This window comes from Echiichthys vipera (assembly GCF_963691815.1).
Source record: "Echiichthys vipera genome assembly, chromosome: 3".
Lineage (NCBI taxonomy): Eukaryota > Metazoa > Chordata > Actinopteri > Perciformes > Trachinidae > Echiichthys > Echiichthys vipera.
The window spans coordinates 31,882,369-31,953,455 of record NC_139828.1 but is presented as its reverse complement, the minus strand read 5'-3'; the positions used below and the strand labels follow the sequence as shown (position 1 = coordinate 31,953,455).

The window sequence follows — 71,087 nt, the reverse complement described above, 5'->3', positions numbered from 1 at the left end:
TTAAAATAGTTAGCTATAAGTACTGGTTAAATGGTTAAAATTATTTAGCTATAAGTACTGGATAAATGGTTAAAATAGTTAGCTATAAGTACTGAATAAATGGTTAAAATAGTTAGCTATAAGTACTGAATAAATGGTTAAAATAGTTAGCTATAAGTGCTGGATAAATGGTTAAAATAGTTAGCTATAAGTACTGAATAAATGGTTAAAATAGTTAGCTTTAAATACTGGATAAATGGTTAAAATAGTTAGCTATAAGTACTGGATAAATGGTTAAAATAGTTAGCTTTAAATACTGGATAAATGGTTGAAATAGTAAGCTATAAGTACTGGATAAATGGTTAAAATAGTTAGCTTTAAATACTGGATAAATGGTTGAAATAGTAAGCTATAAGTACTGGATAAATGGTTAAAATAGTTAGCTTTAAATACTGGATAAATGGTTAAGATAGTAAGCTATAAGTACTGGATAAATGGTTAAAATAGTTAGCTATAAGTACTGAATAAATGGTTAAAATAGTTAGCTATAAGTACTGGATGAATGGTTAAAATAGGCAGCTATAAGTACTGAATAAATGGTTAAAATAGTTAGCTATAAGTACTGAATAAATGGTTAAAATAGTTAGCTATAAGTACTGAATAAATGGTTAAAATAGTTAGCTATAAGTACTGGATAAATGGTTAAAATAGTTAGCTATAAGGACTGAATAAATGGTTAAAATAGTTAGCTATAAGTACTGGATAAATGGTTAAAATAGTTAGCTATAAGTGCTGAATAAATGGTTAAAATAGTTAGCTATAAGTACTGGATAAATGGTTAAAATAGTTAGCTATAAGTACTGGATGAATGGTTAAAATAGGCAGCTATAAGTACTGAATAAATGGTTAAAATAGTTAGCTATAAGTACTGAATAAATGGTTAAAATAGTTAGCTATAAGTACTGAATAAATGGTTAAAATAGTTAGCTATAAGTACTGAATAAATGGTTAAAATAGTTAGCTATAAGTACTGGATGAATGGTTAATACCGTTAGCTATAAGTACTGAATAAATGGTTAAAATAGTTAGCTATAAGTACTGGATGAATGGTTAAAATAGCCAGCTATAAGTACTGAATAAATGGTTAAAATAGTTAGCTATAAGTACTGAATAAATGGTTAAAATAGTTAGCTATAAGTACTGAATAAATGGTTAAAATAGTTAGCTATAAGTACTGGATGAATGGTTAATACCGTTAGCTATAGGTACTAGATATGAAAGTGTGTGTGATTTACACACGTACATTTGCTGATGGTATGTTGGTAGGATGTTCGTAATGTCCGGACATAGAGTTACAGCGTGTTTTGATATAAATTCATGAATAATATATTTTACAGTGTGTGAATTGCTAACGTGTGTTCCAAGATGGTGTATAAAATCTGAAGTTATTCATGTATAATCGGACTCATTTCAAAGTGAATGTTCACTGTGTCTTTGTATGTGTTGCAGTCTTGGTATCTGGGCAACTGAGTGAACTCTGGAGGAAAGCTGATTGTCACGGCAGTACTGTCCTGGACGAAAGGAAACAATGTTGCCAAGACATTTCCAGAGGAAAAGTATATTCATCTTTATAGAAGCAGAACATGTGGTCATACATATATATAAATATACAGTGTAATATATTTCTATATGTGTATGTACCCTGGAGATACCGCCTTGATGGAAGAAGGAAGCTGCTCTTCCGCAGCAACAGAGATCTATGCTATGTGACGCTAAATGCTTCTCACCAATGTCGGCCGACATGAGTTGTGATTTTCAAGTGAAAGCGGTGGAGTCAAGCAGATGTCTGGTTGGTCCAGATGAACTGCAGACCAGAACCGGGCCTCAACCCACCACATCCAGAAGCCTGTAACCTAACTGTGTTCCCAGGATGAGGCCTGATTCCCTGGAATGGATGTCAGCCTTCAGCCCTGTACCCTGGGTCTCTACACTAAATCCAGTATAAGGCCTCCTCCCTGGGACAGACGTAGACCTCATCTCCCCTCGACACCCAGAATGCCCCTTTTCCGCTGCAGGTGCTGCTTATAATATATGCAAATAAGCCTCCCTTTTTCTGAACCAGATAGAAAGAGAGATCCTGTTAATTTGTAATGTTTCTTTGCACTTTTAAATGTGTTATTGATACGTCTAGAGAAAATTTAGAGTTGAAACAGAGCATTTTTTTCTCTCTTCCCACCGAAAGACAGAGGCTTTGTCTTTTTTATTGACAATCATCAGCCTGAAACCATTAAGTTGCTTTGCTAAGCTCATGTTTTTAAGACTGTTTGATTGTGCTTTTTTATCAGAAAACAATGAGTAATAGTGGAATATAAGAGCTATATTCATGCCTCCTCCAACACAACACACAATGCTACAGTTGGACAGAGGCTCAGTGGTACTGCATCTTTTTACATAAATATCCTGCTGCTGCTGCTGCTGCTGCTGCTGCTGAGGCGTCCTTCCCTTCAAATGCTGATCAGTTTGTCATGACAGTACTTATCCAAACAGCCAAAGGCACAGTGTTCAGAGGAGACGTGCACTCAAACCAGGATCACGTGGCAGCACAGCCAGCAGTAAACTGTAGCATGGTGTGGGGTGGTGCATGTGTGTGTGTGTGTGTGTGTGTGTGTGTGTGTGTGTGTGCGCGTGTGTGCGTGTGTGCGTGTGTGTCATGTTGGGAATATGGTTCCTTCATTTCCACGTGTATCCCTGCTCTGTTTTAAAGGAGATTCTGTTGATCTCAGAACTCAGTGATGGGTTTGTATGTGTTCGTTGGGTAGATTAGAAAGAGAGATAGCAGGCGTTGCACTAGCATTAAGTTAATGATGTGGCATGTGACCAAGCTGGCTGGCTGTAGTGTGTTTTTCTTGAAGTCGTCGATGGCTATGGCAGCGGGTCATGTGCATGCTGACTTGAACTGAGCACAAAATCCAGGTGTCTTGTCCCGCTCTGAAAGAGTGGTGGTGAAGGCGTCCCTGACAGGTTGCAACTACAGCTGTCACGATTATCCATGTTTAAGGTCACAATTGAATTAGATTTTTGATTTTTCTTTTCAGAACTGACTGCTATGCTATGGTTAGACTATGGAGTATTGACTCATTATGTACTGCTTTTGATTTTGATGATTGAAACTTAAAGCTCATTTCAATCGATTTTCGATTAACAATTAAAATCGTGACCCCCATCGTTCCAACCCAACCTGACCGGTCTGTGGAGTATTGTTTGGGTTGTGTTTCAGAGGAACAGGTTAGGCACAGTGACAGTGCAAATGTGACGGTTTACCACTAGCAACAAACAACAGATGAAGCATTTGAAACCAGTTTGCTTGCTTTTCTGTGTCCAACCTTGGCACAATATTTGCATTATGGCAGTGCTTTAGTGAGGCAAAGCTATATTCTGGCTTTCCACAGCTTAATTAAGTCGATAGCCTTTTGAAAGATATTTAATAGCTTCAAATCTTAAATGCTGCGTTTGAAAAGGATAGCATTTAACAGAATCCAAACATGAATTCTATCCGCGGTAATGGCGACATCTTCAAACCACATGTTCATAGAAGGAACAATTCATGGGATGGCAACAACTCAGTCTGTGTGTAGCTGTCAAAGATCTGGATGCAGAAGCAGAAGCAAATTACAAAACATGTCATTATTGATATTTGTCTGCACAATGCATACTTCAAATGCATGTGCACCTGGCCTTTTGCTATTTCGTACACCATCTCTTTGGAGATGAAAACACTGAATCTAAATTAGATTTTTAGGGACTAATATTTTATAATCTGTGCCATATTTTAATCTCCAAGGCTTTGAAACTATAAAGCAGTCTAGTGAAATGTGTTGCCTGAGATGTGGATTAGTGTTTCTGTGTTGAGGTGCGATCAGATTGATTTTGGCCTCACGTTAGTCGTATGAATTTGTACGCTGGGGTGTTTCTGCAGTCTGAAGATGTCACTCCATTAACAGTAGGGGAAAAGTCAACACATTGCTATGTGACTTGTTTTACAGCAGTGTGTCTTCCATCTGTCTGGAAGGATCAAATGTTAAAAGGGTGAAACCAGTATTTCCAACAGCGGACCTTATGTACATCATCATACACAAGAAGAGCAGAGCCGCGTTGTTAAGTCGCTTCGATTCATACATTGGTTTCACTACAGGAAAATATTCGATCATTTCAGGCAGAAAGCAGGCATCTGTGGGGAGGGAAGAGTAATATTCAGAGTGCGTGCTGAGGTCACAAATGGGGCTACCTTAGCAGCCAGTGAAGCGACTGCGTGTGGAGAGTGAATGTGTGTTTGACACTTTTCCTCCAGGTTATCTCCTTTTGTCTCTCTTTTTAAAACGTTAGTATCAAGCTGTGTTGGAATTAGTGTGATTGTTTTTTGGCTGAAGGTGAAATATTTTCCTAAGGGATGCACCGATGTAAAATTGAGGGCCGATACCGATGTTTAAAATAACTATTTGGCCGATAGCCGACACCGGTAACAATGTATTTTTGTTGTGTATTTTGTTTTTGTTGTTATTTATTCCCCCTTTTATAACCTATATATATATATATATATATATATATATATATATAAAACCTTCTTTCACGTGAAACTGCTTCAAAAGCATTCAAACTCAACACTTTTAAAAAAAATTGATGGAACCCAGCAGATTAACATCAGCCACTGCAGTCGGTGAATATCATCTTATGAACTGATAGGACTATAGCAGCCAACCCGTTGAATATCTGATGATACTGATGTTCAGCCGCTAAATCGGTGCATCCCTAATTTCACACTCACACAGAAGCATCCCCACAGGATTTTACGCAGTCTAGGATTTGCCTTTTCTTTCTCTCGACTCTGCATGCAGTCAGGCCTCGTCTAAAACTCGCTTTGTGTTCATTCTGATCACAGGTGTCTTTTCCTTTCCCATGGTTTGGGGTTAGTGTCAGTGTCTACTAGGCTTCAAATTTTATACTGAAGGTGCTGATATGAGCTGGGCTTTAGTAGGTTTGGTTCAAGTTGGCTTAAAGCTGATGTATACTGCATGGTGCTGCCCTGGTTGCTGTGTTGACCTAATGAATGCATGGCTCAAACTGATGATACCTCTCCCTCTCCTGCTCTTTCTCCTTCTCCCTCTGTACTCTGTACTACGTCAGACAGCAGTGGATTGAAGGGCTGTCTATTTCTTTAGATTTTAATAATAGCCCTGATATTAAACTTCTATTTTGCACGATATTTCATGAAACACATTATGTGCCTTGCCTTTAGTTAAAGAACAATAATACATTATGGAAAAGTGATCGTACTTTTCACGGTACAGCTGGTAACACTTCAAAAAAAAGTTGCATGGGTGATTGCCTGACATTAAGCGGTGTAGCAGGTACACAGTTTTAGGTTCAACAGTGGCAGTGTATAAAACAGCAAGCTCCGAGAAAGCTTTCATTAGCATCAGCAGAGGTTGGGAAAGTGCTTATCCTCTGCTGCCATCCAACTAAAGACAGCACATTTTCACAGTGGAAGGGAAAGTCTGACATTTTGGGAATTACACTTGTTTATTAAGATTCTAAGAGACACATGAGAAGGACCCCACCGTCCAGTTAGAAGGTTGGTTATAGTAATCTGATGCATAATGCCTACACACAGTATAGACAACATATCCCAACCCTTAACCTTCTTTCGGCTCTGGTGTCATCCCGTCACCCATATATAGATCCTCTCTCCTGGCTCAAGGATGGATGGTCATTGGTGATGAGGTGCCCTCCAGATACTCTGTCATCCCTGTGACATGACGTGGCAAAGAAAGTGAGTAAGTGGATCAGGGCTCCACAGTAACATGTGCAAGGTTGCCATGGAAACCATTTTGAGAAATTGGCAACCAATTCTTGCCCTTTGGTTACCATCGGTTGCAATCACTTTAACATTTAAAATAGGGACAAGAGCAAAACGTGTACCCCAAAATGACATTTTTTAAAACATTTGTTGCCTTGTTGATATGCAAGGCATGCAAGAAGGCATCTGTCCTCGAGACAGTGATGAATCAAAGGATGTAGTTTGACTGTGGTGAAAAGTTTGACTAACCCGTCAACATCACAGACGAATGTGCAAATTGATTCAACTGACAAAGAACCAGAAAAACCAGAAGCAAAAAGGATATTTAAAAGTTAATGTTGAGCCCTGAAGTTGACATGGAGTTAAAATGATTCAGTCAAACAGCGGTTTCTGAGGTCAAGACTGAGCTGGGCGCATAGATATGTTGTCTTATTATTCTGGCTAAAACTACAAATGAATTGTAGCACCCAAAATCTTGGACTGTTCCTTAAAGTGTAGATTTTTCGATGACACCACCCCACCGTAACTGGCTGTTGATTACACTCAGAGCTGATCCGGTTCAGTGGCTCTGAAATGTAGGCTGATAGATGTGTGCGTCTGTGTGTGAGGACATCGACAGTGTTGAAAATGAACTAGATGCGTGTTGTCCCAAAATGTGGACACCAGTGCGTTGTGAATGAAGGTTACAGTATGGCTACGTTGGATCTGAAAATGGCACTTTGCAAAAGCTTTGGTTGTGAAAGTGAAGTCTCGGGTAAGTCCTGCTTAAATGTTCACAATACAAACAAAAGCCTTGTGCAGCTCTGTCTACTGTATATCCAGTTTGAATATAAAGTATTAAATACGTGCAAACACAGTGATAGTATTTATTGCAGGGAAAAGTCTTATTGTGAATATTTTGTCAGGTATTTAGCCGATGTGGCCAAGCCACTCAATCCCATCTAATGGAAACATGTTTGAGGCTCCGCAGCTCTGTAATTGGCCACGAGAACACATCCATTGGCCAGGATAATGACTTTGACCGTGTGACCAATCATGTGACATTATACTACAAAAGGGCCATAGATGAGTTGAGTTTTATATGAATGCATGCACTTAACACTATTCTTGCTCAACTTGGCTTTTTTTTTTAGTTATTTCTTGAGTTGTTATTATTATGTTGCTTGTAGCACTATAGTTTTAAACACAACCGTGTGTAAAAAATATGTAACATGGACTTATCAGTCATAAAAAGGATGTATAGAATCTTCAAGTCTTGTCTTTTTTGTGCGTATTATTTTGTCTCTCTTAAGATGGTGGCCAAGCCGCAGAGTGAGAGACCCATGAAATGGGACAAATTGTAAGTGAGCCATGTGAGGGATGATGAATGATGAAAGGTGAAAATTATAGTGTGGGAGAGACAATCTTGGAAGTCAAATTAAAGTGAGATAGAATGCATAGGTAAGGCAGCACAATCCTCTAAATGAGTTATTTTAAATAAAAATCTGACTCTGGATCAGATTTGCATACACAGTGATAGACCAGCCCGTTCTCATTCCCTTGGCGTCAGATACCACCGTCTTGTCATGGCCCTCTGGGCTTTCAACTGTTCACAGTGATATTAGATGCTTAGATGGATGCTCCAGGATTAAGAACGCCAAACTCCATGTAAGGAGTTAGGTTGGGCTTTGGTGGTGTGCTGTTCCTATCACTCCAATCACAAACTTTGCCACTTAAAAGGTTTAATTACCCACTATTTTCTCTCATATCTTTGCGCATCATGGATCGTAGAAAGATATGTATTGCTGGCAATTAGCTAGTTGTCATTGCTACAATGCTACTACTAAATCAAATATATATACAGTAAAAACTCACCAGGAATACCAACATCCTGGGCAACCCTCTGCCATAAAGTATTAGTACATTTTCCTGCATTTTTCGGCAGAATTTTAAATATAACATAGCATGTGTATACACAGGAGAATATATTGGAGGCACATTCATGAGTCTGCCCTCTCATGGCTACCGTTCTCCAAACGTTGAGTCAACTTTCAGAGAGCAGGCAGAGAAGTGACCATCTGGGCACTACGCTGTCTGTACTCAAGGAATGAATTCAACGGCTCCCCTTGGTCCTTATCAAAGCTGCCTTTTAAAACTAGCTTAAGGCTGATCAAGATTACTGAGCGCACTGTGCTTTAAGAATTGTATTAGTGCTTCATGTCTACCAGAAGTTCTACCTGTAGCCAAGATAAAAGTGATCTAGCTTGTAGAGATGGTGTTTGCACTCTTTAGAGACAGATGGCCTAAGCGATTGTGTGTTTTCTGGCTGTCAGGAGAGGTTTGGTTGTGTTAAAGCAGGTTATGACGTGTGAATCATTTCTTCATTTCTATTGTTCTCGACTTTTAAACTAATCTGACAACAGATGAACAAAGACAGACAAATCCATGTAGCTTCCCTACATGACGACAGCCACCAGTGTGTTCTGAAGGTGTCAGCTGAGACATTTGATCATTATAAATACAGTATGCCCAGGTCTCTATATCAAACCCATTTAAACAAGGTCAAATGCTGTGCAGCTCTCGGTAACTTCATTGGTAAAACTGTTGCCAATCAAAGTGGAGATTTCATCCAACTCTTGAGGGGACATTTCCAATCGAGGAATTAACTATAATGTACTTCAGTGTGTTCAGGACACCTCCAGTCAAAAGTGGGGTGAGATGAGAATAATGTGATCATCAGAAAAATTGAACTGGGAGAGAAAATAGTACCCATCAGTTCAGCCTCTCATGCAAACATTGTGCTCTCCTTCTGTCAAGAAACTTATCCTTGTCTCTGCCCTATTCAAATATACCAGCAGGTAAACAGCATGAAACTGAAAAACGACCAAAAATGACTTCAACAAGCAGTGCCTATCATTTTACTGCTAGTTCTGTGTTGTTTTGTATGCTGTGCTTTGCAGTACATGTTGTGTTCCAAGACTACACTTAAGCCCAGGGGTTGGTGCAGCATTTAGAACATCACCAGCCCTGGCCAGTGGAGATGGGCTATGAAGGTCCTGTGGTAACAAGCCATAAAACAACCCAAAGAGTTGAAGGAAATCTAGAGGAAACACTTGCAGACTATAACTTGTTCAGTGGAGTCACGGTTAATGGTCCTTGACTTCAGGTTATGTTCAGGGGCTAAAGCTGTGTCCTATTTTCAAATGCACCAAAGACTTGAAGGGAACCAATCAGCAACTCAAGGCTAATACATGAGTAGTTCACAAGTATTTTCTGAATAGTGTTGAATCATTAGCGGTAGTGATCCAGTGATTTGTTCCTTTATCAGCTTTATCTTTTACCCAGCATACTGACTTCACAGGCCCTTCACACAGAAGACATTTTGACATGTCAGATTTGGAAATGTATTAGGTATAGCCATTGAGTATACAAGAGATGGACTTGGCTTCACGGTCTGAATAGTGAAGCCAATGCAGACACTGCATTCTATCTAATGTCCAGCAGGGGGCTGGAAGAAGACTGATTGTATAGAAGTAATTTAGAAATTGGGTCTACTTGTCACTTGATTGATCACCTCTATAATAATTTTGCTAATGCGTTTATGGTCTCAACCTCTAGTTTCAAGTTTTCCTTAACACAGTGCAATGTTTATTTTGTAAATTACGGTCCTGTTTAGAGTAAAATGGACAAAGCAGGGTGTGCTTTGGGGCGTGGGGCGTCACAAAGATAATTGTAACAGCTTGGTCATCTACAAATCAGCATTTGGTTGTACCTTGCTAACAACACTAACGTTAGGTAGCTAATACCTGTAATCGTCTGCCGAATGACTAGCGTCAGCAGTTTTCACTCTTTGCTGTTTAAAAGGCATTGGCTTTGTGCGTTTTAAAAAAAACAAGATGACATGGTCAAAATGCCAAACTCAAGGCTTTAAAACATCCACAAACGTCCATCTCTTATATCCAGTCTAATGGTGTAATTTATAAAATAAATGACTCCATTTAGCTGCCTTGGATTCAGGGTGCTTGTATTGTTGCTCCCTGTCCTGACGTCCTTGAAGAACAGAGCCATCGATGATGCTATTAGTGAGATATTATCCAAATATCTATTGTGAAAAAGGCCCGATATTACATCATTATTGCACACATTAGTCATTGTATAAAACATTGTTGCATCATACTGAGTTGTTACTTGGAATGCATAATTACATAATTTCACCATTAATGAGACGTCCTGATGTTTTTTTTTACAGAGAAGGCACCATTAGATCAACAGATGGGTCTCTCCCTCAGCTATTGTTGCTATGTTGAACAGCTTTCAGTCAACTATTTGCTACATCTTCTCCACCATCTGATAGTTATAGGTTTTTTAGAGGGGATGAAAACAATACAGTCCCCACGGTCAGGATTCTACTGTAATTATATTCCCCAGGCACATCCTTGGACCATCTACATAGTGTCTTTATACAGTAGTATGTAGCATAAACTAATATATTGTTGGGAGTAGGCAGTCAAAGCAATTGTTTTTAGACACAGTCCTCTTTTAATTTGACTTACATGTCATTTTGTAATTTTCACTGTGATATATTTGGAAGAAGTTCATCAGTAAAGCGATGATCTATCTAGAATAAATCACATTGTCAAACATTTCATGAAAAGAGGTAAAAAAGAAAAAAGATCTATTCCAACTTTATTATTTATATTTAATTGTTACTATCACACCTTTATGTTGCCTACATTTGGAGCCAGTATGTCCCGTGCTGTTGTCAGTATCCTCGGTGTTAATAAGCAGCCCAGTTGCCAGACTTTTTTCCATGGCATTGTACATTTCTGCAAATCACAGAAACTTTAATATGAAACGGCAAACTCTAGTGTCTTATTGCCTTACCCTAACTCTCTTTTCCAAAACCTAACCATGTAGTTTAGTTGTCTAAACCTAACCATGTAGTTTTGTTGTCGTCTAAACCTAACCATGTAGTTTTGTTGTTGTCTAAACCTAACCATGTAGTTTTGTTGTTGTCTAAACCTAACCATGTAGTTTAGTTGTTTCTAAACCTAACCATGTAGTTATGTTGTCTAAACCTAACCATGTAGTTTTGTTGTCTAAACCTAACCATGTAGTTTTGTTGTTGTCTAAACCTAACCATGTAGTTTTGTTGTTGTCTAAACCTAACCATGTAGTTTAGTTGTTTCTAAACCTAACCATGTAGTTATGTTGTCTAAACCTAACCATGTAGTTTTGTTGTCTAAACCTAACCATGTAGTTTTGTTGTCTAAACCTAACCATGTAGTTTTGTTGTCTAAACCTAACCATGTAGTTTAGTTGTCTAAACCTAACCATGTAGTTTTGTTGTCTAAACCTAACCTTGTAGTTTAGTTGTCTAAACCTAACCATGTAGTTTTGTTGTCTAAACCTAACCATGTAGTTTTCTTGTCTAAACCTAACCATGTAGTTTTGTTTTGGTTGAAGTCACGTTAACCACATCTCTCAAAAAGTGAACGAGTAGGGAATGTGAACGGGTTGCAGCAGATCAGAAACATTTTGTTCTGGCGTCTGGGTTGTAATACGGTAATCACTGGATCCACTTGATGGTGTGTTAGCGTAGTTGGTTGAAGCTTCTAAGCTGACAAGATTATAGTTTTGCTCTGATGGCAGGTTGAAAAATCAGAAATCCTGCTTACTTTATGGAAATATGCACTAGAGGAATGGTCAGTTTCTATTAAAGTATGTTGTTGTTATGTTCCCTCTAGATTTTCCTTTACTCTATGGTACAAACCTTACCACTGTTAGCACTGTTAGCAGATAATAACCAAACAATGTGTATGCACGACCTCTGTTAAGACGCATCATATAAAATCATAACTGTTTTAAGATTGTGATGGGCGGTTAGTGTTATTAGCTGTTCTAACTCTAAGGGAGCAGTAGTTCTGCTGGAGGTGATCCCTATTTGTAAGCGAAGCGGCGGCAGTTGCTCAGAGCTGCAACAGAATGTTGTGTGAGGAAGAAAGGATATCGAAACAATTTAGTATGGGGGATGTTTTCACGGAGGGCTCTTTTCTATAAACGTCTAATGTTATTTAACTGCTGCGGTTGCTGGAAAATCTTATAACCCAAATAGATTTCTTTCTGCTGTTTCTTACTTGAATTGTATTTGATAAAGGCCCTTCAAACCCATTCTGTAATTCAGACACAGCAGAACAGCTCTCATCAGATTCCGCTGGGCTCCAAGGTTTTCTGTGACAGTGTTGCCATATTGATTCCTTTCTGTATCTGTGAGTACATTGCTTCTGTGCACTGTCTACTCCATGTGCTGAAGACAGTTTGTAATGAACGAAAGAGTTGTTTCTCAGAGAACATTTTAATGCAGTCTCATATTTTAAGGGTTTTCTTTTTGTCGCATAACCTTTCAGATATTATAGTAAAGGACTGCTTTGCTTGCTTCCAGATATATATCCCTTACATCAGAGAGAGCATAGGCATGAACAGCTTTCATCAATTATTGCATGACTACAGTCCACACAGACCACAGTCCTTTTCACAAAAAACACATCAGGACATTCTATAGTTCTTTTTTGTCAGTGATATATGATGACTGCCCATAGTACCTCAAAACAATAGACAAAGTTGAGCTTAAGCCTGTCCTAAGTCTATTATTTTCTATACTGGAACACCTCAGAGTGCATTATTATTCCATGGTCACTACTGAAAGAACACGTTATGGAAAGGTACCAGAACTTTCTAGTTGAACTTGACTAATTCACTTTATGTACAATTTTAATTGACACACAAATCGGACACAAGCAATAATGCATTGATATTCCAAAATAGGTGAGGTAGAGGCCAGTTGTGTTTCTTATGTTCCACATTGGGAGAGCTGGAGCACTGATGTTAACCCATGGCCTGACATGTTCACTGTGGAAAAGGGCTGCTGCTCTGGGCTGGATGTAGCGTATAGCAGCTTTAACAAGAGCTTTAAGTACTTTTTCCTTTGGATGTTTTTCAGCTGAAGCTAATGTCAATAAACAACCTTTATTCGCATGTTGTAAACTGTTCCTATAAGACTTCATTCAGACAGGGACAGGACACTTTGGCATAGTTATGTCTTCACACGGCCATCCAAACTGAAGTCATGGACTGATAACTGCCACTTCAATGTTGGAAGTTTCTGTTCCGGTTTGAGTGTCTCATAATTTGAGTGACAGCTGTCTGAACCAGTGTTTCTGACCTAATGTTATTCTGCTGTGGGGGATATTAACATCTTTGATAATATGTCATTATAACCATATTTAGTCATTGCTATCATCAAATGCTGATGAATTCATTACTGGAAATGAGTATGTTTCCCTATGCAAAAATATACCATTAATAAACAAGCTATACCACAACTCAGCCAACAGACCTCCTGTTTTTTCATTTGATTCATATCTGCTCATGTAATGACTCTGGAGAATTGGACACTTGACAACAGCCCTGCATTTAAAGTGAAAATCCGGCGTAAAATCATCCAATGGTCTTTCTTGACACTGGCACACATCTAATTAGCCATCAAGACAGTTGTTTTTCGTTTATGAACTATTAACGGAGAGAGTTGCTAACAGCCGGCTGCTGAAAATAACAGCAAACCTCTGCAGCAGCATGAGAAGATTCCCTACACAGAAAACAAAGCACCAACAACGTAGTTGGTGAACCCAGAGTTTATTAAGAGTGTTTTAAAGACTTACCTACTGGCCCCTGTACCAGCTCCTCTCATAGTAAAGTCCATTTAAGTGGATTACCAAAGTCAATCCCAAAGGAAGGAGCCCATTGGTGCTTTGTTTTCTGTGTAGGGACTCTTCTCATGCTACTGCAGAGGTTTGCTGTTATTTTCAGCAGTTTTAGTGGTTAAAAAAGACGTTTGAATGCCTTCACTATGCTGCCTCGAGCTAATCAGTGTTAGCCACGTCCGGCTGTTAGTGACTCTACCGGATATCTCTGTTAGTTCATACACGGAAAAAACTGTCTCCATGGCTTATTTGATGTATTTATGTGTCGAAAAAGACCATGGGATGATTTTACGCCGGAATTTCACTTTAAACAACAAGAGGGCTGCATCGGAGCACATGTGCTGTTCCAGGTTCGGGTGAGACATGCAGAACGATCCAGCAAGGCTGGTCTGAGTGGTAGCTCAGTTGGTAGAGCGTGCACCTCATACCAAAGGTGGAGTCCTTGCTGCAGAGATCCAGGTTTGACTCCGGCCCGCAGGCCTTTGCTGCATGTTCTGCCCGACCTCTCACCCCCATCCATCCTTTCCTGTTCCTGTCGATTGTTCTATGCTGGACAAAAAATATCGTAATGAAAAAAGGCTGGTTTGAGTAACAGATTCATGAGTTTGGAGGTTTATGCACAGCGGTTTATAATTCTCACGTGTACTGTATGACAACCTGCCCCCCTCAAAACGAGATTGATAAGTAGGAGTCTTTCCAAAATTAAAAAAAATGGCCTTCCTATATCTGTCAAACTTCACAGTCAGTGTGTACTCATCTCTTTTCACCTTAGTAAGCTCTTTCACAGGTACTTAAGGTTGAATGTGGAGAATGAGCAGAACTCCACCTTCTAGTCTCTTAAGATCGTAGTCACAACAACAAAAAATAATTCCAGCAGTCGGGTTGCCAGGTTTGTTGCAGAGTGTGTCAGTGATCAGCCTGCTCCATGTCAGTGATGAATCAAACAGGGGAACCACTCATGTGGACTAATCAATGAATTTACAACAGTATTTAACGTTAGCCAGTCTTCAGCTGAAGTCTTTCTTTGAGTGCTGTGGAATCCATTAGCTAGCGCTCAACTCAACATGATTCTTGTTTCGCTGGCCTAACAACCAGGGCTTGACACTAACTTTTTTGCTCACCAGCCACTGTGGCTAGTGGTTTTCAAAAGTTACTAGCCACTCAGCATTCTCACTAGCCACAAATTTGTATATATAGTATATTAACAATAAAAATACCCGATATAAAGGGCAGCTTCTTATTCATAAAATAAAAAATGTTGCTGGGATGTAGAAGATTAATTAGAGAGATAACTCTTTAACAACAATATACACTGAAGTCTAATGCAATTCAAATACATACAATTCATAAAACAGAACATTTAAATATTTTTAATTGAAAGCCTTAGTAATGACTCTCATCTCATCTCATCTTCAACCACTTATCCGGGATCGGGTCGCGGGGGCAACAGCTTTAGCAGGGTACCCCCAACTTCCCTTTCCCGGTCTACATTAACCAGCTCTAACTGGGGGATCCCAAGGCGTTCCCAGGCCAGTGTGGAGATCTAATCTCTCCACCTAGTCCTGGGTCTTCCCCGAGGCCTCCTCCCAGCTGGACGTGCCTGGAACACCTTCCTAGGGAGGCGCCCAGGGGGCATCCTTACTGGATGCCCGAACCACCTCAACTGGCTCCTTTCAACACAAAGAGTTCCTCACGGATGCTGAACTTCTCACCCTATCTCTAAGGGAGACTCCAGCCACCCTCGTGAGAAAACCCATTTCGTCCGCTTGTATCCGTGACCTCGTTCTTTCGGTCATGACCCAGCTTTCATGACCATAGGTGAGGGTAGGAACGAAGATTGACCGGTAGATCAAGAGCTTTGCCTTCCGGCTCAGCTCTCTTTTCGTCACAACGGTGCGGTAGAGCGACTGCAACACCGACCCTGGAGTAGACTTTACCAGGGAGGCTGAGTAGTGTGATACCCCTGTAATTGGCACACACCCTCTGGTCCCCCCTTTTAAACAGAGGAACCACCACCCCAGTCTTCCCCTCCCTTGGCACTGTCCCAGACTTCCACGCAATGTTGAAGAGACGTGTCAACCAAGACAGCCCCACCAACCCCAAAGCTTTCAGCATTTCTGGATGAATCTCATCAATCCCTGGGGCTTTGCCACTGTGGAGTTGTTTGACTACCTCAGGGACTTCCGCCAGAGATATTAACAATGATTCCCCATCAGCCTCCAGCTCTGTCTCTACAAAAGAGGGCGTGTCAGTCGGATTAAAGAGTTCCTCAAAGTGCTCCTTCCATCACCCGATTACCTCATTGGCTGAGGTCACCAGCGTCCCGTCTTTACTGTAAACAGCTTGGACGGTTCCCCGTTTCCCCCTCCTGAGATGTCGAATGTTTTTCCAGAAGCACCTTGGTGCCGCCCGAAGGTCCTTCTCCATGACTTCTCCAAACTCCTCCCACACCCGCTGCTTTGCCTCTGACACAGCAGAGGCTGCAGCCCTTCTGGCCTGTCGGTACCTTGCAACTACCTCCAAAGTCTTCTGGGATAACATATCCCGGTAGGCCTCCTCCTCAGCTTCCCTGACCACCGGTGTCCACCACGGTGTTCGAGGGTTACCGCCCCTTGAGGCATCTAAGACCTTGAGTCCACAGCTCACCGCTGCAGTTTCAGCAATGGAAGCTTTGAGCATTGCCCACTCCGGTTCAATGCCCCCAACCTCAACAGGGATGCCAAAAAAGCTCCGCCGGAGGTGTGAGTTGAAGATCTCTCGGACAGGGGCCTGGTGACGTTCCCAGTTTACCGGCACTACTCGCTTGGGCTTACCTGGTCTGTCCAGAATCTCCCCCCATCCTCTGACCCAACTCATCACCAGATGGTGATCAGTTGACAGCTCTGCCCCTTTCTTCACTCGAGTGTCCAAAACATACAGCCTCAGATCAGATGATACGATCACAAAATCGATCATCGACCTTTGGCCTAGGGTGCTCTGGTACCACGTACACTTATGAGCATCCTTATGTTCGAACATGGTGTTAGTTATAGACAATCCGTGACTAGCACAGAAGTCTAATAACTGATGACCACTCGGATTTAGATCAGGGAGGCCGTTCCTCCCAATCACGCCCCTCAAGGGGTCTGCATCATTGCCCACATGGGCGTTGAAGTCTCCCCGCAGAACTATGGAGTCCCCTACTGGAGCCCCATGCAGGACTCCATTCAAGGTCTCCAAGAAGGCCGAATACTCTGAACTGCTGTTCGGTGCATATGCACAAACAACAGTCAGGGTTTTCCCCCCTACCACCTGCAGGCGTAAGGAGGCGACCCTCATCGTCCATCGGGGTGAACTCCAACACCGTGTCGTTTAGCCGGGGGTTTGTGAGTATCCCCACACCTGCCCCGCGGCTCACACCCTGGGCAACTCCAGAGAAGAATAGGGTCCAACCCCTATCCAGGAGTACGGTTCCAGAACGGAGACTGTGTGTGGAGGTAAGCCTCACTAGATCTAACTGGTAGCGCTCCACCTCCCGCACAAGCTCCGGCTCCTTCCCCGACAGGGAGGTGACATTCCACGTCGCCAGAGCCAGCTTCTGCTGCCCGTGTCTGGTCTTTCGAGGCCCCTCATCTTCACTGCCACCCGTGCAGCAGCGCACCTGACCCAAGTGGTTCCTCCTGCGGGTGGTGGGCCCACAGGTTGGAGAGGAGGGAGGTGCCATGTCACTTTTTCGGGCTGTGCCCGGCCAGGCTCCGTATCAAACCCGGCAACCAGGCGCTCGCCGGTGAGTCCTCCGTCTGGGTCTGGCTCCAGACGGGGGCCCTGGGATTCCTCCGGGCAGGGTCTCTCTTCCTCTTCCTCATTTGTCCATTGAGTCTTTGTGAACCATTCTTAGTCTGGCCCCTCGCCTGAGACCACTCTGCCATGGGAGACCCTACCAACAGCACTAGGCTCCAGACAACACAGCCCTCAGGTGCACAGGGACAGAAAAACCTCTCCACCAAGATAAGGTGATGGTTCCTGGAGAGGTAATGACTCTATATAAAGGATATCTAAGCAGCAATCACGTACAGGTGAATCTAAAACATTAGACCAACACGGTCATCCGTCACAAGTTGTTGTTGTAGTGTCTTTGTATCACTTTGCCAACATTTTATTAATTCAGATGACCTTTGAGAAGACTAGAATTAAAGTCAACCAGCTAAAGTGGTTAGTAGGAGCAACTGTGTTACCCATCACACCTGAAATTCACCTGAAGTTAATGTCAAGCCCTGCTAACAACAGACAACCCTGGCAACCAGCAACGCGCAACGCTATTGGCTGCTACAATAGAAACAGAAAAGGACAGGACATCATTGTTAAACCTGTCAAAAAATGTTTAAAAAATTAATTCAGACTAAATATATTTTTTCATGGTAAACCAAAACTTTCATTCTGTACTCCTCAAACACCCTGGGGTGTATTATTAATATTATTATTATTTAAATATAGCTTTTAATAAAGTTTCTCATTTCAACCTGTAGGGTCAGGGTTCAAGATAAGTCACCTGTCAAAGGGCTAAGCACATACCAACCGTGGGGCCTAATGGTAGGTCAGGCTAACATATACAACACAAGGCTTCCTTAAAGGTGCTCAGTCAACTGTTGGCCCAGGTCACCAGCTGGACTGATTACTCTAATGGGCACATTCTGTAATAAAAACAACATATGCGGCTGTGTGTCTTTTAGCCTGGTGACTGTCTGTGTGCAAATTAAGAAAATAATATTTATTATTTCAAATATTTCAATTTATTAAATTGTTAATACATTAAAGTGTAATTAAAAACAGAAATGTTACTCACATAAAGTAGTGATTAGGGGGGGGTGACGCGGGTGTGGGTTCCACCCCCAGTCAGCAGGTGGCGCTAAAGTGGACCGCCCGTCGGTACACGTCAGGAAGAAGACGCTGATTCATGTTCCGTTTCCAGGGTGATACAGTTGGCGGCTAAAAAGCGCCAAATCAAAAGCACCGAAGGAATAACAACCCAACCGAAGTGTGAAGGGTCCGTGCGATGGACGCGCTTCTCTCACGTTAACCGGTCAACTTAGGTGTCAGTTCACTCCGTTACCCCTGCTCAAGGCTCGTTTGGTTTCAAAAACATGGAGGAACTCTTCAGCAAAGTGTTACAAATGAACGTGAGGTGCCGGGACTGTGAGGAGAGGTGAGCCTGCTGACACGGGCGGGACAGGACCCTCTGTACCGTAACATGGCTAACGTTACACGGATCAACTGCAGAGCGCCACGGAACCTCTGTGTGCATGCTAGAGACCAGTGGCTGTGTCAGCTATAACGTTAATGCGACTTCAACGTTACGGAATAGCGCTAACGCTAGCACATTACACCTTACATTCATTTAATCAGCTAACGGCTAACGACTTCTCACATGACTCGGGAATAATGAATTTGATGTTTTTTTCTTATTTAATTATTTGTACTATTAAATACACTCATTCTAAGATTATTACGTTACAGAACATTGGCCACAGGTACTGGAGAAATACACTAGAAAGTAAAGTAATGAAACAAATCATAATAATAAAATAAAACGGATAAAGTGGCTTATAAAAGTGTGATAGACAGGTTTATTAAAGATATAATAAGAAACAATGCTATGTCTCAATGATTGGGTAAAGGTTTTTCAATGGGGATTCGTTTTGGACTGCTGAATTGTCCTGCAAAGAAATTCTAAAAACAATGTTACCATATTGGAAAGTTGAGATTCCGTTTTTTGTGCACAGCCACATATGGAGGTCGCTCCAAAAAGCAGATGAGAGCAGCTCTCATTATCTTTTTTGTAAATGACTTCTTTTGTCATCAAGGTATAACTTTAATGAACAATTACAGATAATTGCATTTATTACACAGTCTTGTTCCTCTCTGGTACATATGGACCAACCAATACTTTATGAACAGAATCATCAAATTTTAAAATGTCCACCTGTCCATACGACAGACTAAATACCAATCAACATTCACGTTTCATATGAACAGACATAACATACATACTCTATTACCCCTTTTCCACCAAGATATTTTCAGGGCCGGTTCAGATCCGGTGCCTTATCTTGAACCAGCTCTTCCTGTTTCCACAGCCAAAGAACTCTTGGCCTGGAAAACTGGTTCCAGAGCGGCACCAACTATTTGCTGGTCTTGAACCGGCACCACTTCTTGCATGCTTTAAAAAAAAATTGTGTATTGTACAGTTGGGTTTTTTTTGTCAAAATTAGGAACTTTTCTAAAGAGACATGTCTTCTTTAGTGTGCTTAATTAACAGAGAACATTTTTAAAAATGTTTATTCACAGTTATGCACAATATTTATTATAACAGTTCCTTTCAGAAAATCAAAGAACTATTAACAACTTGGGAAGCAAACAAACCTGTATATACAAGTGTGTTGTAGTCCACCATTGTTGTTGTTGTTGTTGTGCTTGAAGTGGGCGTTAGCATTTCTGGGGAAACCTCATACAGTGAAGTGATGACGTGGCTCTCTAGCCTGTGGAAAACGGTTCTGAGAAGGTTCCCAGGTTGAACCAACAGTGAACCAGAACCAGCACCAGCCCAGCACTAGAACTAGGTCTGGGTTGGTCAAAAAGGGGTATATTTGATTTATAGTTACCGGTTTAACAGTTTTAACTGCTTAATTTTACAGGAAAGCAAATATCCGTGTCACCATTGATCTTCAGTTGACAACAAGTCCAGTACACAAGAGGGTGAGTAAAGAATTTCAATAGTTTTATGGTAGGCTGCTAACTGGGAACAAATAGCCAGCTCTGAACATTTTAAAGGCAGCATTTCCCACCTTTAGAACAATACAATTGCAAGCCCCTAATGTTTTTTTCTCATAATCTGTCCACTGTACCTTAGATTATTATATGTTTACATTTGCACTACAATTAGTCCGCTTATTTATACAATTTATTTTTTAGGTATCTTTTATATTCTATTTTTATTTCACTGTTTTGATGTGTCTGTGTTCTGCTGTTACACGGAAATTTCCCAGCTTGGGATAAATAAAGTATTTCTATTCTATTCTATTCTTAGTCTTCATTTTAATGTTGTTAAAGTCAGACTTTCTTCCTGCCTGGTAACATAAGGTTCGTCCACACCAAGAACGATAACATATATAGATAGAAGATATAGGCTAAAAGATAATATATGGTTTATAGTTTGCTGACATATAGAAACATATAGTTTTAAAAATTGTTCTAAATCAGGTGGTGAGCCGCGACTATAACAACAACAGTGGTGAACGATGTTATTGAGATCCCTTTCAGAGAGATTTGATGAACAATAGAAACAATTTCAGCCAATCAAAATCCATCCGAATATGGCACGGCAGATGACTGAGAGTGAATGTTGTGTCATATCCTCATACTGTCGGCGATGTGTGTTTGTTCCGGTGCGTTGCACAGATCTGACACCTGTTTGCCTGCTCTTTTCCATGGCTCGCTGCAGCTCTGTGCTCAGCGAGTGCACACAAACTCACCAGTATGGAGGCTATAACTACACACATTCCTGTAGTCTTATGGGTCTCAACTTCCTGCTGTATTTGTGTGTTATTGTCAGTTGGAGTGTGCAGCATCGTTTTTGGTGTGGACGGCCCTTTAACCTTGTGTTGTGTTTGTTTAGGATCTTCTAGTAAGACTAACAGATGATATAGATCCATATTTTCTCTTCAACCTCTCTATATCGGAAGAAGATTTCCAAAGGTAAGTATTGGTAGAATTCTGTAAATGACTCATTAACTGTGCAGTGTTTAAATTCTGGATTTCAGGAACAAACATTTCTTTAACTTTCACTGTCTTCTCTTATTATTTGTGTAGTTTGAAGGTCCAGCAGGGGCTGCTGATAGACTTTGCATCATTTCCTCAGAAGTTTATTGACCTGCTTAATCTGTGCTTTTCTGAGCAAGAGTCAGACACTCCAAGGTACGAAGTAGAAATGCACAACATCACACTGTTCAACCAAGCCATTTCAGCGTCACATTATATATTGATTCGTATCAGGGCTTGTTTTCACAAAACGCACAATATTTTTGGGCTTCTGGAAGAATTGAACCGCGAGACCATGTAGAGACAGAAATGACATGCCGCTGTGTAAATAAGATAAATAACATAAAACTATTTAGTTTGTTTGATAAAATAAAAAGTATAGCGGTTTGCTCAAGAAAGGTATCCTTAGATGACTTCTGTTGTGATCTGGCGCTATATAGGAAATAATATTTAATAAAATGAACTTGACTTTCGGGGTAGGCAAAGCAAATTTATTCATAGTGCTTTACAGACATTAAATAAAAATAACAACAAAATAGATAAAATAATAACATTTTAAAAACAGCAGAAGAATCATACAGTACAGGACAATAAAATAGCCAATGATTGAAAATAATAAAATAAGCAATAAGACAAATGCATGAGTGGTAAACACCAAGTCACTAAAACAATAAAACGATATTAAAAAGCACATGCACACAAGGGTTAGGATTAGGAAGTTAAGCTTTCCTACATATTGGGTTATGGGAAGGCTGCAGTAAACAACAGTGATTTAAAAGAACTGATACTGTGTGCACATCTCAGGTGTTCAGGGAGCTTGTTCCACAGGTGAACGCTGCTTCAGCCTTTATAGTTCTGACCCTGGGAACACGGAGTAAACCTGTCCCTGAAGACCTGAGGAGTCTGGGGGCTTCATATCCAACAAGCAGCTCAAAGATGGATTTTGCACCCAGACCATTCAGTGCCTTGTAGGCCAGTAACAGAATTTTAAAGTCTATCCTTTTACAAATAGGGAGCCAGTGCAGGGATTTAAGGACAGGTGTAACATGGTCCATTTTCTTGGTGTTGATCAAGACTCCGGCAGCAGTTGTCTGATTTGATTTTTTTTTTTTTTTTTACCTGTAAAAATGCCATTAGAGTAATCTAACCTACTGAAGATATTTGCATGAACTAGTTTTTCTGTCTTTGATTAATGGTAATGGAAGGGGAAACACTGAGTTCCTTAGTAAAAGTTGGGCTCAGCAGCTTTGTGAAGAGATTTTAAGAGGACACTCTTAGCGAGGAACTTAAAGGAAGTAAACCAACACTTCAGTACATGACTGTTTCATGACCCTTTTCCACAGGTTTCTCCTGCACTTGTCAAGTCAGTCTCCAGTGCTTGAAGGCCCTGCCAACTTCAGTGTTGTAGAGACAAATGCATTCAAACACCTCAACCACTTATCTTTACGGCTCATTCAAGGCTCTGACAGAGAGGTTAAAGACTACCTGGCAGTGTGTCTCTCCTCTCTGAAGGTTGGCTCATTTATCTTCATTCATCATCATTATCATCATCATCATCCTTTTAAATAGAGCTTTGAACCGTAAAACCCATGTGAAGTTTTTCTGTCTGCTGTTTGTGGAAGTGGTTGACTGTGCACTCGTCTTTATATATACATTTCAGCCAAGTGAGTTAAAGTGGTTCAGTAATTTGATGCTCTTGTATCGTTTTACTTTTCAAGAGGTCATAGCAAAAAACAAATAGATCATGATGAGAAATGTCTTCTAATTGGAAAATCTACATATTCTCAAACCCTCCACCACGTGGATACTTTAGGAACATGTCGGCTTTAGATGTACCTAAAAGTAATAGTTTGAGTGGAATCAATCTCTCTAAGCCCTTTTCCTTAAGTCATGTTTATAAAGACATGTGAATGTTTCAGGCAGAGAAGCAGGACCTAGACATGAAGCTGAAGAAAACTGAAGATGATCTGTCCAGGCAGCTGAGTTATGCTCAACAGGTAAGCTTTTTTATACATGTTCAGTTGCCATCTACTCATTCATACATTCATGTAGAAACTCCATTCTAACTTCAAAATGTCTCAAAATCTTTCACAATGGATATTATTATTTATTTGAATTATATATATACCTCGCCATATACAATAACAAATCAGCAAGCAAACAACAGGCCAACATATGCATACAAAACATTAAGAGATGAAGAAAAATAAGACGAGTCTTTCATACTGTTTGGAAAGTGTTTACTTAACATTTCAGTGTTCTGGATTTATGAATCGTAACAGAGCTGAGAGAAGTCCCAGTCAGTGATTTGATGAACTCTGGATAAAAGGAGTCATGTTGGGGGTCTAGTGTTTTGGCACAGTCCAATAGATGACCGTTGTATCTGTTTTGGTGTTCTTTTCAACAGTATTTCAACAAGTTCTCATTTATGGGTGCTGTTGTTGTTAAGACTACATAAATCAGGTCATTAATCTTATACCTAATGATTTATTCAAAGTATTATGTCAAATCAACAATAGCTGTGGCTCAAGAGCTAGTGCAGGTTGTACACTAATTACAGGGTTGCCAGTTAGATTCTTGTCCATGTGCCAAAGTGTCCTTATGCAAAACACTGAAGCTCTGCCACTACCCGTATGTGAATGTATGTTAATGGGAGGGCAATTGTAAGGTGCTTTGTGTGATGGAAATAAAGTGCTGTAATGCCGGAAACGCACCAAGCATCGACAAGTGCAGCCAAACTGCTCCTGTGACTACATGTTGACCTATGTTTACAAAGAAATTCTTCCTGGTTGAAACACATGACAAGCAGCACTGCTTGGTGTCTTTTCAGCGTAAGTGTAGCCCATTTATTAGACTGGTTAAAAAGTGTACTTCACTTAAAAAATGTCTATTTCTCTCACAGACTCTGTCTGAGAAGACTAAAGAGTTGGACAAACTGCGTTCAGAGTGGACAAGTCAGAGCAGCTCTTTGTCCAACCGTCATTCTGCAGAGTTACAGTCAGAGAGAGAAAAGGCTGCAGAGGTAAGACTCCTCATCTGCACAGACTGGTTCTAACGCACTTAATCAATAAAGGACACTGAATTCTGAAAAAACAACCCAGGATGAAAAAAGGGCTTGTATTATCTGTGTTGTTTCTCTTCAACAGATCCCTTCGTTTGTGTTGTGTTATCACCTGCTCATAGCTCCAAGGCTCTGCCAGATGTAGTGTATTAAGTGATATAATGGGGGAGCAATCATTTGTTTAGAACCTATTACGCGTATGGGTCAACAACAGCAAAAAGGTTGATTATGCTGCATGATGTTTATTTCGCATGTCTTTATGGTGTCTTTCAGTTCCAGAGCAGGCTTCAGCAGCAGACTGAGCAGCTCCGTCAGGAGCTGGAGAGTGCACATAAGAAGAGCAGCCAGCAACTTCATAGCAGACTGACAGAGCTAGAAGCCTCTTGCAGAGAGCTGACGGAGAAAAAATACAAGAACGAGTCTGTCATCAGAGACCTGAAGATTAAACTAGTGGGGGCAGAGGAGGTAAGTGACTGGGCCCACATTACTGGAGTTTTAAACCTGCAATAACAGATGTTTTGATGGGCTGGTTGCCTTGCACAGCACGGTCTTGTGATTCTTACGAGATCATGTGAAAATCCATCTCATCAGTCTTTAAGTAATAAGTTTGTGTCTAAGCCACTATGGTTTGGACTAATTCAAGTTCTGTGAGAAGGCACTGGCAGCTACAGGTGTGCTTTAAGTTAGTGTGACAACACAGAGAGACAACTGTTGGTTCAAAACAACAATAGTAGCTCCTAAAGATGTTAAGGTAGATTCTGCAATAGCACCTATATCAGAAAGAAGAGCAAAGAACGACACCGAAGGCTTTTCTAAAAAGGAAAAGATGTTTTCACTCTTCTCCCGACTGACTTTGAAAAGAGTTTAGTAGACAGATGGTTCATCCAATCACCTTCAAAAAAAGACAATAAAGATTACTGATAACTGCATCTATTTTCCCGCTCTTATGTATGTAGGAGTGCCAGCGTTCGAAGCAGCAGGTCCTGTCTCTCAGGAGGGAGAACAGCACTCTGGACACAGAGGTCCATGACAAGGAGCGTCTAGTGAGCCAGCTGCAGATGAGAGTGGCTGTTCTAGAACAGGAGATCAAAGATAAGGAACAGCTCATGCGCCGCACAAAAGAGGTGCTGGAAGCCACTCAGCAGCAGAAGGTAAGAGCCACTTAAAATGTGTGTTTCTAATCCTAGCCATACCATGATCATCAGATGTTGCACACAGTTTGGGTTTCTAGGGCTGTTTTTCCACAGGCCCAATTTAGTCCCCTTTGATCACACTTGGATGAATGTAGATTAGTCCGCCTAAATGAGGCAAGCTTTTGTTTTCACTGTTGAGAGTTGCAAGTGCTGTACCGATGGCACACTCGCAAGAAGGGTAAAAACAAAGTTTGTGAGCTATGTGCTTTGCATATGTACGTTTCAATTATCCTGGAATCAGGAGTTTTGTTTGGTTGGCGTTAGAGGTTGTAGGCCAAACTCTGACTATGCGTTGCATGATTCAAAAGCAAAGCAGATAAAATGGGGTTTGTTTTTCAAAGGCACGTCTAGTTTCCAAGAGAAAAAAACCTGCCACTCGAGCACCAAATTAGAGCCAACAGCATTTCGCTTGCATGGTGGCTAAGAGAGCTTTATTTGTTCTCAAATAGAAAACTGGAGTAATTTTACATCCACTTGATATCTTCACACATAAATAAACGTTATCTCTCCTCTGCTTTGATCGTTCTCTCTCATCCGCTCACAACTAGGGTTGGTTACGAAACACGGTGCCTATATGCACCAGCTCCTAAATTCTTATCTACTGGATAGAATGACAGCACAGATTTCGGTGCCGCTTAAATGCCTGCACTGCTCTCTGGTGCTCCGAAACAGAGGAAACATACAGGCAACAGAAGCCTCACTGCACATGAGTGATGTGGGTTAGCATTAGTCAACTACATTACGCTTGGCAGCAGGTCATGTTAGCCTCCCGTTTGCTAATAGGCCATCCTCATCAGACGGTCAGACGTAAGCGACATTCAATCTTGAATCCACACTGACTCCGTTCCATAACCGCAGCAGGACAACAGAGAGAAAGTCGTTTTTAAAAGTCTCTTGTGTTCAGCTCTCAGGACTTTTGTAGCTTCTAAATGAAACTCTGGTCTGCTGAAGTTTAGTTTCTCTGTTTGTTCTTTAATTATGAAGCGACAAAATCAGGAAATGTCGGGTTTCTGTCAGCAGTAAGTTAAAGATTTAAAATAACCTGCCCCTGCTGCTGAAAAAAGTCCTAGAGGAAATATTGAATGTACAGTATACATTTATTTTTACCCTATATGTCTTTTGTTTACTAGGAATCAATGGGAGAAAATGCCGAAAGTAAAGAACTTCAGATTAAAAAACTTGAGACAACGGTGAAATCACTGTCTGAGGAGCTGATAAAGGTTTGTGGAGCTTCATGCAGGCTGCTGCTCATTATAGTATGGCCAGTATAAAATAATAGAAACTGGACGTATAACTGCACCTTATGTTTCAGTATGGTCCATTTCACTCTTTGACCTCCTTTTTTCTTTTGAATCCAGGCTAATGGTATCATAAAGAAGCTGCAGGGGGAGGTTCGAGGCCTCGTTGGAAAAATCAAAGTCAAAAACACTGTGACTGTGTCGCAGGAGAAGGTCCTCCAAGACACAACAGAAAAACTTGAGAATGTTGAAAAGGATCTACAGAGCAGTCGACAGCAGCTCATTACCAAGGATGAGCAGGTATGTCTTAAATCATCCTCATTCATCTCAATAACACTGAATCAGCACTGCCTCTCTTCTCTTTTGGCCCCTTATGTACAGATAATGGGTTTTGTAGCCCTACATGCCTGTCAATAAGGACATAGTCTGGTGTTCATTAGTCCACTTATTTATAAAACAGAACACAAACTCAGGTTATTGCAGATATTTTAATATTATCTATTCTAGAGTGTTGAATTTGAAAAATAAATGTTAGTCTAAAAATAAAGCCTTTGTTCACATTTTGGTTTTGTAAGATGAATATCAGTTATTGTTTTGTTAGAATCCACAAAAGAACAGATAATTACCAGTGGACATTATGAGCCCTAATATTCCATACCTCATCCTAATAATCTAGTTTCAGTTTCTCAAATGTGAGGATGATCTTCTCCTTTCTGTGTTACTATCACCATTGTGAATTGAACCATATTTCACCTTTTGACCCAAAATCCAAGTGAAATAAAGAGCATGTTTAGTTTTCTGCTTCAGAATACGAATCTGCTCTGTAAATCACTTCATGAATATTTTATACTTGTTTCATGGTGGTGCTCCTATCTTTGCGTTCATTTGTTGGAATACTGTTAGTTCGCCATTGCATATGGGGAACATGATTAATTTTAAACCATATTTGTATAAAGCAGCTACTGAGCTTCAGAGTCCTGTCATAGGTCACAATAACAGCCAGACAACAATACACCACACAAGAGCCACAGACCCACATTAGCTTCATGCTAAAGTCTTGTTGTTATCAAGTTACACAACGGAACACAAAGTCTTTTCCTGCACCAGAGCTTGTTGAACGAGACAAACGCTCATGGGTGAAAAATGCACTGCTAACAACGTAGCGAATAAAGCAAATGAATACAAAAGAAATGATTTGATATCAAGTTGGTGAAAATATAATTTGTATTTTACAGGTTTCCAAACTGAAGGAGCAGTTGGAGACGACGGTACAGAAGCTCAGTGAAAGCAGAGAGGTGTTAAAAACCAATGAGAACGGTGAGGGAGCTTGTCTCACTCGTTAGTATAATTGTTTTAGAGGGCCTACTGGAAACAGCGATCAAAGAATAATCGATCAAATAAGACAAACGTCATGGAATACAATAGAAATACTTTATTGATCCAAAGCTGGGAAATTGCATTGGATTATTTAATCACAATAGGCTTTTCATTATTTCCTGTCATATACACTGGAGATCAAAATGAGAGAACACATTATAGATACTTTTACATTTATTTTAAAAAAACTTATTTTCTATTGTTTGATAGAATATCAGCTGTGGCTATACCACTGCTGTACTAGCATGTTTTTTTTATAAATAACCAAGGCACTTCACAGTAAATGAGAGAATAGTGTTCATTGTGTCAGAAGAGAAGATTTCTTCTCTAGGATTCAAAAATGAACAGGAAGTGTAGAGGCCACAGCTTTGAATGACTTCAGCACATCTGCACCCACATGACATCACTAGTTTCTCACACTGCTCTGGTTTGATCTTGGTCCATTCTGACTCAGTCTCTTCCACAGTTCACTAACTGGAGTGGGTTTCTTACACATTACTTTGTTGCTAAGGATTTTGCAGAGATTCTCTATGGGGTTTAGATCTGGACTGTTGACGTTGTTCAATATTCTCAGCTTCAAGGAACTGCTTCACCTGTTTTGCAGTGTGACAGGGGACATTGTCTTGCATGAAAATTGCAGCTGATTGGGAGACAATTGCAGTGAAGGTATTGCATGTTGCCGAAGGAGGTTCACATAAACATTTGCATTCACCTGCCATGTAGCTGAACAAGAGGCCCAACTCCTGCTGCAGAAAACATCCCCCAAACCAGAACAAACTTAACTGACTTCTTTACACACTTTGGGTTCAGTCTTTCCCCAGTCCTACGCAGTACATAATGTTTCCAATCAGACAAAAATCAATTGAACATACTCTCATCACCGGCCTCTCACCAACCTCTCTCTGCTGGCTGAGGGGGGTCATCTCTTTTACCTTTATCTGGACAACCTGCTGTCTCAGGGTTTTAGTGTCCTTAGAGCAGCTTCCCATCTTACAAACTAACCAGGAGAGCTGCAGATAAATAGGGTGTGTTCAACAATTAAGTCAATTGTCACCAGGTGCAGATTAACACTAATAACTGGGAGGGATCTAATAGTGTTCTCTGACTTTGCTGTAAGTGGACAGCAGAATCCAGGCCTCATCTCAAGGAGAAAGCCCACACCGTTGATGACAACAATGTCCACATCCTGGACAGAGGGGACAGATGGTTTGAAAGAGGAGTAAAATAAGCCATCTATGTTAAAGTGGAGAAACCAGGTTTGCAGAGACTGTTCTAAATTAAACTATTTTGCTAAAGTACGTCATTCAGCTCACCAATTAGGCACAGCAGCACAGGCTTCCCCAGTCCACTTCTGGATACACAGAAAGTGTCATTCAAAACTTGCACAGTGCAGCTAGGGGAGGTAAGCGTTCCATTCATCCTGGATACCGTGGCTGCAGCGTTGCTCCTCACTTACGCCACATATGAATTGCGGGCATATGCAAATTCTGCCATTGGGATAGTGGGCACCCTTGACCTGCCTGTCCTCTATGGTACGACGCACCTTCCCTTTTTATGGGGAATAGCGGGGAACCATCATCCTCGGCCTTGATCTCTTCCTTGCACTAGGCTTTTCTCTGATGGACAATAGTGGAAGGGCTATAATGCAGGTCTACCCAACAATGCACCAGCAGTGGCCAGCGACGGCCTGGGCCGCTTGACAGCATTCACTCATCGACCCCTGGTTGATCCTGCTGTGACTGCAGTTATTCAGCCCCTCAGGCGCCTGCCACTTGCTGCTAGAGGAGGGCATCATCGAGCCAATAAATGCAGCACCTTGTATCTCAAACCTGGTGGTCGCATAGAAAAAGTCAGGGGGTCTTCGGGTCTGCGACAGGTCAACAAAGCTGTCATTCCAGATAAATACCCCTTACCTACAGCTTAGGAGCTCATCTCTCTTTTCCATGGATCAACGGTATCTCAAAGTTGGATTTACGCCAGGGCAACTGCAAGTTCCCCTTCACCTAGCCAGCCGGGACCTGACAGCATTTCTGACACACGGTGGGGTGTTCAGGTACACATGCCATTTGGTCTTAGCTCTGCCCCCAGCTGTTTCCAAATTGTCATGTCCACAATTCTCTCTAGGATCCCCGGCAGATGGTGGTGGCAGATCTCCTTTCTCGCTCCATCACAGCCCAAATTCCTTCTGTACCATGACACGATGAGGAACCGGCTCTCATCCGAGCACTATACGTAGTTACAGCCAGTAGTCACACTGGAGGAACTAAACACTGAATCAGGAAGAGACCCGATACTATTCAAGATATGCACTTGCGTCAGATACGGCTGGCCCTCTCCCATCCCAGAAGAGTTGAAACCGTTTGCTCGGGTGACAGATGAGCTCTCCTGCTGGGCAGGCAAGTGTGTCTCCCAAACATTTATAGTGCACGTGTCCTGTCAATGGCACATAAGGGTCACCTGGGAATCATGGAACTCAAGCAGGGGTGCCGTGTTGGTGTGGTGGACGGCCATCAACCGCAATATTGAGCATCTGGTACAGGACTGCTCAGTTCATTGGAAAAACCGGACCCCCATCAGCCTCTCCCCCTACAACCGCTTCCCTGGCCTTCCCGCCCCTGGGAACAGCTGGAAATCTGTGGGGGAATACTGGATGGCCTATTTGCCCGCCAGGGCATGCCTCGGGCCATACCACAGATAATGGCAGATGACATCTTTGGTGTTCTGAATTTCTTGCCAGCAGGGGTGACAGGCACATCGGATCCCGATGTGCCTGACACCCCTGCTGCTGTTTGTTCTTTTGTAGGGGGAGGAGATATGTTATGTTCTAATAACATGGTCACACTGTGATACATGGGGTTTACTGTATGTTGCTATACCTTCTAAGAGTGATTATGTGTGATTATTATGGGATGCTACGTTAAGCTACACGTAGAGCACGCACAAAGTAAGCAAGAAAGTGTTGATCTCCACAAGACTGAATTAAAAAGGCAGTGTATATTCTGAAGTAAAACGTGTATGCGTGTCAGTCTTTCATACACAAGAAACAAGGCCGTGTGGACTGAAAACTTTTTTAGAACGACAGGGGGAAACATTAAAAGAATTAAGCAACATCTGAAAAGGTGTCTCCATTATAGTAATTAGTTCCAATGGCACCTGTTGGCAAGAGGCATGTAACCAACTTCCTGTTGATTCTATTTACATGGCCTTGTAAGAAGAAACGTGTAAAGACAACTGGGTTTGTTACAACAGCAAATTGCAGCACTTGAATCATTCCTGACATTAAACATCACCCTGATGATAAATTCTCGTCTAATAGTTTGAAGTCAAAAGCTTTACTGTTTTTTTTTGTCTTTGACCACAGTAATAAATTGGCTGAACAAGCAGCTAACTGAGAAGCAGCTGTCCAGAAAGTCTCCTGAACCTGTGGACACTCCTTCACTTCCATCCACAAAAACAGGACTGAGGGTAGGAGATTCACACTTACATACATCGTCCTTTACATTGTATACAGGCTAAAAAGTAATGGTGTTGTGTGTGTTGTTAAATGTTAAAGAAATCGGTGTATTTTTCCAGGCATATTTCTATCCTCAGACGGGCAAACCTGATGTCACTCCTGCTGAACAGCGATCAGTGCTGCCAGCCATCAGACAGACGTGAGTTTGGATGATGTATATTCTTTCTTTCCACAACATACACTTGTCTATACAGTATGTTCTTACGTGTATATACAGTCGTTTTGTGTACAGTATATACACTTGTAGTATGCACTGCTAAAAACGGAAATACTTAAGTCACACATCAGATCTTGATGCATAAATTATTCAAGTTGCAAATCTTTACTGATCTACGTTGTATAATTAGTTGAGAACAAAATTATGTAACAACAGTGGCTATCAAAATCCTCAATCCAATGAGAACTGAACACAAATTAAGGTGAAAAATTGAAATCACAGGGTGATCCAACTAAATTTTAATAACAACTCATACTGTGACTCAGTAGTGTGTAAGGCCCCATGTACCTGTAAGCACTTTTGACCACGTCTTGGCTCCTGAGTCAGCGGATAGTGTCTGGGGGGATCTCCTCCCAGACCTGGATCAGGGCATCAGTGAGTTCCTGGACAGTCTGTGGCAGTACTTGGTGCCGTAACATCCCATAGGTGCTGAATTAGATTTAGGTCAGGGGGACGAGAGGGCCAGTCAATGGCATCATCATTCAGGAACCCCTTAAACACTTTGGTCACATGAAGCCGGGCATCGTCCTGCACCAGGAGGAACCAAGGGCCCACTGCACCAGAGTAAGGTCTGACAACCACTCTGAGGATTTCATCCCCCTACCTAACAACAGTCAGGATACTGACATCAAGATCTTTGCCACCCTTGAATGATATGCCTCCCCAGACCAACACTGACCCTCCACCAAACTGGTCCTGATGGATATTGTTACAGGCAGAAGAACGTTCACCACAGCGTCTCCAGACTCTTTCACACCTGTCACATTTGCTCAGTGTGAACCTGCTCTCATCTGAAGACCAATGGTGGACCTGCCCATTCTGGGGTTCTCTCTGAATGCCAGTGGAGCTGCACTACAGGAAGGATGAGGAGAGAGCAAGTGTTTGTGGTCACCACTTCAAAACATTCCCTTCTTGGGGGTTGTCTTGCCTTTGTCACTCCTCTCCAGGGCACCTGTTGTCACTTTAATTTGCACCAAAGCAGGTGAAATTGAATCACAATCACTTGTTCTTCTTAAATAGACAGATTGATGTCCCTGAAGTTTAACTGACTTGGTGTTATACTGGGATGGTGATTAAGTGTTCCTTCATTTTTTTTGAGCAGTGTACTTGATTACACAGTATATACTTATGTGTGTTTAAATTAGAATTTAGTTTTCAAAGTGTGCTTTTCTTTTGAACATGTCTGTCATGTCTGTGGGGGAATTTAGTTGTAGAACAATACTTTTAGGATGTAAGTCAGATGACTGAGAGATGGATGCTTCATTGTCACTGTCTTCTTCAAGCTCATGTGCTTTCTTCTTCTCAGTAGAGATTCTGCGGGTCTGGATTCTAAGTACTTTGAGAGGAGAGATGATAGTATCCCAATCTATGGTCTGTCGTCTAATCTACTTCAAAAAGGTAAAAACACTCTATTTAGTGCACTGCATGGACTACAAGCGTTAAAATATTCATCGTGAACAGTTAATACTGGTTTCATTTGACTCCTTTAGCAGAGAACGTCATGTCTTCCAGTATTAGTAGTGCAAAGTGTTTAGTGTGTGGGACAAGGGAAGACACAGGGCAGAAGAGTGTTTGTATCTGTTATGAACAGCCATACTGTTAAGGCCTTGTCGTAGGGATGTTTATAATGGCACATACTTTCACTCTTTCTTTGGCATTCATGGTGCTGCATTTGGTTTTACCCACAAAAAGAACAACAAAGGGGAGGTTGAGGAAGAAGTCAACTTCTCCACACACCTGGCCAACCACTGCACAAAGTGTTTATGATTGGTGCATTAGCTGTTTCAGGCAGGAGGATTTCCAGGCAACAGATCCATTAAGCTTTATGTTTGGAGTGCTTATTTTGAAGGATTTATGGAAATAAAACAAATTATTTGATTTTTGATTGACAGGTTTTCTGTTTTCTTTTCTTTTCAGAGGTCCCTCAACGAACAAAGCCTTCTATAGCATCTGCTTACTTCTCTGCATGAAGCGGAAGCAGCATTCACAATGTTTTTCATTTCAACTCCAAGTGGAAGTTAAACCATCCAAACCTCTTCAGCTCCTGCACAAACTGTTACTGACCTGCTCTCTTCCAGTCACTCGTGTTTTTTTAGTAGCTATCGCTGTTTTAATTTGTCACTGTCTATATGGTGGATTCCAGTGATCATGGAGAATGCATTACTTCAAATTAAAATATTGTATTTTTAGTTATTTAATTGTGTATATAAACTTCTCTTGTGTTTATGTTGTTTTTAAGCGTTGTCTTTAATAAAAACGTCTCCATCCTTACTAGTGTTAACAGTAATTCCAGGGTATCTGCTGGTTTTAAATCGTCTCTGTCAAGCCTTGATTTTAGTGAACTGTCAGCATCCTGTTGATCACCTGCGTGCCTGCACTCTCCATAGCAGCAAACGTGTACCAGTTGGGGACAAGGTTGCCGCAAAGATAATGGAGGCAGTGAAATCAGCTCCGAAACCAACTCCTGTGTTTTGCTCCTATTCCCTGTAATTTAAGCACAGTAACAACTTTCACTACCTCTTTTATATAATACGACAAATGTGTCCAGAAAAAGCTGAAGTAGCAGCGAAGGCTGATAAAGGCAGAGAACTCTGCGCTAAACCATCTATGAAGCGCACTGTGCTGTGACTTTTTCCATAGCCCATGGTGGACTGACTGACCTAAAGTGAGAGGCTTCCAGTGGTGGGCAGTGGGCACACAAGAAACATTAGGGGAACCCCAGACCAATTTATTGTCCACCAGGCAACGCCAGAGGCAGATATGGTCTGTAAACAATGATTTTAACACTGGTTAAGGTTAATATGGGAAAGTACAATGAACGTCTCAATTGTATGGAGAACACAATCAATCTGTTCTGTATTTAGATTAGCTTGTGTTTGTGAAGCCAGGAGGTACTAGATAACTTCTGTGCCTCTCGTTAAGATGTTGGCAATCTATTCTTGTGAAATTAAGCTGTGGTACTAGTCTGATTATCTTAAAACCTCACCTCCATGTACTCATTTTGCCAGTTGAACTCATGAAGTCCCTGATAAAGGAAATCCCGTGGGGTGGGGGCTCATGTCAGCGGTCATTCGCCCAGTCTTCTGGCTCATCTGCACCGTGGCACTGTACTTGGTGGAGTCAGGCTTTTAGTCAGGATTAATCCTGATAATAGTAATAGTCATCATTCTATGTTAAAGAATTGATTTGCAAAACTTACCATCTGACTGTTCTAAAAGGTTTTCTCTTGAGTCAGACATCGTATAAATGCTTTGTTCCACATGAATGAGTGTAAAATCTACAGGGCAGGGAGTATACATATCTTCCAAACCGGACATAAAAATGAGTAAAAGAGGGGGATAGAGGAGCTTGGGTTGTGACAGGTGAACAATAAGTGACATGCATAGCAAGCATCTGTAACAGCAATAATAACAGCAGAGGTGGCTACATTTACTCCGTGACTGGAGATCTACGTACTTTTCAAAGTGGTTATAAAACAGCAGCGTTTTTAATCTTACTTCAGTAGATTTATAGATAAGAATGTTTTTCACATTTCCATTAAGTCACAATAATTAGTAATGATGTGGGATGTATTGATGCATGATGAAATGACAAACAACAGCCAGCCTTTGCAGACTAAACTCTCTTTTTACCCAGAGGGGTGTGGCTGCAGCCGCCACTCTGAGGCAGGAATCTGCTTACCCATAACTGTGAGGCTGTTAACCACTGATTAGGGCCATTTAATGGAGAGATAACGTCTGAGGCAGGTGCTATGGGCAAGGTTCACGTCTTATTTTGACAGAATAAAACATGTTGAAATAAAGTACTGGTGGTCGGCTATCTGTTGCTGCCATGGCGTACCAACATTATGTGCTACAAACAGGAACCTGAAATCAATACACGTAGTACAGTGGAGATCAATATTTGAGAACAAAGTATTAATTCTTGATTTATTCTGAAAATATTTTTACTGTTCATAATTTGATAGAATATACCACTGCTGTGCTAGCATGTTTTTTAAATAACCAAGGCACTTCAACAAAAACCTTTAAGGTATCTGGTTTCTCTTAATCTCTTAGCAATGTTATTTTTTAAATGATTTTGTTCTGCTTAATTCTGCTGCTGTAGGCCTAGTCTGCAGGTCACCTTAGCTGTGCTTGTTTCTATTATACTACTGTATTAACTGCCATAACATATAAGTCACATTACTATAGATATTATAGTTACTGGAAGTGTGTCTGTCTTTTTTCTCTTTCTCTCTCCTTTTCTTCCTCCCCAACCGGTGCAGAGAGATGTGCGTCCTCCACAGAGCTGGGTCTGTCTCATGTTCCTGCCTGTTATAGGGAAGGTTTTCAACGCCACCGTACTCTACGAGGGAATTGTTGGGTCTATGTAAATCATAAATAAGTCATAGAGTGTGGTCTTTACCTACTCTGTAAAGTAACCTGAGATAACATTTGTTATGATTTGGCACTGTAAATTAAATTGAATTGGGTCTTGACCCAGCCATTTCAAAAGTGCGCGGTCACTGCTGAGCTACTTCCATTACAGTCAGCCCCCGGCTGCAACAGACGTTGGTGCTTAAAGAGACAGGTGCTACCACAGAGTGTCTCAGAGGGTGAATACTGGTGCAGCAGCCTATGAGTGTTAGACAAATAAGTGGTTTTTTGAACATTGAAGCATGTAAATATGTTTTGGTAGAAACCCAAGATTTAAGTGTGAACCTGAAAAAGAGTTAGGAAAGATGACGTTTCATCACAAAGATTGACACCAGGGTGGTTTATTTGACAGGTTCTGTAATGTGCTGTAAGGACTGGAAAGTCATGGTTCCTTTACTGTTGAGTGTATCTCAGGCCTGGTCTCTTGGGCTGGGCTGGTCAGGACGAGGCCAAGGGCAAATGGGGTGGATTCTTGGGTTAATTCCATGGCAGGGGTGGAGGGGGTGGTAGGAATCAAATGGAGGCAAAGGCTGCACTTCTTGGTCGGTACCGGGGGGGGGAGGAGGAGGAGGAGGCAGCCCTTGACCATCAGATCCAGGACGGTCACCAGGAGGACCAGGACGATCAGGACGGGTACCAGGAGGACCAGGAGGCAGAAGACCATTTCCCGGAAGGGGACCAGGAGGAACAGGAGGACCCTGAGGCCCTGCAGGATGACGGGGCATACATACGGGCTCCTGCTCATCAGGGAGAAGGGCAGTAGTGTTCTGTTGAGAAAAGAGCCAACAAAGAGTTGAAGTGTATTTGAGCAGAGCACATCTGTATATGACTGCACATTTTCAAAGTATGGGTACACAAGACATTTCACAAGACTGATAGGATTTTCCGCATGCAGTACTTTAGGTTAATGTTTGAACTCACCATCGGGGCATAGAATTCACAGTTAACAGAGCTGAGTCCGTATACAGTGGTGTAATGTGAAATGCAGAAAACATGATGCTAGAAAGAGAAGAGAGAGACAGTGAGCCAGCTGTATGTGAACATCCATGAACACAATGGAGTTCCCTCTGATCCAGGACCTGTACCACTGCACAGATCACAGTCCTGGATACTAAGCTACAGTATTTAATGGAAACAGACATTTTAGTAGCTCTGGCATTCATGAAGTTTGTTATAGGAATACTAAGAAAAAATACAATTTCTTTTTGGTTTTTAAAAAAAAAGTTATATTCAATGGTTGGGATTGGCTGTGTGTGGCTCTCAGATCATTCTCCAGTCATGAAACAGGGATGACTCTTCAAAAGGAAATAGTCCCTTCTCATTTAAGGACTTTTTGGTCTAAGAGTTTGTCAAGGTGTTTTAGCTCACAAGCAGCTCCTAAATCTGTGAGCCCATTGGACTCCTGAGTCACAGAGAGCAAATCACAAACAATGCTCAAATGTCTGCTGTCGGCAATCTGCCTCATAATGGTGTCCACATTTTAGAAACATTTAATGACTGGTCACATAATGTATACACAAGTGACTAATCGATCTGAGTTCGTTTGGAGGGCCCAAAGGGACCAAGTGTGAAAACACGCAAACACTTCCTTTGTAACTTAAGTGATGTCCAAATGAAGCTTGATGAAGCATTTCCTTTATTTCTGAGTCCACTAGATGGAGCTCTTTGTTCAACACAGGGTTGGAAACTCACTGAATCACCATTCACTGACACCTGGCACAACTACTTTGGAAGTCAATCCTGGTCGAATATTCAACTTCTAAAAGTGTGATGTAGGAACTTGAAGTGAAGTAGGAAACATCTTATGTTCAGCAGGAACATTTTGACAAGCACAAACATATTCATATATTTTGGAATATTTAATGAGCAGAAGGGGTTGATGCCTTTTTTCAGGATTTAAATTTTTTTTGCTGAAAAAAAACATGTTTGTGACATATACACGCACATTTTTGCATGTCATATTTAAATTGTAAATGTGCACAAATTTCAGACAAAAACTATGGACTCACTGCACAGACCTGATACTTGGTTTTGGACTGTTTGGATTAGTTAGTATAACACCTTATTTTTTTGGTTCACACGTCTGTATGGTTTAAGCAGCTCACTCAGGAGATGGTAGGGAGACAAGTTAAGAAGTCAAGACAGGTAACCAGAGCTCACTTATCCACCTTTTTAGATCCCCCATGTCTTCCGTTTGAAATTAAACAACTCTTTCATATCCAGTATTCAATGTCAAAGTGTGGCTCTGAATTTTTCCAAATCTTCTGTGTGTGTGAGGTGTACTTACAGCTCTGTCGGGGCAGAGGGGTTTGCATGCCTCAGGAACTATTTTGGATGCCTTCGGGCAATGAGTCTCCACAAGGACAAACTCCGCAGTGATTGCCATCCCTCCTGCCCCCGCCCACTGAGAGAGGAGGAGAGAAAACAGGTGCAGGGTTTAAAGCGATGGCATACACACGTGCTCCTGCATAATGGTATTTTGTTCATCTTTTTCATCAAGCACAGCTGAACCGTGAGGCAAGGGGAAGCATACGGCTCATTTTCCTCCATTAGTCATGTTGTTAAAGTACATCATTTGTGGCTGAACTGAAGTAAACAATGTTAGATTACTTAAACATGAAAGCTTATTGCTTTAAGCAGGATTTTTTTAAAAACATCCTTCCATTGGAAGGGTTGGAGGATCTGAACTGCACCAGAAGGAAAATACTGTTTAAAATGCTTCTGACTGATTTTCTCATGGTACAATCAGCTTAGAATAGATCCTGTTGATTACACAGAAGAATCAACTCAGGACTGACCCCTTGTTTTTTATCAATCATTTTGTTCAATTAATTATATACGTCTATATACATGCAATAGGATTTAACACATCTCTCAAATCATTGATATGAGTTAACCTTGAATGAAAAAAAAACAAAGAAACTGTAAGGCTTGAATCGTGCGTGCGTGAGTGTGTGTTCTCTACCCCAGCCATCATCCGTCCCACTTCCTGCAGGATGTAGTAGTGCTGGTTGGTTTCGTTTGTGTTGAAGTTTTTTACAGCCTCGTAAACAGACTTGAGACCAGAAGTGCTGTCAAGAGCCATCAGGTTGGGACAGTCCCCGCACCTACTCAGCGCCTCTTCGTCAGTTTTCACTACACACAGAAAGTTCTTGTTATTGGAGAGCCTTCATTATGAAGTCAATAATTATTCAAATCATGACAGTGGAGCTGTTTTTTTATAAACTCAGAACCATTCGTCATTTTATTACTAAAACTAGTTACATACAATACTGCACCTCTCTCAGAAAGTATGTTGAGCTCGATGGCTAGCTTTAGAGTGGAGATCAAAATTAGACAAAGTATTAATTGTTTTAACTAGTTTTTTTTATTGTTCATGATTTGATAAAATATCCGCTGTGTCTATACCTCCGCTGTAGAAGTATGTTTTTATGAATAACCAAGGCATTTCAACAAAAACCTTTATTTTGTGAAAAAACAGTGATCAAAATGAGAGAACAGTGTTCATTGTGTCAGAAGAGAAGATTTCAACAATGTTTTCTTCTCTAGGATTCAAAAATGAACAGGAAGTGTAGAGACCACAGCTTTTAATGACTGATGATGCAGCTGATTGAAAACAGTTGGAGTGAAGGTGTTGCATGTTGCTGACGGAGGTTCAAATGAACATTTGCATTCACCCTGCCAAGTAGCTGTACAAGAGGCCCAACTCCTGCTGCAGAAAACATCCCCCAAACCATGATACTTCCTCCTCCAGAGTTAACTGACTTCTTTACACACTTTGGATTCAGTCTTTACCCAGTCCTACGCCCAACATAATGTTTCCAATCAGACCCAAATAAACTGAACGTCCTCTCATCACTGAAGTCACTCTGGACCAGTTCTCCTCTGTCCACACAACATGCTCCTCAGCAAAGGCATGTCTAGCCTTTTTATTCTTTCTGCTGATGAGAGGTTTGGTCACTGCAGAGTGGGCTTTCACTCCAAATTGTCTTAAATGATGAGACAGTGGCCCTCATTTATCAAACGAAAGTACGGCAGAAAAACGTGCGTACGACCATTTCCACACAAACGTCTGCATTTATCAATTTGGACGTGAGCGGGAGCTACGATCAAATCTCACGTCAGGTCTGAGATTGTGTACGCACATTTGAGCCTGTGTATTTGCGGTGCAGCACAGCAAAATCTGTCTGAAAATAATGAACAAACCTCAGCTGTCATTAGGCATAAGCAGTCACATATTAAGAACAGATCAAAAAAGGATTAATACAAATAAAAAAAATAAAAAAATTGTAGTTGGAGCAATTGATTGTACTCATGTGCGTCTGAAGGCACCATCCATGAATGATTACGCATTCATCAATCGCAAAAACTACCACTCGATAAATGTACAGGTGATTTGTGACGCCAAGCTGTCGCTTTTAAACGTGGTGGCCAGGTGACCAGGGGGACACACACGATTCTTTTATATTTCAAAACAGCTCGGCTCCAGCCCCCCGCGACCCCGTCAGGGACAAACGGTTGAAGATGAATGAATAAATGAATGTGTTGGCGCGCAGCTGCAGAAAAGCGGACTGCAGAGCCAAAGTCATCTCCTCGGTTCGTGGCTACCCTCGATAAATTGCATTCAATCAAACAAGGTATCAGATGATTAACATTTTGGTATGGTTCTTCTAGGTGACAAACGTTATCCTCTAACAGGATACCTAATAACCCCGCTGGCAAACCCCGCTACAGAGCAGGAGCGCAGGTTCAGCAGTGCGCACACATACACACAGGTCACAGTGGAGCGCTGCTTCGGGTTGACTGCCTCCATTATTCTTTTCCATACAGCGTTTTTATGGGCCCCTTTTATTCCACTCTTAAGAATGACAAAAAGCACATCTTTATTTTGCTCCATCTCGGATGTCAGGATGCCGATCTCTGTGTCGGAAAAGTTTATTTTCTTAGGTGTTTCTTCTCTCCATGTTTGTCCTCAGTGGGCGAGGCCTCCGAACCAGGAATATTTAAGGGCGTAACATGTTAATGACGATCGAATTCAGCCGCCATATTTATCAAGGCCCGCTCATTCTTACGCTGAGATTGGTCAGATACGAATGTTTCATAAATCACACGTGGGTCCTGTCATACGACCAATTCTGCGCTCAGATCTGCGCCCGTTTTCACGCAAGATTGATAAATGAGGGCCACTGTGTGCAGAGACAGATCCTTGTCTGGTTCACCACTGAACTGGAGACCAACTCCAGCTGCAGAGTTGAACTGATTCCCCATTGAGAGTCTTCTCATAATCCTGTCCTCTGGTGCACTTGTTTTACGTGGACGACCGGCCTTTTTGAGGGAAATGAATCTGTGTCCTTGTAAAGTTTCAATCTTCTTGAAATCACAGACTGAACGCCCAACCTCTCTCTGATGGCGGGTGGAGGGTGCACTCACTGTCCATCCGTACCGTGCCCTGTGCTTTAGGGTACTCCCCCCACGGGCCAGGCCGGTTTGTACTTACACTACCTGGGCCTCAGCGAATGCTTCTTGCTGTCTATACGTCATCACGCAGTAACACGTCACACGCATTGATGACGTCATCGCGATGCGTCGCTTTGTCTATAAATCTTTCCATAGACCTCAGATTTTTTGTGCGTCTTGTCGACTGTTTTTGAATATTTCCATCCGACCAAATCTGCAGTAAACACTCCACCTCTGCATCACACCAACGTGAACCTTTCGCCGCCATTGTTTTAAATGTCTGTGCATGGTCCGTCCTTTTTTCTATGTCCCAACAGGCGCACATAAAATGACGTCAGAGCCGCCGTAGGCCTCATGCTCGTACAGGTGCGCACGCTCGTACATGTGAAAACGTGCTTTACAAAAGCCCACCTCTCCCAAACGGACTGTGGTCAAACGAACTAGACTTTAGCCGTGAAACTTGCTGGGGCACGGTACAGATGGACAGTGAGAGTGCGCCCTGAGAGGGTCATCCCTTTGGCCTTCATCTGGACAACCTGCTGTCTCAAGGTTTCAGTCTCCTTAGAGCAGCTCACCATCTTATAATGGAACCAGGAGAGCTGCAGATAAATAGGGCGTGTCCAACAATGAAGTCAGTTGTCACCAGGTGTCAGATTAACACCAATAACTGGGAGGGATCTGAAAATGTTCTGATTTTGATCACTGCTTTTTTTTCACAAAATAAAGGTTTTTGTTGAAGTTACTTGGTTATTTAAAAAAAACATGCTAGTACAGCAGTGGTATAGTCACAGCTGATAATCTATCAAATTATGAATAAAAAACGACAGTATTTCAGAATAAATCTGTATTAATAACTATCTTATTTTGATCTCTAGTGTACAGTACAGTTACATTAGATAGATTACAGGATATGTGCTGATTAATATTCTTTTAACAATCTTTATAAGATACAGTTAAGGATTTATTGTTTACATTGCTGCTAGTGATGGAGGTGGTGTGGCTGAGCTTATAATAGGCCTACATATACAGTGGCAACAACTGAATTAGTCATACGTTAGCTAGTGGTTGCATAGGTTGTTTACTAATTAGCTAGCAAGCACACCCTCCACATCTCCATGGCGCTCAGACTTTGCCAAAATGAGTTGACAGCATGTCGAGAGACGGATGGCTGGCTTGTTAGCTTGCTCATCCTGCCATGCTACACTGGTTACAGAAAGTTGGTGTCACTAATCAGTCAACAGTGCAATTTGTGCTTTCCTACACTGTGACAAAAATGTATGGATGAAGCAAAGTTGTTAAATTTTACATTTTGATGCAACTAGCTAGCTTGCTAACTGGCCCATGCTTATAGGCCACTACACAGGTTACCACCATAAAGAGAAAACACTGCAGCTATTGGTTTAGACTGAAATGACAAAGTAAAACATTAAAGAAGTGGAACATGAATGCAACTATAATAAATTGATTTGTGAACATTTATTCCTGCTTTCGTCATGTCAGATAGATCCGGCATTGGCAATAAAGACTACAACTTCCATGATTCTACGCTACTTCAAGATATTCAAGCATGAGGCCATGAAAAAAGACTGCTGTATTAGGATTACAAACATTTTGTATTGTGGATCTGATTGGGTGCGCCTTTATATGACCCCATATACACTTTCTGTTTGCTACAATATTCTTCAGAGCTGACTGTTTTCATCACTAAGGCCCTACCTTAACCATAGTTTATTTTCCATAAACAATACCATTTCAAAATACAAATCCCATCTCTGTCCAGGGTTTCTGCAAAAATGTCCATTATCAATGTTATGTTTGGCAAAAAGGATACAAGAAATAGAAGCCTACCTAGTCGCGTGCCACATTCATACTTGGTGACTTTGGGAACATGATTTCTTAAAGTCATCATTACGGTGCAGTTAGCTATCACCCCCCTGTCCAGCTACAGAGACACAGAGACAGAGATGACACTTTAGTGTAGATTCCTCTCATATCCAGAAATGATGTCAAAATCAGTACGTTCATCTGGCCGTAGAGGATTGTGACACAGGGCTGATAAAGAGGAACTGGATTAAGCAAATGTTTGTTTGGCACTTACCTCGTTCCTCAGTCCACGGATCTCACAGTACTCAAAGAATTGGGGGTTGACAGAGTGGCACACTGTCTCCAGAAGGTTCAACTGCACCTCGATGTCACAGCCATCGTCAACCTGGGAACATCAGAGAGTAAGAACGTAAATCACAATAACTGCGGTATTTAACATTATGTTTTCAAGTTCGCTACAGTTCTTGTTTTTCCAGGCATTTTCTGGACTGGTGCTCCCAGTCCTTATGTGCACACACATATATAGCTAAAGTCTAGTTCGTTTTACCAGTGTGAGTGCAACTGTACCGTGCAAATGTGCCTAAGCAAGGCACTCTTCGCCTAAGAGAGGCCTTAGCACAGTACAGTTGCACTCATACTGGCCAAACGAACTAGAATTTAGCCATGACACGTGCCTGGGCACAGTACTTGTATGTGTGAGCAGACCCTGGTACTCTTACTTAGCTGTACCACATCAAAAATGACTTCTTTACATTTAAATTCTTGCAATTGTTTTTACAAAAGAACATGCTTTAATCTTAAGCTAATGTACGGTATTGCTATGATAAGCTAATATCTGTCGGATAGTATCAGACAGATATTAGCTTATCAAAGAAAAAACATTTGTTAGTCCTGCCAGGGGAAAATACATTTTTTAAACTCTGTTATCAGGCCCAAAATACACATACACACCAACAGGGCCTATATACATGCATTCAATGGGGAAATGTCAGAGCAAGGGGGCTTGTCCCATGGAAAAGCGTCCAGAGCAGTTGTGGGTTCAGTGCCTTGCTAAAGGGCTTCTCAGCAGTGCCCAGCATGTGAACTGCCACCTCTCCAGTTACCCGTCCACACAGGGACCCAACAGAACTACTGCTGCCCCACATTTATTATAGCAACAGAAAAATAAAAAGTTACAATAAGAGAAAATGTCAAAGATATGAGGTCATTTAGAAACATTTATTTTCTCATCATTACGCTGGTGTTACAAATACAAAAGACTCTTCCAAAGTTTATAGACTGCGTTGGAAAGACCTCCAAGGTTGTTCACGCCTGTATCTCTGACTTTACAGTTATTGATTTCTAATGAAGCTGCTCTCACCAACATAGCCACTAGATGTCGTTGTATGAAAATTGTGTCAAATCAAGAGTCAACTAGGAACACAAGAGCATTAGTCTCTATTCTTACATTATCACAAACCAAAAATCGGGCAAATCTGCATTTTTAAATGCGAGATTCAGGTGAGATTCTTGCAAATTCCTATTTGCATGTAATCACTGATGAAGGGGTAGGATTTAATAAGTTGATACTTCCTAAGATTTAATTTTATGAGAAATGTTTTCATTTAGTTAGTATATAGGTGTATGGGTCATCTAATTTTATTGTTATTTTTCTGTTTTATTATTATTTTTTTTTACATAAGAGGAAGAAAGAAAGATCGTGAGGTGAAGGTTATTAACAGTACTTTTCCTACGTTTTTGCTCAAATTCCTTAAAATGTGCCTTAATTCCCAATTTCAAATCTGCCATAAAACGATTTCCTTTGACATATTTCCTTTATTATATTTACATTTACACAAATATTTGCCTCTGAGCTGAAGTTTAAGGATGTACAGTATAAACTCCTCCCAAATGGAAATACTTATGACATTGCGCTAATCACTAGAGCTAATGTGCTCATTTCTGGTCCCCGTACCTTAGCCATTTTGTAGCCTGTGGTCTCATTCAGTCTGAACTTGTAGCCGTGGTCATGGTGCTCGTTGATGTGATACATTGCCAGTGTTGCTGCTGCAGAACCACCATTCTCGCTGCATGTTACCATCTCCAAAGCTGGACCCGCGCTGCAAAGCAGCACCCCTGAGGACAGCAGTACCAGGATGGATAACCCCTTCATGGTGCAGAGGAGAGAGAGAATGCAGACTGCTGTTGCCAGGGACGTTATATAGACTTGGACACTGGTAAACAGAGTAGGGAGGGAGAGAAATTGCCAGACAGTAGGTGGGGGAGGAATAAAGGATAAATGTGATGAGAGACAGAAACAGAACCACAGAGCTGCCAAAGTCAAAGAACAAACAGAGACTTTAACCAGAGCAGTATCTTATTTGCAATATCAACTGAAACACAGTTTTTACACTGCCAACCCAAGTCCCTGCACTATACAAACATTTCTACGGAAGCAAGTTTAATTGAAGGAATTGTCAGCTGCTTCACATTCATCATACTCTACATGAGAGCACCACTACAATGCAGGAGAGTCATTTTTTCAAGAACACGACGAAACTAACATTTTCTCAACTGTTGCATTTGTAATCATATTTGTAATATGCCAAGTTCTCATGCTGGAAAGAGACTCTTCAGATCCAAGAGGAGAGATGGAGATTCCATCCTGAATGGGGAACAATGAGAGTTCACAGAACTCTGCCAATCAAGTGTACATGTGTTTTTTGGACCTGAAGATGGCTTATGACTGTGCCCTTTGGGGGATAACTGGGGCCAATTTCGTTTGTGACTCTCATGGAGAGACAGCATCTCCAAATCTGAGGCCATGATGCCAATTTGCTCACTCTGGATTTGTGCCAGACATGTAAGACGCTTGTCAGGTTTCACAGAAATTGCAGGTGAGAACCCAATTTTACGACAGAAGTATGAGGTCAAACCAGGTAAGTAGTCAGCGAGGCAATCAAGTCCAATAAAAGCAAAAGTCCAAAAATCCAAAGCACAGGTCAAAAACCAAAAGTGGCAGGAAAATAAAGAGGAATACAGAGCACTGGGTTAGGACAGTAAACAATCTGGCAACTGAACAGTGGATTGGCATATCTGCAGACAGATGGGTTGATAAGTTGATGAGGAGCAGGTGAGACTGATTAGTTGACAAGCAGGTGAGTATGGGGTTGGGGCAGGCCAGGTGAATGGAATCATCTTGAATGGGAGCAAGAGTAGTCTGAAAAGACGTGAGAGAAAGACTCCGTTCCCACTGCAGTTCTAAGTGACCTGAATCTGATTTTCCTCTCATATCTGACCCATATCTGATTTGCTTTTGACAGTGTGAACCGCCCAAGTCCCATTGAATCGGACATTTTCCAATCAGAATCAGGCCACTATAAAATGTGTTACTGAATACGTATCAGATTAATGCGACCGCAATCTGAACAGCCAGGTCTCATTTAATATGACTTTGCACTGATATTTATTAATGAAAAGATCTTTGGAGATGTCACCACAGAAAGTCATATCTGTTCAGGCTGCAAGCCCGGTGAGATCTGCTGACAGAGTACACTTCTCCTTTATAGGTATAAGCAAATATCACACACCCACAGGCCGTGTCCTTGAAGGCCTCAGTGCTCTTTCGCTTGTAGTTGCCCTATCTACTGACACTACACAAACTCATTTTAATCCCTCCTCTGCACACACTCTCACAGTGGTTTCAAGGCTGAGAAACAAGAACCTACTGCCTGCATAATATATGAAAATTACAATGAACACAGAGTATAAATGTATAACACCTAATGTGATACTTTTAACCATTACAACAATCAGCATATATACGTATATCCTTCAACACAGTGAAGCAGACGGACTGTTTTGTCAGTTCAGCATTTATCCATAAAGTCCTACAGTACCGGTTGCTGTTGCCATGTTCGCTCGTGTTTGCTTCCATAAACACCGTTGTGGCGTGATGTCATCAATGATCAACTGCACATGTGGGTCACTTCAGGAGCGTGAGCTGTTCACACAGCAATCCATAGACAGGCCACATTTAAAGACTTAATGTGAACAGCCAAACAAAAATATCAGATTTGAGCAATAAATGGGAATTGTGCATCAAGACCTGCAGTGTGAACGGAGCCTTAGTGCCTTGTGACGGAACAAAGTGTTTTAAATGATGAACAGGTGCAATGGTTATCCAAGTGGAAGGTGATGGCATCTAGTGGTGTGGTGGGGAGCTGGGGAGTATGGTTGCAGGCAAGGACAATGAGAGGCCCAGCACAGAGGCAGACTCAGCTCCAGTTCTAGCAGTTACACAGAACAATCTGGTGAAGAGCGAGTGCAGAGCCGGGGTTCTTATACTGAGCTGAATGATTATTAGTGTCAGGTGTGCCAGGTAGTGATTGTTGAGCAACGTCCCTGCTGAGGAACACACACACACGAATACACGCACACACACAATGGAGATCAAAATCAGAGAACAACTAATAAATACTTGATTTATTCTGAAACACTGTTATTTTTAAGGAACCATCAGCTGTGTCTTTACAACTGCTGTTCTAGCAGGTTTTTTGAAATAACCAAGGCACTTCAACAAAAACCTTGCAAAATTAGATAACAGTAACAGTAATTGTCTCAGAAGAGAAGATTAAAGATTCCACACAGCTGCACCCTCATCACACCATAATGATGTATTGCTGTCAGCCAGTGCTGGCCAAAAGTCCATCCTGTCTATTCATTAATTATAGCTCAGGATAGTACAACCACCCATTTATCAAACAGTCTTGGTCCATTTTCCCATTCAGTAACTCAACATTCACAACACTGCAGAAATATTGGTTTAATTTTTTGATTGAAGTCTCAGTTTAGACAAACATGATAAATTTCAAGTCGGCTTTCATCGTCTCAGAAACATTTCAAGGATTAGACCGTTTCTCTGTACCAAAAGAGTGAGAACATTTGAGACCAACACAAAACAAAGCCCCGCCCACCAACTTTCTAATCTCAAATATGATTTGAAAAACGTGTATGCGAAAAATAAGCAATAAAGTAACAGAGTATCGAGTCATATCAGCGCTGCCTAGTTTGAGAGAGTTTGATCGGAGTTCAGAGCAGTAATGACTGCATCAGAGACTCCTCAGCTCTGATTGGTTGTTGGTCAGGTGCAGTGAATCTAGTAGATGACATTAGGAGCACACAGGTAAAGATGCATCATTATTTCTCAGATTGGCTGTCTCATTGTGCTGTCAGGATATAGTGAGTGTTTCAGCAAATAAGGGGGAAACATTTTACAGAAAGTTACCAACCTAAGCTTTAAGCTTGTTTTATGCTATGTTTTATTATGTGATCAGTTTCTGCCCATTATTTAATTTCACTGTCTTTGTGTTTTAAATGTGTTCTTTTTTATTAAGTAAAGCCCTTTGTAACTATGTTAACAAAGGGAGTTTTTTCTTTGTTGCTCATGGGGGGTTGTTGGGTCTCTGTAAATGATGGGTGACGAGATTTGCTCTATATGAGAAGTGTCCTGAGATAACTTTAATCAAGTGAACTCCATGTATACAGAACACACCGCGTGCTCTTGGTTGTGTTGACATACAGAAACAAATATTAGGAGGATCAGGCTTCTGGTGACCTTTGAAGAATTAATAATCAATGAGTGAAGTATCATAATCATGTGTTAGCGTGTGTATTAGTAATGATTAATGAGAGTGTGATAATAAGACGCAATAAGTATAATCATTTAAGAGTGTGATAGTATGTGCCTCTGCCAGGCTCAAACTTTCTGCAAAACACAAGCACACGAACCAGGCAGTCAGTTAAGGTCACAAAGACAATGAAATAGCCAGCTTGCACAAACTCACCTAGCAACTAGTTGAGATATTGCCGTTCGCAAATAACAACCATATAAGGAGGCAGGAACAACCATATAAGGAGGCAGGAACAACCATATAAGGAGGAAGGGGGCAGGGAGGATGAGAGTATGTGCTTTTTTCACAGATAAAGAAGAAGAGTCATGTGGAACAGATGATACACCGACGCGCGGGGGTGGAAGATGGAGGAATCAGAATGGCTACTTTTGAAATACACATATGCACGCACAAGCAAACACATAACCACGCCTTTGTAACAAGCATAAATGCTGGAGTAGTTAGAATAGGTATCAGAACGTCTTGCCTCTGATCACGGGTACTGTGTTGCACACAGTTACTCTAGATAGAGAATAGAACATTTCTCCAGACGTCTGTATCATCCGATGTCCATTTGCTAATAAATGGCTGCTGGCGCACTAAACTGCCAACAACTCTGCTGACTCCAGGAAGCCTCCTGTAGAATTTGAATTACGCAATATATACTCTGTGAGGTCCTTCTGATTTGACTAAAGTATTGTATGTAAAATTCCTACACCTTAAAATCCCGGAGTAAGATAGATAAATATGAACAATGACTCAGTTATATGATGGCGAGAATCAGGTTGCCAGATTTAATTATTAACCAAGAGTGGGCCACACATCAAGACTGGAAAGATAGGATTTTGATCTTTGGTCATACACAGGCTGATTAGCAGAATGGCAAAAACACATCAACACATTAATAGTGAATAAAATAAATATATATTTACATAATCTTTATGCATTACCAGTGTGGACATCAGACTGTTAGTCATTCAAAAGCTAGTGAGATGGTCTAGCTTGTGCATAATTCACAGTGAAGCTCTGCAGCTAATAAAATGATCATTAACAATATCCACAATTATCCCTAAGCAGTACAGCACTTTTTATTTGAAAATAAAATGATCAAATGAAAAGTGACAAGCACATAAACAGAGCAATAATGATAATAATATATCTTTTTAATGGCTACAGCACTCACAGTTGGTAACTGCATTTCCCTCACTTGTACCTGCCCTTTAGTTTCTCCTCACTGGTGTTGACTCTGAGGTTTGCTGGCCTGCCTTTGCCCCTTTGGTCTTGTTTGCCTGTTCTGACTGCTTGCTTGTCTTCGAACCTCTGATCCTCGACCCACCTGTGAGTCATGCAATGCCAGAACTAGCGCCAAGCAACTCCTGTCAGGAGAAACAGAGCAGGAAAACATAAGCATTTTAAGTTTTACATGCAAATACTTAAACAAACAGCCGCAAAACCTCTCTGAAACACTGCCTACATGAAGCCTGGAGAAGCATACTCCAGCCTTTCTAACTGAGCCAAATACTTTACTAATCCCCTAGGGGAAATGTAAAATGTGAACACAACATAACCACTTACCCCAACCACTGATGCAGTGCTTTTAAGACATTTTTACTCTCATAGTCCAATCTGACCATGAGGCCAGCATGCTGGCAGTGGGCCTATTGGGCTGACAAAACTTTGGATTTAAGGCCTAGTCCACACGAACACAGGTATTTTTGAAACCAAATTTGTATGGCCCCCAGTTAAAAAAAAATCCCATCCACACCACCGGTGTGATTAAAATATCTCTGTCCACATGAAACCATAAAGTCCACCTCAAACAGTGTCATGCACATTCCAAAGCAGTAGGTGGTGATAGCACTCCTCACAGGAAGGCCCTTTTAGCCAATAACAAGGCTGGAAAAAAATCATACCGGAAAACAACAATGGCGAACTGAGGCTGGGCAGATTCCTTCGTGTGTACTGACAGAGAAGTTGAATTACATCTCACTGTCACTCATAAATTTAAAATCAGCAAAATTCAGGAAAATGTGGATTGGGAGTTGTGTTGTTGTATGAAACACACACAAATTGCTGAGAAGTTGCTAAATAGCAGCAGTATTTTGGCTAGGTCCTCCGTAACAGCAACTCCGTCAGCTGATCACGTCTAGAGTGCTCTACAAGTCTGCGTGGATACGACTTACCACTGCACAGTGTGATGTCAAACAATGTCGAATAGAAAGTTTAGTTTTCCTGTCCACACATGACTGCTGAAAACCTTTCCAAAAAGTTCACCCTGCAGTCCGGTTACAAAAAACTCCGGTTTCAAGAGCAACAACTGTGGTTACGTGTGGATGAAAGGACGAACCGTGCAGAGAAACACACGCTTTCAAAAATCCCCCTAAAACAGTAGCCTCGTGAGACCGTCCTGATCTCCATTAAGCTCCATTGCACTTTACTCTCAGATCAGTCTGGTAACTTGTGGCAGAGAAAATTTAGAGAAGGTTGCCCAAGCGTTTGAACCAATCAGCGTTGGTTTTGAGGTGGATTTAAGTGATGAAATGAGAAGAGTCTGTTCGGTGTAAACAACATGGAGGCTTTCGCGGATGAGATGAGTGCAGCTATGGAGCAAACTGCGCACTGACTCTTTTTTCTCTGGATCCAGGACCGGGCCCCTGAAATTGGGCCTTTGATCCGTAAATTCATGTTACACAAACGGAAAATATCCTTTACCCACATGTTGTTTACTTTTTTAATTTTTTCTCGACGCTCTGTTAGTACATCCTTCTCTTCATTGATTGGTTGATTTGGCCTGTCTATAGGTTGTTTTTGGTTTATCCAATCAGCAACCAGTATTTCTGCCTTTCCCAAAAGATCTCCAAACGAGAGTTCCCAGATGGATATGCTGAGCAAATACAACTTATGCGGATCAATCCATTTGGTGGAGTCAGGTTACTAAAACAGTTTGACCCACTGTGTTTTTTCTTACTTGACACTGTGCTGGCCCGGTCACGTGTTATACCCCTCCACCTTTGGGCTCAGTAGCTTCATTAAACAGCTCATCTGCAAAAAAAAGTACCAAAGTGGATAGGATAAAAAATAACTGATTGGCAAGGGATTCTCCTTGAATTTTCATGAAGCATTAGTTGGATTTGTTGATTCCACTAGATAGTCTCTTGGTTTAAGGAAACAGGCTCAAACAGAGCACCATCCAGTCAGGAAATAAAGAAAATGCTTCATATAGCTTAATGGAGCCCCATTTGCCAATCACAAGATAAAACGAAAGGGAGTTACAGAGAAATTGCAGACCTAAAAAGATAGGTCCTTCAAGCAGATCAGTGGTATCGTTAGGCCTGGCTGTCTGACCCTACAATCCAGTGGTGGCTGCTGGTCTTTCAAGGAGGGAAAGCTCATTTTTCCGGCCTACATCATAAATGTGTTTGCTTAAACGGCCTTGGCCCAGCTGGAGCTGCTGCGCCACGCTACTCTGAAGTGTGACCGCCTGTGAGTGTGAGGGTGAGGGACGAGGCTGCTGCTGCTCGTTGGGGAAAAGAAATAGCAGAATGACAGAACAGAGTCTCTAAACACAATGCTAGTCGTTTTAACAAAGACAAAGTCTCTGGGGATTGGAAAAGTCTCCAGATCAGTTCAGAACAACGGAATGAAAAACTTGGAAAATGCTCCGCTGGATGTTTATTCTTCAAGATCGCTGATTCGCTCACATAGCTGTCAATCAAAAAACGATTCTACCTCAGACAGCTCATCCGATCATCATGCAGAAGCCGAGTGTCCGGGCCAGCCCACTGTCCCATAGACCCCCAGAGACGCTGAGCGCCCGATGGGCGGGACAAAGCCCAGCATTTATCCAATGAGCGTCTAGTTTGGCTGCAGTGGAACAACCCGCTCTACGCTTCCCCATTGAAGTCAGTAGAAGCTGAGCGTCCGACTGTGTAAAGTGCTGTGGAGCTGTGGGGATGAATGAGCAGGGAGTTGCTCCGGTTACCTGTGATAAGGAGCTGATTCTGAACTAAAGATGAAGGCTTTCTAGCGCGTATTTAGTCAATGAAATGTACACACAGCAGTACACATTTCACCACTTTTTTTTTTGGTGATATTTTAGGGGAAGCCGAGCTTCCCTTGCACTCTTAGACAGGGGTGAATGTAGTTTTATTTGTTGCTGGTACTATCATATTGACCCATAGTGCATAGCGCGTGCTAGGCTGACATCCGGGGCTGTAGCCCAGAAGTTAGAGTCCTTTTCAGACAGGGGTTCAGGGGTTTCTCCCCCGAGATATTTTTGAAATTGCCCAGATGAACATGCAATTGTGACGTAGTTTGAGAAAGGAAGACCAATGGTCATTTGTGACTCCTGTCGGGGCAGGTCTACTGAGTAGCTTAATGTTTCTGTTAAGAAAGGTCAGCACAGACCGCAGCAGAACGAGACATGAGAACAGCCTACAGCCTCAGAAACACTGTCATGCGTCGACCTGATGTCAAGTGGACCGGGTTGAATCAACTGCAGGACTCCTGAAACTGTGCAAACTAGAAGACATCACTGCTCCAACGGACGTTTTCTCTCCTGACCAGTGTTTGGGTTTAACCAGTTACCAGACCCATTAACTGACACTTTCAGCAGAAAGCGTCCGCGGTTGCCATAGTGACTGCAGAGGTTTTAAACTGGAATAGAATGGTAGCGGTCCTCGTGAATGCAAATGCAATGTTAAAGATTACATCACCTTCCTGATCAGTCTTTATAGTTTTGTTTGATTCTGAAGTTATCAAGTCAGTCTGCTTTAAGTTTGATTCTGAAGTTATCAAGTCAGTCTGCTTTAAGTTTGATTCTGAAGTTATCAAGTCAGCTACAGCCCCGAATGCACAGATCTAACGACATGCCTGGCGCGCGCACACCATAAAATACACTTCATTTTTTATTATAGTCTACTTATTTAGCATTCACCAGGACTTCTTATCACTCTAGTACTTTTTATCACACTGCTATTGTGAAACACTCAGACATTGCAACAAACATCTGTTTACTAAAACCCTTTGGAAACCAGCATGTTGGCGCAGGATGGTCAAACCATACGTGCTTTATCTTGCTCCTTGTCTGACGAGTGAAACGCTGCACTGAAGGTTCAGCCACAATTCAGAGGCAGTTCAGAGCGATTGATATTTAATGTATATTGTGGAAAACGTGTTGCTTCTGGTAATTTGAAGTTAGCAGGTGTGTTGTCATGCTGCAAGTTTTTTTTTCAGAGACATTATATTTTTCTTTCCGGTACGTCGTACCCCTTACAAATCTTTTAGCGGTACGCTGTACCGGCCAGTACTGGCGGGTACCAATCCAAGCGCATAGTGTCTTTCTGCTCAGAATAATCTCAGACAGCACTCAGTACAATTTACAGAGTAACTGTGTGCATATATATATATATATATATATATATATATATATATATTTATATATATATACATAAACATATATATATATATATATATACATATATATATACATAAACATATATATATATATATATATATATATATATATATAAACATATATATATATATATATATTTATATATATTTATATATATATACATAAACATATATATATATATATATATATACATATATATATACATAAACATATATATATATATTTATATATTTATATATATATATATATATTTATATATATATATTTATATATATATATATACATAAACATATATATATATATATTTATGTATATATATATAAATATATATTTATATATATTTATATATATTTATATATATATACATAAACATATATATATATATATAACGCAATTGTGCACAGTTGAAGCAGGAGGTACCCATCTATGCAGACTGCCTGCTTAATATGTGTCGGATGTTGACAAACCAGCTCTTGTATAGTATAATATATAAGCCAGGGTTTGGCAAATTTTGGTATATACTAAATGGACTTATTTACTTACTTACTTCTATTGCGCCTTTCTAGTCTTCTGACTACTCAAGGCGCTTTCACACTATCTGTCACATTCACACTGACATTCACACTGATGGCAGTGGACCATCTAATCTAATCTAACCATTCACACCACATTCATTCGTTCTGATTTCTGAAATGTTCATTTAAGCAGGAAACCCAGGTTTATTTTTTCGTTGTAAGCACACAATGTCAACAAACCAACAACACTGGAAGGGCTCCAAAGCACAACTGGGCAGCTGATAGGAACAGGTCTTTCTGGGACGTGTCCTCATGGTATCCTCTGAGGACTTTGATGTTGCTGTTGGTTTAGGCAGCTGCCTTATCAAGGTCCATTTGGTTAAACATTTGACTTTGAGTGCATGCTTTTGGTATTAAAGTAATATGTACCGTAAGAGAGAACACCAAAGCTGGCAGCAGCAGCTTCACATCTATGTGGATTGGCTCTGACTGTCCTCAGGTCCCTTTCAGAACAAATTGCTCTTTTTGTTTTCATTAATTTCTGCACCTCAGGTTCTGATAGGTCTCCTACGGGCTGGGTTTAAAATACACCCATAAGACCTCTACACAAGCTCACATTGTCTGTCTCTGTTGAATGTGAATGGGTTGATCACCACAAACAACCCCCTTTCAAACACATGGTCATCTGGGGCCATATTCACTTCACATTTGATCTCACCGACTCCGAAATAGCTCTTAAAGTTCCTGTTGAGTTTTAATTCAGTTGGTTCTGCATGGTTGGATTGTACAGATTTTAGCTGCACGCTGAGGGAGAAAATAAATGAGTAAAACTAGAGCTGTGTGGGCCTGTGCAGGTGCGTGCTGCCTCCGTGGCCCATCTAGCTACTTCAATTGGACATAATGGGCGTGCTGTGCTGCGGGCATCCCAAAAGAGCTGTGTTGCACTGCTTATGCAGCCAGTGGAGTTTCACCGTAAGAGAGTTCTCGTCAAACCTCTTCACAAAGCTGCTGAGACCAACTTTGACTAAGGAACTGGTAGAAGTGTAAGGCTAAGAGAAAGGACAGGGTTGACCCTGTTGCTATGGATGATGTCATGTTTCATCCACTGACTGTATAAAAAATGGACGTAGCCTCTACTTCAGGTCCGTTCTCTCAACTTGATCTAATCGTACTGGGAGTCGCCATCTTGTCAGACTTTGACTCCGCCTCATTTCCTCTTACCAAAAAAGGGCATTGATGTACCCAGATACCCAGTAAAAGGTGGATTGAAGAGGTTTAGGCTGGATATTGAATTGTGATTTATGTGAATAGTATTTAAGGAAAAACACATTGTAGACAGTGGATATTATATGAGGAGGAAGACGTCTACAGGAAAATTGACATAAAATGAACAAATATTTTACAGATGGTTTTAATAATGAGACAATTTCCCATACAGAAAAAGAAATGGAATGACTCCATTCCAAACTTTGGACACTTTTGTCATGGGCTGTCTGAATATAGCATAGAAATACAAAGGAAATGTATTCTATTTGTGTTCTGTGCACAGTTTAATGTTTATATGTATATTCATATGTATATATACCTATCCACCTACCCTGTTGTAGTTTTGTTGTACTGTCCTGTTCAGTAAAATATACAATCAGATCAAAACCTACAGCCTGTCTCGTGACCAATGAGATGAGATGAGTCATCGTTCTTACAGGATCCTGGCAGGGACAAAAGTACCTTGTACTCAAGGTAAGGGCAACATTTAGAATCTAACTATTAAACATTTTTATGCCCAATGACATCTTTCTGATTTTCATTATAACATTAGCCTGCTATAGCCTTTTTATTGGAAAAAATCCTCCAATTTGTGTGAGACAGTTTAGTCAGACCAACCTTACTAGGCATTCACTTGTCTTCTATTCTTCAAGTTTTTATTCACACACTTTTAGTCTGTGAAGTGATTTTTCATTTATCCTGACACTCTAGAATACAGATCATGTTGCTGACTATTTTAATAAGTCCTATATTATGGGGGCCGATAGCTCAACACACTGCAAGAAACATCTTCACCAATTTGACAACAAATGTGCAGCCTTTAGAAAAAAAACTTGCAATATGCTGTAGAAACAGAAAACACACCAAATAAAGAAACACACTGCAAGGCATGAGAACAAAAACTGTTTCCAGGGGACACTGAAAAGTGATGCACAGGGCTAAGACACTGGTTTATTTTAAAATTGTGTAGCAGGATTCTGATATTTTTGCAGATGTTAGTGGACCCCAATGGAAATAAGCCCTGGGGCATTTTTGTGTATTTTAATCCTCAACAATATTAAAATATCTTATACGGAGTCTATAATTGTAATCAGCCTGTAATATAAAAGGCTGCATAGTATCAGCCTTTTATTTTAGTTTAATCAGGCAATCTTAGATCTCTTTTACCTGAGAACAAGAAACATTTGTGTTAAGAACAGGATCAGCGAAGCAGAAACAACACAATCAACAAGGAATTTACAGAAAGACTGTTATGAGAATTATGAAAAACAGTAGGAAAACAGTTCTCAGCTGTTTGTTGTTTTTAAACCAGTTGGAACCAGTTCTGTCAACATGAGTGCGTACATAGTTTAACTTGCTTAACTAAAGTAAATATTAACATTAAAGTCAGCTAACAAAACTTCAGCCTGTTTCACAATCACATTTGTGTATGGCATAATAATAAGCAAAATGCTAACTCTAGTTTAATTGTGCATGTGCATCACTCTTAAGTGTCATCTGGCAACAGTTGATGTTGTCATGTTTGCAGCATGCTTCTGTATTTGGTTGGGCTTTCTGTATTCAGTGTAACCTTATACAACACTTTGTGCATCATTTTTGTGCCTTATCATAAATGCCCCTACAGTGAAGAGAAGAACCTGTTTAGGCAACAAAACTACCAAGTTAGATTTAGGAAAAGATTTGGTTAGGATGACTTGGTTTCACAAACACAAACAGTGGTGTCCTGCGTGATGTCCTGTGTTCATTTGAACCATCCACCACCCTAACCCCCGCCATAACTGACTCTTTATGTCCCTCATTATCATCTGACTTCCTCCTTAGAGGCAGTCCTGCACGTCCTGGTCACAATTATATGGGTTATATACGTAGGCCGTATATAAAGATGGACGACTTGGCTCCACTTTCTCCCACTGTACAAAAGTGAAGCCAAAAAATCCTGTTACGGGCGCTGCCATGTTGTAATTTTGCAACCAGTCTGTGCAGTAGTGGTGGTCGGGCAGTATCGATGTCCTGCCCATACACCCGCCTGACCAATCGTGATTAATTTGAGTTAGTGAGACATTTCACCCTATTTCTATAGCATCAAATGACTGTTTAGAAAAATACAATAATAATAAAATCAAGAAAAACTACCTATAATGACAGAAATCATCTTTGAGAAAATGTGTTTGAGGGGTACTTTTTAGTTTGGCCCATGTCCCTTCTGCTAACATGGGACTTATGACCTATCCCGCTGTTCAGTGTAACGTAACACCCTTTCAAAATAAGGTTTCCAGATCCAAACGCTCCGTTGAAACAAAACAGACACAACGGCCGAACATGTGAACAATTACAATCACCTCTTTTGTCAGTAAGACAACTTTTCCATCCATAAGAAAGAGGTAAAATGACTATTACGTTGTTTTTAAATACTCAGATCTGTTCAAACAACGGGGAACACGGCACCGTGGCGTTGGAGAAATACAAGGCTTTGAACGGGGTGTTACGTCTTAACAGCTGGATACTGCAGCCAGCCACCAGGGGTGAGAAAGATTCTTTGGCTTCACTTTCAGAGAGTTGTCCACCTGTCCATTGTTATCTAAAGTCTAGTTATATATAGAATAGAATAGAATTACTTTAATGATCCCAGACTGGGAAATTATTTTGTAATATGAATGATAGAGCATTACATTTCAAATTGATGAAGATATTTTCTTAATTTGCAGTGCATTGAATTAGTCACCCTAACAATTTACATCAGCCTCACTTTTAATATTTAAATGTATTCCTTTCTATAGATTCTTATTCTGTTTCAGCTGCGTGTTTATATTCTATATTGCTTACCTTTTTAAATACGTTCTGCCACTGCAACAGTCCCAGTCCCAGTTTGACAGGAGAAAAACACTCAGATTTCATATAACCAGTCCTTTCTGTGATCATTTAACATGTTCCCAAACTTAAGAAAAAAAAAAAGACAAAATTTGCACATCACCGTCCTGCCTTCAGATGCTCGGCAGCATCTGAGATGAAATGATAGCATGTCCAAACATTAACAACAGTTAAAAAACACAGTAGGGTTCCTACATGCTCATGAAAGGGAAGATTCCATGATGTTCCCCTTGTCTTCTACTCAGTTCTTGAGGGGACAGGTGTTAACTCTTGCACAGCAATGATGAAATGTTTCTGGGATGAAAAAGGACAGTTTACTTGTGTGCAGCTCAGTATAAACCTGAGCCCAGTTTCATTTGTCTTTGGGTGTAGGTACCCACCAGCCTGCTCACTACTATTGTTCTGGCGTGCAAGGTCACAGGTCACAAGGTCACAAGTCTCAGCTGCTATGATTTAATAAACCCGACTGTGAGCTGAGCCAGGTGGGTAAACCTCGTCCAGTAAGAGTCCATCACTGTGGATGAGTCTTGGAGAAAGTAAAACCTTCCACAGGGATGTGTACTTCCATCAGTGACCCTGAATCTCTTCAGATCAGGTGTGACACTAAACCACTGTTTCCCACACAAACCACCCTCTGCCCCCTTCAACAGTGGATCTCGTAGGCGATCTGAGAGTCCATGAATAAACCTGTGTGATTAAGAAACATCCCTTCTGCCTCTGACGTAATCACAGGCTCAGCCTCCCCTCCCTCCCCCGCCATTCTCCTCATGGTCCGTATGTCGACCTCCTGCTGCTGTTGCAGCTTTTTGTTGGGGACCAGAGTGGGGCTCATGGTCTGGCCTGGCCCCGAGGAGAGGGTGTGGCTGGAGGTGTCAGATGGAGCGGGGCAACCCAGGTTAGTAGTGGAGACAGCTGTGGGTGGAGCAGGAGGTAGCACAGGCTTGGCCCTGTTGAGGACGTACATCTCGTGGCCGCGCTCATCACGGTACTCCTCCAGCTGGGCAAAGGTGGTGGGGCCGTCAGAGTAGTCGTTCACGTACAGGATGCTCTCCTCCTGCAGGTTAAAATCACTTTCATCACTTTAGGGGGTACAGCGATATACAATATAATGGAAAAATGACAGGTTTGAATATTTTTCAACTGAATGGCACACATTTTCAGTTCAATCAGTGTATTTAATGGAAAACAACCTCCACGAGGACAGTAGGTCCAACAAGAACGCTGTTTTAAGGGAGACTCTCACTCAGGACACTCAGGACTATATCCAAGTTCCATAGAGGCACTGAAGGTCTGATCCTGTGAACTCTTTAGCCTCTCTGGAAATTCAAAGATCATTCTTGTTCAGTGTATTCACTAGAGATGCACCGATCCGATACCTGGATCGGATATCAGCTCTGATATTGATTAATTCGCTGGATCTGATATCAGATGAATGAGGCCGATCCAGCATTCTGATCCAGTCATTTCTATTTTAATAATATCATACACAGCAGGACAGTTACAGCGATCTAGTCACTTGTTAGCTGCTATATTTAAAATTAGATTAAATATCTGCTTGCACTTAATGTTAACATGTTACTTCTGTTTAAGTTAATTAAGTCATTGTTTGTTGGGTTTCAGGCAGCTGCTATATTTTATATTACATTTTAAAATATCTGTTTGCAGTGCATATCGGGAATCGGCCGACACGCTCAGCCCAGGTATCGGGATCTGACTGGAATCGGAAAAAAACTGGATCGGTGCATCTCTAGTATTCACCTCTTTCATGAACGGCCTTGAGCTGCCAACATCCCTCACAAGGTAATGGCAGACTTCACAGCTTCAAGCTTGGTTTGTAGAAATGACAAGATGTTCAGGGCCGCAGTTGAGCCCTTTACCATGATGGGGCCAAAAGATCAAATATAGAAACACTTCATAAATCTAAGTGTGCGGACATCTCTTCTATCAGTTCACTCTCTTGACAATATGAACTGCTGTTTCTCAACAGAGCAAGAAGGGACTGTAAACCCTTTTCTTCATCACAGGAGTGTTCCTCCTTTACTGGTCAGTGATTACCTCCTGCCCCAGGCCTGTGTGAGTAAGGCTCCCTGCTCATCGTTCTTAGGGACTTTTGCAGAGTAAACCTCAGCCATGAACTGCCAACATACAGACAGTACATTAAGGTTCCTGCCAGGGGTATAAACACACTGGACCATTGCTACACCACATTAAAGAATCACAATCAGCTTTATTTTAATTGTTGTTAGCTATTATATATATTTCTGTGTAAGTATATCGGCAGTCAAATTTCATGTATGTTTTTACATACCAAAAAAGCTGATTCTAAAGGTAAGACTTTTTTGTATCATCCATCCATCCATCCATCCATCCATCCATCCACCCAACCATCCATCCATCCATCCATCCACCCACCCATCCATCCACCCATCCATCCATCCATCCATCCATCCATCCATCCATCCATCCATCCATCCATCCACCCACCCATCCATCCATCCACCCATCCACCTATCCATCTGTCCGTCCATCCACCCATCCATCCACCCACCCATCCATCCCCCCATCTATCCATCCATCCATCCACCCATCCACCTATCCATCTGTCCGTCCATCCAACCATCGATCCACCCATCCATCCACCCACCTATCCATCTGTCCGTCCATCCATCCATCCACCCACCTACCTATCCATCTGTCTGTCCTTCCATCCATCCATCCATACACCCACCTATCCATCCATCCATCCATCCACCTACCTATCCATTTGTCTGTCCTTCCATCCATCCATCCATACACCCACCTATCCATCCATCCATCCATCCACCCGTCCATCCATCCATCCATCCATCCATCCACCCATCCATCCACCTATCCATCTGTCCGTCCGTCCGTCCGTCTGTCCATCCATCTATCCATCCATCCACCCATCCATCCATCCATCCACCCATCCAGCCTTTCAAAGTTGGCTAAATGAGCTTGGATGTGCCTGGACGTAGTTAGTGAACCCAGAGTTTATTAAAAGAGTGTTTTAAAGACTTACCTACTGGCCCCTGTACCAGCTCCTCTCATAGTAAAGTCCATTCAAGTGGATTACCAAAGTCAATCCCAAAGGAAGGAGCCCATTGGTGCTTTGTTTTCTGTGTAGGGACTCTTCTCAAGCTACTGCAGAGGTTTGGTGTTATTTTGAGCAGTATTAGTGGTTAAAGACCTTTGAATGCCTTCACCGTACTGCCCCGAGCTAATCAGTGTTAGCCACGTCCGGCTTTTAGCGACTCTTTGGTCTCCTCTGTTAATAGTTCACACATAAAAAAAACTGTCTCGATTGATTATATGATGTGTGTAAGTGCCAAAAAAGACCATGGGATGATTTTGCGCTGGTATAACACCTTACTCATGCACAGACAAACAGACACACACACACACACCTTCTCCGCTCCATCGGCTTCCTTCTCTCGTTGGTGATGTCGGCTGTAGATCATGGCCACCAGCAGCAGAGCAGTCAGAGCCAGCAGGGAGATGCCCACAGCGATGGCAGTCTGAGTGGCAGCTCCCAGAGCACTGAAGGCCATGCTGCCTAGAGCGTACAGGGGCTCCCGGCTCACATCTGAGCCCACTGCAGGACCGTGGTTCCTCAGCCTGGGCCATGCAGGTGAGTATGGTGAGGACACCTGGGACCACGAGGCCCAGATGGAGGAGGAAGAGGAGGAAGAGGAAGTGGATGAGTTGATGGCGAGCTGAAAGGTCACCCTGGCCACGCCTCCTGCGTTCCAGGCTTCACATTCATAGAAACCTGCGTGAGCCACAGTCACATTACTGAGAAACAGCATGCCGCTGCCGGTGTCGGGGTCAAAGCGCTCGCCTTCAGGCTTCTGCAGACTCACTCTGCCTTCCTCTGAGGGCCCCTCTGCTCCACCCATCCCACCTGCTCCAGCGCCCAGCTCCTGAACCAGGCCTCTGGGAGAAAGCACCACTTTACCCTGAGATGCCTTCCTCCAGGTCACCTGGAAAGGTATGGTGTTTCATGATCAGTTGTCAGAAGGTAATCATCACATAAATAATCAAACAAATTGGACTTGGGACATCTGTTATCACCTTGAAAGGAACAGCCCACCATGGTTTGACTGTCGGACAAGACATTTACTTCCATTTTGTAGACATTTACTTCCATTTTGTATACTGAACTAAAACGTTTTTTTCAGAGCTAAAGGGGACTAAGCAGATTTTGTTCTGCTAAATGATGCTGCTATAGGCCTAGTCTGCCGGGGAATAATACTTTTCCTGATACTCTGATTACCACTACTCATCATTGATCATATTTACCACCATAATTATTATCATTGTCATATTCTATCACCTTAGCTGTGCTTGTTTCTACTAATCTGCTGTATTAACTGCCATAACATATAAGTCATATTCACATTATTATAGATATTATTATAGTTACTGTTACTTTTGTGGTTGCTTGCATCTCTGGGACTGTCTGTCTGTCTTTGTGTCTGTCTTTGTCTCTCTCTGTCCATCTGTCTGTCTTTGTGTCTGTCTTTGTCTCTCTCTGTCCATCTGTCCATCTTTTCTCTCTTTCTCTCTCCTTTTCTTCCTCCCCAACCTGTGCAGACAGATGTCCGTCCTCCACAGAGCTGGGTCTGTCCACGTTCCTGCCTACCACTGTGTGCACAAGATTGCTGCTCATGGGGGAATTGTTGGGTCTAAACCATAAATAAGCCATAGAGGGTGGTCTTTATCTACTCTCTCTGTAAAGTGTCCTGAGATAACTTTTGTTATGAATTGGCACTGTAAATACAATTGAATTGAAATTTAATTGAACTAAAGGTTAACTTAAATTAAAGTAACATCATCAAAAAGAAGTGAAACACTATATCCAGTATAGGCTGATACCATGGATGAATTAGTGAGTGGGCCACCTGGGCACAGGCCCAGGGCACCTCTTAAACCAAACGTTCACAATTTTTCAAGTCTTTATTAAGGCGATAGTCAGGTGCCCATATGACCTTTGAAACACTTTTAATGAAATTGAAAAATCTTTGAGCATTAATCCCTAATGCGCTTACATTAAATGATGTGAATGAAAATCCATTTCCAGAACTCGGCCAATACCGAGAACTGATCCAACACCAATGTGTGAAAAACAAATATTACTATCTTTTATGAGCTCTTTACTACTAACCATATGACATGATTACTGTCATGTGGTCTGGCTCGGCTTAAACCCCTTAAACATAAATAAAGGGAAAGAATGCCACAGAACTTTGTTTTGTTTATGTAGTGTGACAGGTGGTTATAAAAAGAACACAAATAAAATAATAATAATAAATGAAAAGTAGATTTGATTCTGCGATAAATTAGGTGGTATCAGATCATACACTGATGCAGACGACAACATTTTAGAGTCAATGCCTCGACGTGTCAAAGTTGTTTTACGCTGCATGAGGTAAACCTACACAATATAAGGAAGGTGGTTTTAATATTAATCTTAATTCTTTTCTTTATTGTCCACAATGTGGAAATTTGTCTTTGGCTTCACCACATAAAAAACACATAAAATCACATAATAACATGCATTGAATAAATAACATGGCATTCGATACACAAAGAAAGAGTAAAAAGGTAATGTACGTAGCTCTAAAATGTTCTGGAATGTGTGCATAAATTTAATATTGTAATTGCATGCGGTATGAATGACTTCTTAGAAATATTTTTGGTTGTTTTGGAAGCTCTATAGCACCTTCCTGAGGGGAGTTTTTGAAATTCATTGTCCAGAGGGTGACTGGGTTCAGCCAAAATCCTCTATCATCATAACTCCATCCCAGCTGTTTCTGCTCACTCCCTATGATTGGCCCTTTTTAGCATTTTTGCCAGTTTTTAACCGCCAGGTGACCAGAACATGGATATATATTGTAACACAGAGCGATTTCTACAAGACCCTCTTACTCACATAAAAATATTCAATTTTCTGATTAGATGCAATCGCTGCATTTCTTTATTATCTACGCAGTGTTAAAAGTAAAACTCAAATTGCAATCAAAAAAAGTTTCTAAATATTTAAATTCCTGCACTACTTCAACCTGCTGATCGTCCATCATTGCAGGTGGAAGATCTCGATTCTCTGGTCAACAATAAGCAGCTCCTTAGTCTGAGCTGTGTTGATGTAAAGGCTTAATGTATAAGATCAAAATCAATTAGGCTTCTCAACCTGTGAACTGTGTGTGTGTGTGTGTGTGTGTGTGTGTGTGTGTGTGTATGCATGTGTGTGTGTCTGTCTGTGTGTATGTGTGTGTGTGTGTGTGTGTGTGTACGTGCGTGTGTCTGTCTGTGGGTCTGTGTGCGTGTGTGCGTGTGCGTCTGAGTGTGTGTGTGCGTGCGTGTGTGCGTGTGTCTGTGTGTGTGTGTGTGTGCGTGTGTCTGTGTGTGTGTGTGTGTGTGTGTGTGTGTGCATGTGTGTATGTGTGTGCCTGTCTGTGTGTGTGTGTGTGTGTGTGTGTGTGTGCTTGTGTGTCTGTCTGTGGGTCTGTTTGCTTGTGTGCGTGTGCGTGTGTGCGTCTGTGTGCGTGCGTCTGTGTGTGTGCGTGCGTGTATGTGTGTATGTCTGTGTGTGTGTGTGTGTGTGCGTGTGTGTGTGCGTGCGTATGTGTGTTTGCGTCAGTGTGTGTGTGTGTGTGTGCGTGTGTTTGTTCGCGCGCGTGTGTGTTTGCGTCAGTGCGCGTGTGTGTGTGTGTTTGTGTGTGTGCGTGTATTTGTGCGCGCGTGCGTGTGTTTGCATCAGTGCGTGTGTGTGTGTGCGCGTGTTTGTTCGCGCGTGCGTGTATTTGCGTCAGTGCGTGTGTGTGTGTGCGTGTGTGTTTGTGCACGCGTGTGTGTGTTTGTGTCAGTGCGGGTGTGTGTGTAAGAGGAGCAGCAGCAGTATTTTACTCTCTCTTGTCACTCAGCCATCTGTTCCTCCTTTGGTGACAGTAATGGAGTCACAACTATCACTGTCACATTTTTTAAAACCATTATTCTTAATGATCCGAACTCAGAATTTCTAATGTAACAGTTCTTTTACACCCATCACATCCTGAGCGAGTTCAAAATGTCGAAGAAAGTTACCTATACTTTTTTTCGCTGTAAGTATTCCTACCTGTGGCCGGGGGTAACCAGAGGCATGGCAGGACACCCTGAGGCTCTCTCCCAGGCGCACGGCTAGCCTCCTGGGCTCCAACTGCACCAGCGGAGGGATGCACACCAAGCTATTGAGGGGGACCTCCACCAGGCTGAGGTGGGAGAGGCGCGGCGGCTCAGTGCAGACCAGTCGACGTTCTGCGGAGCTGAGCAGCCGCTGGCCCTCCTCATCGATCCAGCTCCTCAGCCAGTGGAGAGCACAGTCACAGCGCCAGGGGTTGTCTACAGCAGAGCAGAGGACAGGGCTCAGGGTTGGGACTGGTTCTGGACTGACCTCCAGAACACAGGGAAACTGCACTAAAGGTTTGGGAGTAACCACGAAGAGACAGACATTGACTGCATAATGACTGCAGGGATAATGTGAAATAAATAGATTCAAGAAAATGACAATGAAAAATTTTTTTTTTTTTAAATTGATAACCAGTGTTCAGTCCAGAGGGGTGTGTCTGTTCTGTCTATAGAAACCACACTTCTTCTTTAGGCAATCGTGAGATTTTGGGCTTGTTTGCTTCAAGAACATGTCTTCTTTCAGACTGATGGAAGGAAAACATTCCTTTCACTACACTTTGTTTGTGTATGTAGATTTAGATTAATCTAAGTTAGCATAAGATAATGCCTAAATTACATGTTTAAAGAGAACACTTCAGAAAACTTGTAATACAAAAAACAATTGTCTTAAATTAAGTCATCACTAGGCTTCATGATTCATGATATCTGTTACATTGTTTCTACATTCATTAAACTTTCCAGTTTCAATCCTATCTATATCCTGAAGGTTTTTACTTTGTTCATATATAATTCAGAGCCTGAACATTTATTCCTAAAAACACGGAAATATTCGATTTTAATGACTGTTTTCTGATTTTATAGAATGATAAAAAGAGATATCTGTAAAAACCTTTGACTCTGATATGTCAACAAAATGAAACTAGAATTTTGAACCTGGCTTTATCCAGTGTTTGCATTTCTGTTCTGGAAATGTATGAAAATGACACATTTTTCATAAGCCTCATTTGCATATTTAAACATAACATTTCAGAAAACTTACAAGACAAAAAAATAACTGTCTTAATGTCAGTAATCAACCGAGCGAGTTTCATTATGATATCTATAGTAAGTTATAACTTTTACCCTATGCACATGTAGTGTCTCCACAGCGAATTCCTGGTTGATCCAATCAGAAAGTGCCAAAAACGTCAGTTCTCTGAGTGTCCACTAGGGGCAGGTTTCATAATAGAGCAGTTTCTCATTGACCCCCATGTTAAACAGGCCGTTTTCACAGCATCATTAAACCTGTTTAAGGCCTGGGACAAAAAAACATTCTAGTCTGTATGTTTAGGTCATATCTCCATGACAACACTGAGGGGGGTGAATTTTTTTATACCAGGCTTTATTTGATTGGAGGGTAAAGTTTATGAATAATTAGGGGTGTGGTCTCTTGAGTGACAGCTAGCCTCTGGCCCTCACTTCACCTCGGAGGTAAACGTCAGACAGATGGACGTATCTCCCTCCCCCCAACGTCACATACATGCCCTTTTTTTGGTCAGAGGAAATGAGGGGGAGTCAAAGTCTGACAAGATGGCGAATCCCGTAGGCGAGGGCGATTGGATCAAATTGAGAGAACGGACCTCGATGGGTATGCTACGTCCATTTTTTATACAGTCTCCTCTTAACCTCTAGGACTCAATGTATGTGATTATGCAAAATAGCAGTTGGCCGTTTTAAGAAAGGTAGATGGACAAATAAGTTTTCCTCAGGATGTTCCCCAGGCAACATGTATGCAGTAATCCCGCCTCACCTGTGATGCGCAGCACCTGCAGGCTGACCAGCGGTCGCAGGGACGCAGGGCCAATGGTGTGAAGATTATTCCTGCTCAGGTCCAGCAGAGCCAGAGAAGTCAAACCAACCAGAGCCTGATCTGCTAACATCTCTATGCTGTTGTGCTGCAAATGGAGCTCCTGCAGACGCTGCAGAGACATGGAGGTTGTGGTACGTATCATTATGGAGACTGAAGAAAAGTGCACGATGAATGCATCTTTGAAAATGTGTTCAAGTGAAACGTAACAGACATTGTACATGTGCTCTAGCATGCCTTACCTGTAAGCCACGGAAGGTGTAGTCCAGCAAGCGCGTGATGTCATTTCCTGCCAGGTAAAGAATGCGGAGATGTTCGAGTCCCTGAAACATGTCAGCTGTCACCAGGTGGACCCGGTTTCCGTTTAGAGCCAGCTCCAACAACTGACCCTGGTTCTGGAAAGAGCCAGGCTCCACTGCTGAGATGGTGTTGTTCTGGAGGAAGAGGAACAGAAGAGTGTGACTGATCAGTTACTGCAGCTGCTTGGCACCATATTAAAGTCAGTGTCTTTACTGCTTCGGTGCTGTTCTTTCTGTTTTGTTCCTTTCAGGCTGGAACAGTCCTCTGACTTCCATCTTGGTAACAATTTTTTTTCCCCCACAATGAAATATGGAGAGGAAATTGAAGTTTTACAAAATGATAGCAATCTTCATTCTCTTAATAGAATCCTTCATTCAATTCTCGTGATGTTGAGATTTTGTTTTGAAAAACACAAATAAATGAATGAATGATCTTAAAGTTGTACTCTGTAAAACGTATCTGTATTTAATTGTCTGTTAAGTTTCTGTCTATCACAGAGTGAGTTAAAACAATGGTGACTGATCATGTGACCCACTAATGAAAGCACTTGTTGCCTTTTTGCTGAGTATTCACAAATGTGTGTCTGTGGAGACATTTACGGACTGGATGGAAATAAACCTGCTGCGGTTGCTAACGGTTATGCTGCGTTTACTTGTAAGTGGAAATCGGAAACTTCCAACTTCTGAGTCAAGCTTGTAGTCAGTTCAGAAGTGTAATAGGAACATATGGGTGTGTGTGTGTGTGTGTGTGTGTGTGTGTGTGTGTGTGTGTGTGTGTGTGTGTGTGTGTGTGTATGTGTGTGTGGATTTGACAGGGGGACATACCGTATAGGGGACGGACAGGAAGTATAGAGGTGAATGTGTTTTAATAAAGTTCACCAAAAAGCGACAAAAAAGTAAACACACACAGTGACCATTAATGTCAAAGATGGAGGCTCTGAAAGAACAAACTCACCTGCAGTTACATCTTACTGCCAAGGAGGCCGCTAGAAACAAGGGATCTCATTTCTTATGGAGTACAGCTTTAATAATATAAATATTATAATGCCCTATCATTAGCAGATCCTGGGTCATTATGCATACTGGTTAATGTGCCAACTCAGTGCACTTAAGGGCTATAATTTATGGACCTCTGTTTATACTTTAATTGCTGTCTCCTACTGGTCCAGCGCCAGTCTTCAGCAGGATTTGGTCGGCTCGATAACTATGCATTGTGTGGCATTATGCATGTGAGACATCCAACATGCTCTATTCTTATTCTTATACTTGCTGCATGAAGTACTTTGACATGTCAGTGAGACCCCCTCTCTTGCATTTAATTAAAACCACTTGTTTGGGCAGTAATTCCATTTCACTGCGTTGTGTCACTACTGAGAAGTTAGCCAGACTCGCAAAAACAAAAAATACAATAAATACAAATACACTGGTGACACAGACAAAAGCTCAGTGGGTCCAAACTTTGCATTGAAGAAATGATAAGCAAATGAACAAATCCCTGGTTTCTTTAGGATATCCAACACTGTAGATGTGTGTGTGTGTGTGTGTGTGTGTGTGTGTACATGTGCTTGTTACCTGCAGGTACAAGTAGTGCAGGTGTCGCAGCAGAGTGAGGTCCTGTCGACGGATCTGCCCAATCATGTTGTCCTGGAGGAAGATGGTCTGGATAGAGAGAAGAAGTAGAAGAGAATTCTGGCCAGCATTGGTAAATGTTTCAAAGATTTATGACCTGGTGGTGAACTGTATCTCAGTGGTTCTTTAATTCTGGTATCAGTCATTGTGAGATCCTCTTTCAGTACAATGACTCTACCTGTGTGGATTGAGGAACATGTTTGGGGATGTCCCTCAGGCTGGTGGAACCACACTCCACAGTGAGGCTGTAGCAGCGACAGCTCACAGGGCAGGAAGGAGATGCTCGACTAGGACTGTGGAGGGACAGGATGAGCACGGAGAGAGGAAGCACCAAAAACACAGCCATCACACCAGTAGACAGGACTGAGGCTGAGAAGAGAACAGTGAACACAAAGGTCAGTACTGACTTGGACAGCTCTCAGCAAATCGCAGTCAAACAGCACGCTAAGTAATCCCTTTCCCTTAATGGACTGGTAACATACTGGGCATAGCATAGTATTGCTAAGGCTAAGGGTCAAGCATAGGACTGTTTAACTTATCTCAATGTACATGTGTGGCAGTGGCAATTTCTCTAAGACTGCAAGGGAAGCTCAGCTCCCCCTAATATGTCACCAAAAAAAAAGTGGTGAAATATGCACTGCTGTGTGTACATTTCATTGACTAAATACGCACTAGAAAGCCTTTATCTTTAGTTCAGAATCAGCTCCTTATCACAGGTAACTGGAGAAACTTCCTTCTCATTTATCC

At 41.6% G+C, this 71,087-nt stretch overlaps 4 protein-coding genes across 8 annotated transcripts in view; 2 read left to right on the top strand and 2 right to left on the bottom strand.

Annotated features, from left to right (window-relative positions):
* The window catches only part of nfic (nuclear factor I/C), a 75,127-nt gene extending 62,280 nt beyond the window's left edge, over positions 1-12,847 (top strand). For 4 of the 5 annotated variants that reach the window (XM_083940369.1, XM_083940370.1, XM_083940371.1 and 1 more), the window contains one exon: positions 1,489-12,847. In XM_083940369.1, coding sequence (XP_083796495.1) covers positions 1,489-1,613 — 125 coding nt within the window. In that variant the 3' untranslated portion in view covers positions 1,614-12,847. The remainder of the gene's footprint in view (positions 1-1,488) is intronic. The other variant, XR_014593845.1, reaches the window with a different exon arrangement.
* A 5,826-nt stretch (positions 12,848-18,673) lies between these two features.
* Positions 18,674-34,016, top strand: sass6 (SAS-6 centriolar assembly protein). The gene is made up of 16 exons (XM_083940368.1): positions 18,674-18,754; positions 20,244-20,304; positions 21,224-21,303; positions 21,418-21,522; positions 22,710-22,878; positions 23,286-23,363; positions 24,269-24,388; positions 24,701-24,892; positions 25,384-25,578; positions 26,751-26,840; positions 26,979-27,158; positions 28,094-28,175; positions 31,597-31,700; positions 31,809-31,888; positions 33,276-33,364; positions 33,884-34,016. The coding sequence occupies exons 1-16, from the start codon at positions 18,693-18,695 to the stop codon at positions 33,934-33,936; spliced, it is 1,740 nt and encodes a 579-aa protein (XP_083796494.1). The 5' UTR covers positions 18,674-18,692; the 3' UTR covers positions 33,937-34,016.
* A 2,750-nt stretch (positions 34,017-36,766) lies between these two features.
* Positions 36,767-45,817, bottom strand: LOC310945408 (HSF-like protein; the record flags this gene model as incomplete). The annotated part of the gene is made up of 7 exons (XM_083911488.1): positions 36,767-37,213; positions 37,306-37,383; positions 38,672-38,788; positions 39,350-39,519; positions 43,690-43,783; positions 43,940-44,050; positions 45,620-45,817. The coding sequence occupies 7 exons, from the start codon at positions 45,815-45,817 to the stop codon at positions 36,767-36,769; spliced, it is 1,215 nt and encodes a 404-aa protein (XP_083767614.1).
* Positions 45,818-60,024: 14,207 nt separating this feature from the next.
* Positions 60,025-70,725, bottom strand: LOC310945047 (leucine-rich repeat-containing protein 24-like; the record flags this gene model as incomplete). Its single annotated transcript, XM_083910988.1, has 7 exons — positions 70,519-70,725; positions 70,284-70,370; positions 68,655-68,846; positions 68,356-68,524; positions 66,517-66,779; positions 62,807-63,382; positions 60,025-60,435 (listed from the first exon to the last, which is right to left on the bottom strand). The coding sequence occupies exons 1-7, from the start codon at positions 70,684-70,686 to the stop codon at positions 60,025-60,027; spliced, it is 1,866 nt and encodes a 621-aa protein (XP_083767114.1). The 5' UTR covers positions 70,687-70,725.
* Positions 70,726-71,087: the final 362 nt, after the last annotated feature.

Bases quoted from the DNA above. Each gene is read 5' to 3' on its own strand.
- sass6 (XM_083940368.1), top strand. From the start codon at position 18,693: ATGGAGGAACTCTTCAGCAAAGTGTTACAAATGAACGTGAGGTGCCGG. The intron at 23,364-24,268 runs GTAAGCTTTTTT...TTTCTCTCACAG, and splicing joins AGCTGAGTTATGCTCAACAG to ACTCTGTCTGAGAAGACTAA. The intron at 24,893-25,383 runs GTAAGTGACTGG...TTATGTATGTAG, and splicing joins AACTAGTGGGGGCAGAGGAG to GAGTGCCAGCGTTCGAAGCA.